The 72,089-nt window shown below is 42.8% G+C and overlaps 1 protein-coding gene across 1 annotated transcript; it reads left to right on the top strand.

The window, feature by feature from the left end:
• Positions 1 to 24,779: 24,779 nt before the first annotated feature.
• LOC126183267 (uncharacterized) lies at positions 24,780 to 67,014 on the top strand. The gene is made up of 2 exons (XM_049925090.1): positions 24,780 to 24,867; positions 64,719 to 67,014. The coding sequence occupies exon 2, from the start codon at positions 64,724 to 64,726 to the stop codon at positions 65,081 to 65,083; it is 360 nt and encodes a 119-aa protein (XP_049781047.1). The 5' UTR covers positions 24,780 to 24,867; positions 64,719 to 64,723; the 3' UTR covers positions 65,084 to 67,014.
• The last annotated feature ends 5,075 nt before the right edge of the window (positions 67,015 to 72,089 follow it).

Below are 72,089 nucleotides of genomic sequence, written 5' to 3'. Positions count from 1 at the left end.
CGGCAAGCCATCATAGATTTTGTGGCGGAGGATACACACTAAACGACAATAATTTTTACCTGTAGTTGTTAAATTTAGGTGGTGCAAAGACTGCCCCTAGCCCTCTGGGTACGTCCGGATTCCTCTAGTTTTACAATTGTGTTCATTACACTAGATGCATTCTGTATGCAGCACGTAATAAGTTTCTTGATTCGAATTGGAATATTGGTTCTCGGAACTTTGAGATTGTTTTCGTGATACAGAATGTCTTTTTGTAGCAGCAGTCATTCGAGTTTGTGGGGAATCTCTGTGAAGTTCTTGTGCTGAGTGAACAAATCCGTAAGGAATCGTGTAGCGTTCTTTGAATCATATGTACTCCTTCCGTAAAATGGTAAGGTTATAAGATCAACGATCAGTACTCCGTCTGTCTGGAAAGTTCTCTAAGTAGCCTCCTTCGTAGGTGAATTACATTTCCTTCAAATTCATTCAACAAATCAGAGCCTGGAATTTGCCTTCTCTGTTGCTATATTTACGTGGAGTTCCATCTAAAATCGCCCCGAACGGATTCTTCCAGCTACTTACATCTACAGCTGAATCTAGCGGGCGATCGCGTACTCTAACAATATTGTGTCCTTTCATATATTTATACGCAACCCTTTCCACTTGTTTATGTCATCTACTAGCTTTTCCAGTTGGCGCCCATTATATGTAAGTCACTCTGCATTTTGTGCTCAATTTTAAAATGTCATCACCTTCTGCGAACAGTGTCAGTGAGCAGCAGATGTTATCCGCGAAATAAATTATACTGACTGACAAAAATGTATAGAACGACCGCCAGAGTGTGTTAGTTCTGTTCTTGATTCGTGTGGTTATCTATCCAGGTAGGCTGTACACTGATGAGCCAAAGCATTACGTGCAACCGTTTAATAGCTTGTTGGTTCGTCTTTGGAATGAAGTAGATCACTGATTCTGAGTATCAGGGATCCAACAGTATGCTCGTAGGTTTGTGGAGGTATGTGGTATTAAATGTCTACTCATAGGTCCGTAATTCGCATAAATTACGTTTAAAGATTTATCTGCGCACTATATGCTTCTACGGTGTTCTTCCCAAATTTCCTCTATACATTTGGTGGCCCGTTTGCTCAACATGGGCTATACGAGCTGAGCCGAATGAACCCGAAGAGTTGAATACCAATCGCTGTTTGTTTATGTGGTTGATTGGGTATGCGAATGATCAGCATTGTTATAATTATTAGCGAAATCCATAGATTCAGAATATTAGAGTGGAAATAAACAACTAAGAGGCATGACATGTAAGAAACCACCACCACCACCACCAGAAACAAGACTCAGTCTGTATCCAGCTGCTGGAGAGGGAGGGGAACAATTTATTTAGGTGGTGGTGGTGGTGGTGGTTAGTGTTTAACGTCCCGTCGACAACGAGGTCATTAGAGACGGAGCGCAAGCTCGGGTTAGGGAAGGATTGGGAAGGAAATCGGCCGTGCCCTTTCAAAGGAACCATCCCGGCATTTGCCTGAAACGATTTAGGGAAATCACGGAAAACCTAAATCAGGATGGCCGGAGACGGGATTGAACCGTCGTCCTCCCGAATGCGAGTCCAGTGTGCTAACCACTGCGCCACCTCGCTCGGTCCTATTTATTTAGGAACGGATTTCACGTAGTTTATTTATTACACTGATAAAAGACACTCGCCCTGACATGCTCGGGGTCATGATAAATAGCCTACAGACCTGCAAACTGCTCATAAGTAACTGAAATAATGCAGTACATGGATGTTCAGACACGCAAACAACTCGTAAACTGTCAAAATAATGCATGTATAATTCTCTGCAAACACAGTCACTAATTATAAACAGACGAAATAATGAACTGCACAGCTTACAGATCTCTTCACAAAATAATGCAGTACACCGATGCACAGATATGTTTACTACTGATAAAATTATCAAAAAATAATGTATCTGTAACGCTATGCAAACATGCTCACAATGCTTAAATCAGAACAATTATGCAAACAGAATTCGAAGCACAGTCTTGCAGAAGAAAAAAATGGCTGGAATTTTCGGTGTCCTACAGCTGCTGGTCTGAAGATGTCCTAATGCCACAATGGCATCCTGCTGGAGATGGATGGTCTTCGATTTAGAGTTTGTGAAGAATTATTTGATTTTGCTCTTCTAAACGTTACATACTCTAAATGAATAGAGCATAGAAATTGAGTTTACTTTGGCTATAAGCAACGCCTTTTTTTTGCTAACTAGTGTTTAATTATTGAGTTAATGTTAAAGATTTATCTGCGCACTATATGCTTCTACGGTGTTCTTCCCAAATTTCCTCTATACATTTGGTGGCCCGTTTGCTCAACATGGGCTATACGAGCTGAGCCGAATGAACCCGAAGAGTTGAATACCAATCGCTGTTTGTTTATGTGGTTGATTGGGTATGCGAATGATCAGCATTGTTATAATTATTAGCGAAATCCATAGATTCAGAATATTAGAGTGGAAATAAACAACTAAGAGGCATGACATGTAAGAAAGACTACATATTAATCTTCTTGGTGTATCCAAGAAAATGAAATTTTGGTTCAAATGGCTCTGAGCACTATGGGACTTAACTGCTACGGTCATCAGTCCCCTAGAACTTAGAACTACTTAAACCTAACTAACCTAAGGACAGCACACAACACCCAGCCATCACGAGGCAGAGAAAATCCCTGACCCCGCCGGGAATCGAACCCGGGAACCCGGGCGTGGGAAGCGAGAACGCTACCGCACGACCACGAGATGCGGGCAAAAATGAAATTGTGACAAAAATTTTTGCGAGGTCGCTACACTACAAAGCGCCATTTGTGCAGTCCCCGGTTAGCAGCCGCTTAACTTTTGTTCTCGGAATAGCGTGGAAAACGCATTGAATGAACACGTAATAACGCCTACCAGGAGAATAAACGTGGGATAACTAAACAGGGCCGCGCGGGATAGCCGCGCGATCTGAGGCCCGCACCAATATCAAATGCCTATTAAGCCTACGACAAGCAAAAAGTTTTATGTGAGGAAACAGTTTCACATCTCATTCTTACTCTCCAGTTTCTCAAGCATGAGATCGAAAAGTAGTAATACGAAATTTTTATATAAATTTGGAATCGTCGTATTCTTTCTTATAATTTTTGTGATGTCCCCATTTCTTCTCCTTCCTCCTAACAATCAATCTCGTCATCACAAATTCTGTAACTATTCCTGCCATTGTCCAAACTTATTCTCTGGTTAAGTTCACTAACCCTGCCGGAATCACCAGTTTTGTTGTAAAAATTGTAAATTTGTGGTAAGATCTTATGGGACCAAACTGCTTAGGTGATCGGTCCCTAAGCTTACACACTACTTAATCTAACTTAAACTAACTTACGCTATGGACAACACACACACACAGACACACACACACACACACACACACACACACACACACACACACACACACACACACACGCACACCCATACCCGAGGGAGGACTCGAACCTCCGATGGGGGGAGCCGCGCGGGCCTCATTCTACTACTGAGTGTTTATCACCTCCATTGGTAAAAAATCTAATCATTTGCACTTAACACAAGAAGATCATGTCAGCTTTCCTAAAGTGTGAGTACGAAAGTAGAAATTTTTCATAGACAACACATGTTCAATTTCAGTCTGAAAGTGAAACACTGAAAGAGATGGAATGCTGCAAACCTGGACTACAGTTCCCATCCTTTGGATTTGCAGCTCTTGAATTTTTTCTGTGTTTTCAGTAAAACTTGCTGCATATAGGTTCCGCCTTCCACGCAAAATACTCTTTTCTCTTGGTATCCAAACATGTTTCGGCCCCTCTGTGCCATCATCAGTCGGTTTTGTTTATTGAAAATTTTTGTTCGATTTTGTTCTTACCTGGATTTTACATCACACGGTTTTGCAGGATCATCTGTATCGTGTTCTGCACTGATAGCTTGTCATCTGAAAACCAAACGACGTATATGTGAATTTTATCAGCGAGTTAACACACAAAAACGTGATTTTGGTGTGGCAAAATGTTTTGCGTATATATTTCTTATTACTCATGTTTTATTGTGATAGAGCTTTCTTCCACGATCTGAGAGCACTGCACACACATATTAAATGTACTTTGTATAATACTGGGCCGGCCGGAGTGGCCCAGCGGTTCTAGGCGCTACAGTCTGGAACCGCGCGACCGCTACGGTCGCAAGTTCGAATCCTGCCTCGGGCATGGATGTGTGTGATGTCCTTAGTTAGGTTTAAGTAGTTCTAAGTCTAGGAGACTGATGACCTCAGAAGTTAAATCTCACAGTGCTCAGAACCATTTCAACCATTATATAATTTTGGTTTAACAAACGTCTTTTCGCTTCACCAAACGCGCTGTAAACAATGTCGTTGTGTGTACTAACGCCGTTAGCGTTCATTTGTTTCCGAGTGAGTTTGGCACCAAATTTTAATTTTTTTCTCTCTCTCTCTCTCTCTCTCTCTCTCTCTCTCTCTCTCTCTGTGTGTGTGTGTGTGTGTGTGTGTGTGTTTGTGTGTGTGCCAACTTCTTTATCTGTTTGTGTTACCTTTTCTGTAAAGTTCCTTCATTGTGTAAAATAATGTGCGTTTGCAGAGACTAGTGTTTCTATTTAAAACTTGTCTACCTTCTGCTAATGCCTTCTGTATGTGGAAGTTTTCTTCTATCGCTAGTTTGTGGTATACGCCATGGTCGGATGTCAGTATTTTTAAATATCTTGCTAATGTACTTGGGTGGTGGATGTGGGATATTAAGGGGTCAGAAATTTTAAAACAAGATACCTAAAATCCTCATAGCCCTAATTCGACGCCAAACTCACTCGGGAACAAATGAAAGCCAACGGCGTGAGGGCACACAACATCGTTTACACAACATTTTGTGAATGGCTCTCAGCACTATGGGACTTAACACCTGAGGTCATCAGTCTCCTAGAACTTAGAACTACTTAAACCTAACTAACCTAAGGACAACAAATGAGTTATGCGGCGCAACATGACGTTACCATCAAGATTTCTTATTACCCCGCTTCGCGTATTAACGTCCTTGGAAGAGCTGCCTTCACGGAATCCATCATCGTCGCAGCAGAATGATATGGTCGTACAGACACAAAAGTCAGTACGTTGCACAGAAAAGGAAACATGTCACACACAAACACTACAAGAGATAGGATGACTATCCGTATCTCTTAACGCAAGTACGGAAAGCAGCAGTCAGTTGTGGTAGTCTGTGAAGTTTAAGGATCTTAAGAGTCAAAATTTATCTACCAGGAATCTACTTTGCTTAGTGCCAAGCCACCCTTGAGAGTTATTGGAAGATCGCAGTGCTTTTGCTTGTGCAAGCTGTTACAGTCAGTATTAGTAAGGGTTATAGGTTACGTGAAACACACCAAAATTCCCATTCTTTTTACTCTAAAAAAATAAGTGAAAGTTTGCTAACCTCACGATATTGTTGTCAATATGACCTATTGCTGCTAAATGTAGCTGAGCGTGTTTCAGTTTTTCTTCGCAATAGACGCATGTTTTCTTTCCAACAGTAGAAACGTGAAGTAACATAGGAAGCTGCAGCGCACACGGGGCGTACCTACTGTTTTCTCTAATATAAAATGTCTATAACAACGAGAGGAAAGAGTACTCAAGTCAGCATCTTCTAACCGGTTTTCACCAGCTATGAGACATTTTCTCTCGCTTCAAATTACCCTGATAACTCTGGTTAAGGAAAATGACGACATTACAGCAATCTGATTTGTAGATAACATCCAGATACGATTTTTTCGATACTACAAAGTTTTCTGTTAACGTCTCCATATTTCGCTTGCAACCTACGACCGCTTTTCAACAAGAAAATTTGGAAATTTGTGCTATGAGACCAAACTGCTGAGGTCATCTGTCCCTAGACTTGCACAATACTTAATCTAACTTACGCTAAGGACAACACACACACCCAGGCCCGAGAAAGGACTCGGACCTCCGATGGGGGAAGCCGCGCCAACCGTGGCAAGGCGCCCAAGACCGCACGGTTACCCCGCGCGGCTTTTCAACAAGATTTGACAAGAATAACGATATACTAATAATGGTGTAATGTTCGTTAGATGGCGACAAAAGAACCTACTGCCGCAAAGAATTTAAGGGACAGGTAACAACAAACTGCAGAGAGAACCGAAAACCTGTGCACGAAGTGATAGTCCAACATAAGATCTAAATAAAACAGACGAACCATATTTCAGATCACCTGATATTACCGCTTGTAGGGAGATGCCTGCTGCAACGATATCAGCGAGATAACACATTACGTTAAGAACGGCGCAATCGTCGTTGCATACACGCCCTGCTTTTAATGTTAAGGTACGATATGCCACGTGACCTTTGAGCTTCGTAGACACTATAAGTATTTGAACAGTTAGCGGCACTCTGGAGAGGCGATGCGACTAAAGACAGAACTATTCTTTAAAAAAATACCTGTTTTCGCTAGCAGGACAATGCACACGTCTCACGAGACGTCCAGTAATTCTTCAGTAATTTCTTCAACACTGTCACTAATTCGATAACGCATGTCTGGGGCGTTCGACCTGGATGTCGTGGCTTCAAATTTTAGTGTTGGAAAAAATTTTCATCGACAACATTTGCCCAGAAATAGATTGAGAGGTGAAGGCGAAAAATTTCTGACCATGAGGCTTGGCTGCCATAGTCCTGTATTACATCCAAAAATCACCGTGAAATCTCATGGAGAGGGACTGCTCTTCGGATGGGGATCTTAAGGTCGGCGTCCTCATTAACAGAACTGGAGACGTGTACTGCCTCCGACAGCCACCCTTTCTCTTCTCTATAATGATCATCAACAACACACACACGGCATTTTATTCGACACAGACTCACGACAGTCACTTACACTATACAGGCTAGGTGCCTCAGAAAGAGCTTTCTCCTGAAAGTGAGTGACATGGAAAGTAAAGAAGTACACTCCTGGAAATGGAAAAAAGAACACATTGACACCGGTGTGTCAGACCCACCATACTTGCTCCGGACATTGCGAGAGGGCTGTACAAGCAATGATCACACGCACGGCACAGCGGACACACCAGGAACCGCGGTGTTGGCCGTCGAATGGCGCTAGCTGCGCAGCATTTGTGCACCGCCGCCGTCAGTGTCAGCCAGTTTGCCGTGGCATACGGAGCTCCATCGCAGTCTTTAACACTGGTAGCATGCCGCGACAGCGTGGACGTGAACCGTATGTGCAGTTGACGGACTTTGAGCGAGGGCGTATAGTGGGCATGCGGGAGGCCGGGTGGACGTACCGCCGAATTGCTCAACACGTGGGGCGTGAGGTCTCCACAGTACATCGATGTTGTCGCCAGTGGTCGGCGGAAGGTGCACGTGCCCGTCGACCTGGGACCGGACCGCAGCGACGCACGGATGCACGCCAAGACCGTAGGATCCTACGCAGTGCCGTAGGGGACCGCACCGCCACTTCCCAGCAAATTAGGGACACTGTTGCTCCTGGGGTATCGGCGAGGACCATTCGCAACCGTCTCCATGAAGCTGGGCTACGGTCCCGCACACCGTTAGGCCGTCTTCCGCTCACGCCCCAACATCGTGCAGCCCGCCTCCAGTGGTGTCGCGACAGGCGTGAATGGAGGGACGAATGGAGACGTGTCGTCTTCAGCGATGAGAGTCGCTTCTGCCTTGGTGCCAATGATGGTCGTATGCGTGTTTGACGCCGTGCAGGTGAGCGCCACAATCAGGACTGCATACGACCGAGGCACACAGGGCCAACACCCGGCATCATGGTGTGGGGAGCGATCTCCTACGCTGGCCGTACACCACTGGTGATCGTCGAGGGGACACTGAATAGTGCACGGTACATCCAAACCGTCATCGAACCCATCGTTCTACCATTCCTAGACCGGCAAGGGAACTTGCTGTTCCAACAGGACAATGCACGTCCGCATGTATCCCGTGCCACCCAACGTGCTCTAGAAGGTGTAAGTCAACTACCCTGGCCAGCAAGATCTCCGGATCTGTCCCCCATTGAGCATGTTTGGGACTGGATGAAGCGTCGACTCACGCGGTCTGCACGTCCAGCACGAACGCTGGTCCAACTGAGGCGCCAGGTGGAAATGGCATGGCAAGCCATTCCACAGGACTACATCCAGCATCTCTACGATCGTCTCCATGGGAGAATAGCAGCCTGCATTGCTGCGAAAGGTGGATATACACTGTACTAGTGCCGACATTGTGCATGCTCTGTTGCCTGTGTCTATGTGCCTGTGGTTCTGTCAGTGTGATCATGTGATGTATCTGACCCCAGGAATGTGTCAATAAAGTTTCCCCTTCCTGGGACAATGAATTCACGGTGTTCTTATTTCAATTTCCAGGAGTGTATATACAAATACTTCCTTGCTCTGCATGTTAGGGGGATTTATCGCCAGAAGAATATTAATATCAACCAATAAAACCAGGAAAGACACAAAGACAAAATTCTACATAGTTATGGAAGCACCTATGCTCACTTTACGGAAGTGAAATCCGGAGAATAACAAAGGAAGTTCATTTTTATTTATCCTAGTCCAAAAAGATACTAAAACACAATACTGTCTAAAACAAAAGTCTAGTGTTAATGACAGAGCGGATTTCATACTTTATGAGTCCACTATTCAGCAGCTACAATGACACGGTCATCTGCTGGCAGCAATTCTTTCATGTCACAGGGGTCGCTCATATTACTGAAAACCAGCAAGTGTTCAGTGTCCTACCTTGCTCCACATGCACAAAATTCTTCCTCTTCAAATTGATCTTGTATTTTGTCACCCTGTTCTCAATATGTTGAGGATCTTCCAAGTCCGATATGGGAGATGACAGCCTTATGGTAGTTTTCTTTTACTGTCCATAATCCTTCAGGAAATTTTATTGTCAACAGTTCAGATCGGCGTGCATAAGTTGGAATTGGTGCTGCTGGAAGTAGGAAGCTTTTTTCCGGAGTTCAGTCATGATGGATAAGCGTGAGTTCCAAACAGTGGATAACTTGGATGTGTTTCTTGCTTTTGATTTTCATTCTCTGCTGCTACCTGTCTTCTTACATCTGGAGTTGCTACTCCCATGAGTGAAAAGATGTTATTGACGGGGGTTGGTCTTAGGCACGCTGTGACTATGCGGCGTGTCTCATTAAGAGCAACATTAACTCAGTTAGCAAATGCAGAGTTCCTTCAGACAGGGTCGGCGTACTCCAAAGCACAGAAACGCAGAGCAATACCGGAAGTGTGGAGGCCATAGAAGGATACAGATAGCTCAAATGAAACTTTTAAGGAAAGTAAAATGGTGTACTCTGAGAGATCAAATAAAGAATTCTGATATAAGGAAAGAATTAAATATATTTGTCATGAATGTAAGAATAGAATACGGGATACCAAAATGGAAGTAGGAAGCATATTGAAAAAACTAGAGGAGACAGAACAGTCAGACATGTAATCGACTATAGGCCTAAAGGAAGACCGCGGAAAAGGTGACTTTTTTGAAAACGGAACAGGCTATAAACCTGTTCCTCGAAGTGAAGAAGAAAAAGTTTTCCAGAGAATAACGCAGAAGTTGTTTTCACGGCTGAAATATAACTCCTCGCCTAATATTTTACATAGCACAGATATCCAGTGGAACGGCAGTTGTTACTATCGGACACTGTGGCAGCATAAAGGACTTAACGTTGCACCTCACAAATTTCTTTGAACGTAAATGCAAATAACTAACTACAACCAGTCACTTGTGAATACTTTTTTTCATTTCCATTAACTGGTTTTTTACACCTTTTAGGCCTTTATTCAGATGGGGGATGCAGAAATTACGTATTTCCGTTGTTAATATGATGCTGCGTACTGGTTTGGTGACAAGAAGACAGAAAACAGTTTAATGTATAGCCTTGAGTATTAGTTATATGGCAAGTTGTGTCCAAAAACGACTTTCTTTACATACTGCGGCAGTATGAGCGGTACTGGTGCTATAAGCACTTAGCTGCTTCCATTGTCATTGTCTGCGGGCCCTAGGATTAAGCAATACTCGTGTTCACTGAAGGTACTGTCACCAGAAATCCGCCAGTATCCAGCATGTGCTGTACAACTCATCTACACTGCAAATATCTTCGCTCAAAGATACAACACATTTCTCTTAGAAACAGTTCTTTCGTTTATGTGTACATTATACGAGAAAATATATTGAACTAGACTGGTATTGACATAAATATTAAAAATACAGCTACCACACATTCAGAAACATTGCAGCCGTTTTATACATACATTAAATTTACTGGCCAAAACTAACGTGAGATACTGCTCCGTCTCTAGTCTTATACTAACATAACCTTCAATTATTTCCTTATCGTGAACGTATATTCAGTTTATTGTTACAACAATTTTTGCATTAAGAGCATAGATACAGTATTTCTGTCATTGGTTGTTTTAAAACAGTTTAAATATGTGAATTTTAAGGTTATTTAACTAGCTATCACAAGAATTATTCTTTGACAGGTTACTGGCGCGTAATGTAGATATTAGTACAATTAAGAGGTAACGAGATGGAGAAAAGGTGAGGGGAACAGGCTGAGTGATTAGCTGTTCCGTGTTAGCAACATGAAATACCTGAAGGTTCTCCTTTATACTTGTTTTCAGAATTGTTGTGATGGACAAGTCGTGTAACGAAACAGGATTTAATCAGGTTCTTTAGACGGTGTGCATTACCGTGCTCTTTGAATCATGTTGTTAGGCTTCTACCATTTAATCCTAATAGAAGTTGGACTTGAGTTGTAAATGCGTTTGTGTGCCTCTGATTTCTGATAGTCCTGCCTAACAATTTGCGTACTGTGATAACTTAATTTTGTATTTTATTGTTGCCGAAGAAGCTTATTCTCATGTCATACGTCTGAAAGAGGCTGGAAATTTGGTAAGAGATCTTGCCTGGAAAACCACAAATGTGGTTTTCCTGTTTTCAGGTAGTTGCTCAGTAATTTTTTGGTTTAATTTTGTAGTACAGATTAGTTTATCTATTACAGCAGGATTGTACGAATTTTTGTTTCTTTATATATTTGAAACGTATTTTTTGGTCACTGAGATTCTAAACGGCGTAGTTACTCAAGGTCACGCGTCGCCGTATGGAAACAAAAGGAAAAAGGGGAGAGAGACTTCTGTCCCAGATTTTCCTGCCATATCTTAGGTCTGTGTTGCCTCCGTTGACAAAATTTGTAAAAATTCCAAACAAAAAATAGGTCCTCTTGATTTCGGTGGCTGAAAATCAGAACGCATATCTATGAGTCAGTTGTGTGGCGTAGCCATCGTGTATTTCCTTTTTTGACAATTCTACTGGTTCGGGAAGCCAGAGCGGCGGTATTAAGTTGTATTTGGGGCCTCCCTCCCCCTACCCCCACTCCATTCACCGACAACGTGATGGCAACTGAATCAGTATTGGGCCTTGACGGATGCAGGTCGGCCATTAGCGTCTCTCATACCTCGCAGCGTCCATATCACGTTTCTGTGTGAGTCAAGCCCGGTTCTAGGTTAGTATCCTTCGGAAAGAATTGGATTACAGGTGTGGTGACGCGGAGTAAGGTAACAACGATCTAGCAAATGCCCTTCTTTCGAGGAATTACATCATACGCTCCAGTTTCTTGTTACGTGCCCTTGATTGGTTACTCGTAACGCCACAGGTGCACGGCGGACAGTTGGCCCCACTAACGGTGTGGGAAAATGTCGGCTGCGACCCTGCACTGAAAATGCAGCTCAGGCAGCCGTTTAACCTTCGGAGAACTGTATCAATCAGAGTATCAGACGAGACAAAAAAGAAGAAAGGCCCCTAGAGAGGTAGCACAGCCCCAGATTGCACACAGGTCCTTTTGAAGAGAATTATTCTGACACTTGCGTTAATTGATTTAGGAAAACCAAGGAAAATCTATATCTGGCTGTCTGATTAAAGGTTTGAATCCCGCTGACAGCTTATCTCATTAAGAGAAGATAGAAACGGATGTGATTTACTTCACTACTGGCATTACGAACAATACATTACATTAATACTTGTTCCATTGATCATGAATATGACATTTCGCAATGATGTGGGCGTAACGTTTTTTTAGATGATGTAATTTTTTTTTTTTTTTTTTTTTTTTTTTTTTTTTTTTTTTTTTTACAATTACCACTTCATGTCTAGAACTTCATGTATTGAGTTGAAGGAGTTATCATTCGGAAATTCTTTTAATTTGTTTTTAGGTGCTGGTTGGCTACCTGTCAGACTTTTAATGTTATTTGGTAAATGACCATTGTGGCAGCATAATTCACCCCTTTCTCTGCCAAAATCAGATTTAACCCAGAATAGTGAAGATGATCCTTTCTTCTAGTGTTGTAGCTATGCACTTTGGTATTGTTTTTGAATTGGGATGGTTTATTAATAACAAATTACGTAAGTGAATATATGTATTGTGAAGGTACTGTGAATATCCTTAGTTCCCTAAATAAATGCCTAAGAGGTGATCTTGGGTAGGCTCCAGCTTTTATTCTCATTACGCGCTTTTGTGCAACGAATACTTTTTCTCTTAATGATGAATTACCCTAGAATATGATTCTGTACGAAAGCAGTGAATGAAAACAGGCATAGTAGGCTAATTTATTGATATGTTTATCACCAAAAGTAGCAATAACCCTCATAGTATAATTAGCGGAACTCAAATGTTTCAGCAGATCATCAACGTGTTTCTTCCAATTCAATTTCTCATTAATGGACACACCCAGAAGTTTTGAATATTCTGCCTTAGAAACAGACTTCTGCCTTAGCAACAGACTTCTGCTCAAAGTCTCTATTTAACAATAGTGTTATGCCATTTACATTACAGCCCTGTATATACTGTGTTTTCTCAAAATTTAGTGAGTGTCCATTTGCAGAGAACCACTTAACAGTTTTGTGAAAGACATTATTTACATTTTCCTCTACTAATTCTTGTTTGTTAGCTGTAATTACTATACTTGTGTCATCATCAAGAGAAATTGGCTCTGCATCTTCATTAATGTAGAGTGGCAAGTCACAGATATATGTTAAGAACAATAAGGGATCCATGACAGAATCCTGTGGGACACTGGTCTTGATAACTTCCCAGTTAGAGGCCTCTGCTGCTTTTTGCAGACTATCTACACTTTTAATTTCAACCTATATTCTTCCAGTTAAACATGAATTAAACAATTTGTGCACTGTCCCACTCATACCACAATACTTAAACTTATCTAGAAGAATTTCATGATCCACACAGTCAAAAGTCTTTGAGAGATCACAAGAAATCCCAGTGGGTGATGTTTGGTTATTCAGTGCATTTAATATTTGATCTGTGAAATCATATATAGCATTTTCTGTTGAAAAGCCTTTCTGAAAACCAAATTGACGTTTTGTTAGTACTTCATTTTTACAAGTATATGAAGCAACTCTTGAATACATAACATTTCAGAAATTTTGGATAAAGCTTTCAGAAGTGGGACTGGGTGGCAGTTGTTAGCATAAGACCTATCCCCCTTTTTATGCAATGATTTAACAATAGCATATTTCAATCTTTCTGGAGAAATGCTCTCTTCAGTGAACTATTACATACTTTGTATGTGGCTGCGAATCTTACTTATTTGTTGGGAACAAGCTTTTAGTACTCTGTTGGAAATGCCATCAATTCCATGCGAGCTTTTACTTTTGACTGAATTTATTATTTTCCTAATTTTAGTAGGAGAGGTGGGTTGAATTTCATTTTTATCAAATTGCATAGGTATTGCCTCTTCCATGTACAGCCTTGTATTTTCTAATATACAACTGGATCCTGTTTTATCTACAATACTTAAATTTAAAAAACTTTTTATTGAGTTTGACAGAAATACAGTCTTACTGCGCTCTCGGTTGCCCTGTTTCCCTTTTAACAATATTCCAAATTGTTTTAATTTTACTATCGTAGGTGCTAATCTCAGACATAATGAACATACTTCTAGACATTTTAATAGCTTTTCAAATCGGGACTATGTGATGTTCAGACAGGCATAGTACATCTATTCCACTCTCAGTTTCTAAATCTTCTAAACAAACAAGAAGCTCAGCTACTTTAATTATTAATCCCCTGATATTCTGATGCAATATGCTAATATTATTTCTCACTGTACTTTTATGAGAATCTTGTGATATTTTAACATCTCTAGTACCTGGCTGTCTGAGCTTCTCATTAAACTTATATTCAAAGTTGAATCATTGGGCACTGATCCTAGCCTAAAAAAGACGTACTCCCACGAGTTTCAGTGCGACCCTTCCCCCCCCCCCCCCCTCCCACACACACACACACGCTTAAAGATTTTGCTATTATCCCAGCCAATTTACACTTCACTTTCCTACTGAGATGCAGGACATGCCTTGTCAAGTCCCACCCCAGTAGCATCAACAGGAACCAAACCAATACCTGACAAAAGTAGCCGCCCGAAGCAGCTAATCAAACTCCATATTGACCTTCCTGACAGAGCTGTTCAATTGGCGCCGAATATACTGCATGAAAGCACCATCCAAGCCAACATTTGTATGGTTCATTGTAGATGCTGTTATTGCTAGGTGACACTCAGTATTGTAGCCCTGATCCGTATCAGTACAGTTTTCTGCTCCACCCACTATCACACCATGATCTTACTTTGAAAAACCCTTGCACAATGATCCTACATCCTCTATCACTTGGCTACGATATGCACTGGGCTTGAAAAAACTTGTGACCTGGTACCTGTCGCCTAATTTTTCCTGCAAGATCTGGCCCACACTTTTTCCATGGTTACTATCTAACAACAATATACTATTAATATGAAGAGTGTCTATCTACCCGCATTTATCTTCATTAATAATAGAACCAGCAACCGAATAATTATTTTGAATTTTTCAGTCATTTCTATTATAGAAAAGAAACTGAATATTACTGCGTCACGTCAGTCCACCTTGTACTAAATGTGTCTGCAATAAGCTGAAACGATTTAGAAAAATCAACAGAAAAGAATGATTTGAAAAAGATTTGAACTCCGCTCCTTCCGGATGCGAGTCGGGTGTCTTAACGCATGCGTCACCACACGTAGTGCTTCTATTAAAACATCCAGAGTAATTCCCTAGGCGTAATTCTAGGAATACATTACTCCACCTGCATTCATCACAATGACTGAGTGACTGATATTCTACGATCCCTGCACCAGTCTGTAATCTTGTCATAGAGAAGATACTCATACACAGCTGTCGTGATTCTATTTTGATCATAATATGCAGTATCATAATTGGCGAGACATTAAGGTGATCTAGTCCATATTAAATCTCCGTGTGCTCGGGTAACAACCTTTGATCTTATCAAAGGCCTGAGAGTCTAGTGCCTAGACGGTTTTCCACTCTTGTCTAGGCAATCGCCGATCTGATCTCACATCTTGGTCGCTGAAACACGCACACACACACACATACACACACACACACACACACACACACACTCATGCATACACACACAACAGTTAAACGAAGAATAGACACTGTAAAAAGTTCACACGATTCACAGATCGATGGCACATGATTCCTTCCTTCCTTAGCGTAACTGCCGATTGCGGAGATAGGAGAGGCATCCAGCAGCAGAAATACAGTAATTACAGCGTAGGTGGGTGATTAAATTATCCATTACTGACGTTGGAAAATGCAGATGATTCGCGTGATGCTATTTTCTCCACATGCATGTAAGCAAACAACAATTTAAGACTGCAGCTTCGTTACTAGAGTATTGTTGTATAGTATGGAAAATAGGGTCCGTTCGCAACTTCACAAGTTAATAATACATAACAGAAAGGAATTTCACACGGAACTTACAACAGATAAGCTACGACGCTAAGAACTAAGAACTTGTGCACACTGAAGTCTCAGATACGGTGTATGAGTCTACTTTTTGATCCTGAGCCCTATTTTAAACTGTATTACAAAGACTCTTTAAAGAAAATAACTTGCCTAGGTATTCGTAACCCCTATCCTGTATTACTTAGTTCACGACACGGGCTGCAGTGATGCCACCGTTGCGGAGAATAAATAGTGCACTAAATTTATTGTTGTTTGGAGGGAACAAAGAGGAAACAAAGCAGGAGTGTTACTGAGCCATCATACTTCATCAGTTACTTAAAATATACCCTGTTTTTCTTGTTGCTTCCAAGGGACTATCATAATCTTATACTTGGCTAATTTCTGCTTTTCAGTTATCTATCTTATTTCCTTTTTTCTTTTGCGGCCACACACCCTATAACTCATAATCTGAGTTTCTCAACAGTAAGTTACAATGGTGAATGAGAATAATTTATACGGTCTGCATGTGTATCGCGTAATCATTTTGCCTCTGCAATTCTTCTTTAAAGTTGTAATGTTTGTGTAGCGAGGATCTTCGACAATTATGGAAACAGTCCATCATTAGTTTAAGAGTAACAGAAACCTGCCTAACAATCTCCGAAACTGAGTGGCGTCTTAGGCATCGGTAGTGAGACTTTATTCAATAACAGATTATTCTTAGCATAGCACGACTTTGTTCTAGAGATTATCGTAGTATGTTTCTTATGTCCTTTATACCGCGCGAGATTGACCTAGTTTACTAACCAGCTTCCAGAGGTTAAAACTCTCCTGCATCTCAATGCCTATCATTAAAAAAGTAGCTAATATTACTGCTCTAAATCCTAAAATAAACTTAAACTGATTTATTGAGTGAGTCATAAATGAGGATAAATATTCCTAGGACCATACGCTGATTGGTACAAATTGTCAAGAACCGTCATTTTTCACCTAAATTTAACGTTCAGAGATTAAAGAAAAAAGTTAACCATTTAACGAGACCATGATGACCTTCAAGATCTGGATATGTTATCCCCCCACAGATACATCACTCGACACAACGAAGTCCCGATCTGCTTCAGCCAACGCTAAGAAGTTTCGGGAGAAAGAATTCATCTCACTGTAGAGTACGAGCAGTCGTTTAATAATTAGTGAAGCACACCTTGCCGACAGTGGCAGAGTGTACAGTTCTGTTTCCTAAGGCTGCTGTTTGTGACGCACGCGCTGTCTAGTCTACTCAAACCACAGACATTCTCAGGACTTTCGAGGCTAATGTCCGTAATGACCCTTTTCTGCGGAAGAAGAAGCGGAACCAGGTGAACAAGACTGATTGCGAGTCTTTCTGGGTATATGTCACAAAGCGTGTACTCAAAGGCCAAAAGTAGTACCCAACAGTTATTCCAACGATTTCCACTGCCGTATCGATCACCTTCCTAATTAGAATTTCAAATAGGGAATACATAATAGTGACGTAAGGCTACCACTGAACTTACCTGCCTTTCCACATCAGTATACAAAACAAGAACCAAACGCAACTTGTGCATACGACATCTAAAAGGTCCCTGTAGTTAGGTCTGTTTCATGCTGTTTCGTAGGCCAACTAGTTGACCCGTGGTCAGTCACCGGAATCGGTTAACTATACGTAGGCGGAAATGACTGAAGGAAACTGCAGCAGCATCATTTACTCGCTTTCATATGCATTGCCTGCAGAACTGTGTTCACCGTCACAACGCTAAGTGAAATACAACGTGATCACACTCCGATTTTATATTGCGCAAATTTTGTTGCTGTTGAAGATGAACTCTCGTACCGGGTCGAATTCGCTATTGGCCGTTGGTACGGTAAGCCCGTGAATGTGTAACTTACCTCGCTGCAATTAGCTACACAGGCAGCCAGGACATAAGGCCATCCATGTGGGCAACTTAGTGAAAAGTATCCTGTGTTGAACATAGCATGTAAATTCTAGTATTCTTTGCCATTTTCGAAATTCTTAGTCTTCATATTACTTTATTCGACGACCAGTTAGCTGAGGGATTTTGCAGTTTATAGATGTGAGGGCGTGTTACTATTATAATTCTTAATTCAGTTACATGACACATTTACTTCTCAAATTTTCAGACCATTGTTTTAAAATACTGTATTTCTATGGACTGCAATTTCTTGGAAGTTATGCAAAAGACGTGTTCTACGCACTATGAACAAATTATTGTTATTATTATTATTATATTAAAATATTTCATATATTTGAATGCTGTTATTATAACGTAGTAGGGGAAAGAAACGGAAAGATGCCTAAAAAACGCAACTCCATGGAGTCGCCAAGCCGCGCGGGATTAGCCGAGCGGTCTATGGCGCTGCAGTCATGGACTGTGCGGCTGGTCCCGGCGGAGGTTCGAGTCCTCCCTCGGGCATGGGTGTGTGTGTTAGTCCTTAGGATAATTTAGGTTAAGTAGTGTGTAAGCTTAGGGACTGATGACCTTAGCAGTTAAGCCCCATAAGATTTCACACACATTTGAACATTTGGAGTCGCCAATCAATGAAGCCTAAAAAATAAGTCCGGATAACAGAGCAACAAACATGGGACCCTATTGCGATGCAAAAGGCAACTGAAGCTGTGAAGAATGGTAACATGCCTATTTCAGCAGCAGCAAAACAATTAAATATTCAACGTAATACGCTAAAACGAAGAGTCCTAGGGAAAAACAGAGATGCAGTTGGCAGTAAAAAGATTATGGGCACCTAAGGTCAGTGCTCAGTGAAGAACACGAGCAAGAAAGCCTCAATTACATTTTTGAAATGGAAAAGCGATTTTATGGAATTACAGTGAATGACCTGCGACCAGTTGCCAGAATGTAACAAAATACCACATCGTTTCAACAAAAAGTCTGAAATGGAAGGAAAAGACTTGGTGGCGTTTTCAGACAACGGCATACTATTAGTCTTAGGAAGTCAGAATCCGCCTCTATGGCTAGAGCACAAGCGTTTAACTAGGTGAACGTAGACGAGTTTTTTGATATCCTTAAAACATTGTAAGATAAATGATCCTGCTTGCCGTACTTAGAATGTAGATGAAACAGGTCTTCTGACAGTTCAATCCAAGAACAGCAAAATCCCCAGTTAATCGTTGGTTTCCGTATTTACATCATTAGGAATAATTAATGCTTCTCATTTGTTGACCTTCTTGTGCCATCAACGTATTGCAACACGTTTCTTTCTCATTTGTATTATTTTTCTCCTAATTATAATCAATGGTGAAATAAAAAATATAAGCTTACAAATTTTTGAACTAAGTAGTCTGTTTGGGAGTGGTGGCAAAGGACTGGCCACTTTACCCCACTAGGTGGGGAAAATGGCTACTATGTACACTGAAAGACCTGAGTCGAAACAAGGCCCCGGGAGTAGACAACATTCCATTTGAACTACTGATGGCCTCGGGAGAGCCAGTCATGACAAAACTCTACCATCTGGTGAGCACGATGTATGAGACAGGCGAAATACCTTCAGACTTCAAGAAGAATATAATAATTCCAATCCCAAAGAAAGCAGGTGTTGACAGTAGTGAAAATTACCGAACTATCAGTTTAATAAGTCACAGCTGCAAAATACTAACGCGAATTCTTTACAGACGAATGGAAAAACTGGTAGAAGCCGACCTCGGGGAAGATCAGTTTGGATTCCGTAGAAATGTTGGAACACGTGAGGCAATACTGACCTTACGGCTTATCTTAGAAGAAAGATTAAGAAAAGGCAAACCTACGTTTCTAGCATTTGTAGACTTAGAGAAAGCTTTTGACAATGTTAACTGGAATACTCTCTTTCAAATTCTAAAGGTGGCAGGGGTAAAATACAGGGAGCGAAAGGCTATTTACAGTTTGTACAGAAACCAGATGGCAGTTATAAGAGTCGAGGGGCATGAAAGGGAAGCAGTGGTTGGGAAAGGAGTAAGACAGGGTTGTAGCCTCTCCCCGATGTTATTCAATCTGTATATTGAGCAAGCAGTAAAGGAAACAAAAGAAAAATTCGGAGTAGGTATTAAAATTCATGGAGAAGAAGTAAAAACTTTGAGGTTCGCCGATGACATTGTAATTCTCTCAGAGACAGCAAAGGACTTGGAAGAGCAGTTGAACGGAATGGACAGTGTCTTGAAAGGAGGATATAAGATGAACATCAACAAAAGCAAAACGAGGATAATGGAATGTAGTCTAATTAAGTCGGGTGATGCTGAGGGAATTAGATTAGGAAATGAGACACTTAAAGTAGTAAAGGAGTTTTGCTATTTAGGGAGTAAAATAACCGATGATGGTCGAAGTAGAGAGGATATAAAATGTAGACTGGCAATGGCAAGGAAAGCGTTTCTCAAGAAGAGGAATTTGTTAACATCGAGTATAGATTTAAGTGTCAGGAAGTCGTTTCTGAAAGTATTTGTATGGAGTGTAGCCATGTATGGAAGTGAAACATGGACGATAACTAGTTTGGACAAGAAGAGAATAGAAGCTTTTGAAATGTGGTGCTACAGAAGAATGCTGAAGATAAGGTGGGTAGATCACGTAACTAATGAGGAGGTATTGAATAGGATTGGGGAGAAGAGAAGTTTGTGGCACAACTTGACTAGAAGAAGGGATCGGTTGGTAGGACATGTTTTGAGGCATCAAGGGATCACAAATTTAGCATTGGAGGGCAGTGTGGAGGGTAAAAATCGTAGAGGGAGACCAAGAGATGAATACACTAAGCAGATTCAGAAGGATGTAGGTTGCAGTAGATACTGGGAGATGAAGAAGCTTGCACAGGATAGAGTAGCATGGAGAGCTGCATCAAACCAGTCTCCGGACTGAAGACCACAACAACATGTACGCATTTAGAAAAACGTTTATGTATCCTGTAAAATATAGTTACACGTTAGTTATCAATATTTGGTGTGATACCTCATAGTAAGGAGATTCGAGATGTATATGCCACAAGCTTTTGTTAACGGACATCATAACATGAAAATTCATTTTCACTTAGAGTAGCCACTTTACCCCAACTTCTCCTATTATCTGTCCGAGAAGATGAGACGAACACAAAAATTTTGACGACATGAAGGCAACAAATATTAGACTGAGACTTATTGGAAGAGTAGAAGAAACTATAATTCACCCACGAAAGAGATCGCTTAGTCATTCGACTACGAGGGTGTGATGAAAAGTAAGGCCTCCAATTTCTTTATGTGAGAAGTCTAACAGCTTTTTAAATATAACAAACGTTATTAACACTCTACATTTTCATTCTTCATGTTTACATATTTGTTTCCCAGTATATTCATTCTGGCGACGAACACATTTCTCATAACTGGACACCAATTTGTTGATACCATCACTGTAGAACATTTGACATTGTTGACAAGGCCATAACCTCACATGAGCTTGAATCGCTGTATCACTATCGAAGTGAAGGTCTCGGAGGTGTTCTTTAAGTTTTGGAAACAGTTGAAAATCGGATGGGGCCAAGTCGGGACCTTATGGAGGATGGTCGATGGCAGTGAACTCAAGGCGTCCGATTGGTGCACATGTCGTAGCGATCATGTGTGGTCTGGCACTGTGATGCTGAAGGAGAAGGTGCTTCATGTGTGGATGAACTCTTCGAATTCGAAACTCGATTACAATGCACTGTTGCTCACGCACCGACATACACAGAAGGGCCAAAGAAACTGGTGCATCTGCCTAATATCGTGTAGGGCCCCCGCGGGAGGGTGGAGATCCCTTCTGAACAGCACGTTGCAAGGTGTCCCAGATATGCTCAATAATGTTCACGCCTGGGGTGTTTGGTGGCCAGCGGAAGTGTTTAAACTCAGAAGAGTGCTTCTGGAGCCATTCTGTAGCAATTATGGACGTTTGGGTTGTCGTATTGTCCTCCTAGAACTGCCCAAGTTCGTCGGAATGCGCAATGGACATGAACGGATGCAGGTGATCAGACAGGATGCTTACGTTCGTGTCACCTGTCAGAGTCATATCTAGACGTATCAGGGGTCCCATATCACTCCAACTGCACACGCCCACACCATTACAGAGCCTCCACCAGCTTGAACAGTCCACTGCTGACATGCAGGATCCATGGATTCATAAGATTGTCTCCATATCCGCACACGTTCATCCGCTCGATACAATTTGAAACGAGACTCGTCCGACCAGGCAACATGTTTCCAGTCATCAACAGTCCAATGTCGGTGTTGATGGACCCAGACGACGCGTAAAGCTTTATGTCGTGCAGTCTTCAAAGGTAGACGAGTGGGCCTTCATCTCCAAAAGCCATATTAATGATGTTTCGTTGAGTGGTTCGCACGCTGATACTTGTTGATGGCCCAGGATTGAAATCTGCAGCAATTTGTGGAAGGGTCACGTTGAACGATTCTCTTTAGTCGTCGTTGGTCCCGTTCTTGCAGGATTTTCTTCCGGCCTCAGCGACGGCCGAGATTTGATGTTTTACCAGATTCCTGATTTTCACGGTACACTCGTAAAATGGTCGTACGAGAAAACCCCACTTCATCGCTACCTCAGATATGCTGTGTCCCATCGCTCTTTCGCCGACTATAATACAACGTTCAAACTCGCTTAAATCTTAGTAACATGCCATTGTAGCAGCAGTAACCGATCTAACAATTGCGCCAGACGCTTATTGTCTTATATAGGCGTTGCCGACTGCAGCGCCGTATTCTCACTGTTTGCATATCTCTGTATTTAAATACGTAGGCCTGTACCAATTTCTTTGGCACTTTAGTGTATGTTTTATTATACCCCAAAGATGATCTGATTTTGACCGAAATGGATAATCACAATCAAAATAAAGAGAACAGCTGTGTATTATATAATACTGTTCCCGAAATTCATGAAAGCTATCCAACACTACTCACGTGATTTTCCTAAATCGCTCCAGGCAAATGCCAGGATGGTTCCTTTCAAAGGGCACGGCCGACTTCCTTCCCCGTCCTTCCTTAATCCGATGAGACCGATGACGTCGCTGTCTGGTCTCCTTCCCCGAACCAAACAACCAACCAACACTACTCACATAAAATGTTTCATACACTGCTGGCCATTAAAATTGCTACACCACGAAGATGACGTGCAACAGATGCGAAATTTAACCGACAGGAAGAAGATGCTGTGATATGCAAATGATTAGCTTTTCAGAGCATTCACACAAGGTTGGCGCCAGTGGCGACACCTACAACGTGCTAACATGAGGAAAGTTTCCAACCGATTTCTCATACACAAGCAGCAGTTGACCGGCGTTGCCTGGTGAAACGTTGTTGTGATGCCTCGTGTAAGGAGGAGAAATGCGTACCATCACGTTTACAACTTTGATAAACGTCGGATTGTAGCCTATCGCGATTGCGGTTTATCGTATCGCGACATCGCTGCTCGCGTCGGTCGAGATCCAATGACTGTTAGCAGAATATGGAATCGGTGGGTTCAGGAGGGTAATACGGAACGCCATGCTGGATCCCAACGGCCTCATATCACTAGCAGTCGAGATGACAGACATGGCTATAACGGATCGTGCAGCCACGTCTCGATCCCTGACTCAACAGATGGGAACGTTTGCAAGACAACAAGCATCTGCACGAACAGTTCGACGACGTTTGCAGCAGCATGGACTATAAGCTCGGAGACCATGGCTGCGGTTACTCTTGACGCTGCATCACAGACAGGAGCGCCTGCGATGGTGTATTCAACGACGAACCTGGGTGCACAAATGACAAAACGTCGTTTTTTTGGATGAATCCAGGTTCTGTTTACAGCATCATGATGGTCGCATCCGTGTTTGGCGACATCGCGGTGAACGCACATTGGAAGCTTGTATTCGCCAATCACCATACTGGCGTATCATCTGGCGTGATGGTATGGGGTGCCATTGGTTACACGTCTCGGTCACCTCTTGTTCGGATTGACGGCACTTTGAACAGTGGACGTTACATTTCAGATGTGTTACGACCCGTGGCTCTACCCTTCATTCGATCCCTGCGAAACCCTACATTTCAGCAGGATAATGCACGACCGCATGTTGCAAGTCCTGTACGGGCCTTTCTGGATACAGAAAATGTTCGACTGCTGCCCTGGAAAGCACATTCTCCAGATCCCTCACCAATTGAAAACGTCTGGTCAATGGTGGCCGAGTAACTGGCTCGTCACAATACACCAGTCACTACTCTTGATGAACTGTGGTATCGTGTTGAAGCTGCATGGGCAGCTGTACCTGTACACGCCATCCAAGATCTGTTTGACTCAATGCCCAGGCGTATCAAAGCCGTTATTACGGCCAGAGGTTGTTGTTCTGGGTACTGATTTCTCAGGATCTATGCAACCAAATTGCGTGAAAATATAATCACATGTCAGTTCCAGTACAATATATTTGTTCAATGAATACCCGTTTATCATCTGCATTTCTTCCTGGCGTAGCAATTTTAATGGCCAGTAGTGTAAAAATATTACTTCCTTCAACATGATCAAGCCGATACCGTTCAGTAAACTAGGGCTTATACAGAAGAATGCCGACAGTTTTTCTTCCCATATATCAAGAGGAGAACCACAGACACAGTCAGACAGCTGACTAAATCTCTGTTTATCATATAAGTAACACCGTTGTGTTGACGCGGCGTTTCGGGGCGTTTCCCGCGCGTCGTCTTCTGGTAATCGAAACGTTTCATCAAATTTAGTGAGAGTCTGCTAAGCGATTTACGACTGACGATGGTAGTTCCCTGGGACGCGGCTGGTATGGTCCCGCGAGAAGAGGAGCGCTGGCCATCCGGTGTGCGGACACGCCGGTAGGTGGTAGACTCCTGAGGCCGCAGCAAGGCGCCAGCCTTGACTCTGTTTCGCGCAAGGTGACGAGAGTAAGATGGCGTCCCGCTATATAACGCAGTGGAGGACGTCGCCGGCGCAGTCTTGTGGTCGCAGTGATCCCGCGTCTTGCAGCGCGCCCCCTTCAGCCTTCAATACGGTGAGTCCTCCTCTGGCGCTCATTCACTTCCCTCCTGTCGATTCGTCACTGGCGTGAGTACCCTTCTCGGCTCATTGTTGACTGATTGTTGCGCTCTCATTATACAACGAGAAGTAACGCCAAGTGTATAACGCTAAGGACATAAGCGTTTGCTGCAAGTGGCAAACTTAAGCTTGTATCTTATTAGGTAGAATTTCACCTCTTCAGGAGAAACTAGTTGCAGTTATCAGTCAACTTATGAGGCTTATAAAATAAAGTTTCGAGTGTAGCAGTGTCTTTCATTAGGGCGCTGCGAACATTATATACAGTGTGATAATATTATACAGATTCGTGCCTTATTTTTACGGAAAATTGATGGTTTTTGTGAAGTTAATTACCACAATTGAAGGGCTATTTATAATTCTGGAGTTAGAGTATTTTTCATATTTTGTTTGTTTCCTAATTGTAGTATTAGTTTACTTATTGTACTATTAGATAACTCAGTAGTGAAGTAACGTCATCCTGACGTGCTCTTTTCGTCAATCGTATTACATTTTGTTGCAATGAATAGACATCCGTTAAACAGAGCTGCAAAGACCATAACCATACATTGCGAAAAAAAATATTTGTTATCCAATCTAATTGTTATATTTCATAAGCAGTTCAAGATACCTCATTGAAGTTATCGGCAAATTAAAGAGGCAAATATTTTTTTGTATGGCTAATACTCGTAATTTTTTTTATCGAGCTGTAGGGGTAAATATGACTTTTTTTTTTCAAGTGAAACAAGGTTCTTCTCTTTGAACGACACTGAGTATGGCGTGAAAAGAATACTACAGTGATATAACTCCCATCAGTCTTCCCAATGAAACACTTCGCAAACAGGCCGGCCGTGGTGACCGAACGGTTCTAGGCGCTTCAGTCGGGAACCGCGCGACTGCTACGGTCGCAGCTTCGAATCCTGCCTCGGACATGGATGTGTGTGATGTCCTTAGGTTAGTTAGGTTTAAGTAGCTCTAAGTTCTAGTGGACTGATGACCTCAGATATTAAGTCCCATAGTGCTCAGAGCCATTTGAACCATTTTTTCGCAAAACAGCCGGAAAGAGTGTAATTTTAAGGCTTAAGTCTACCAGTATAGCGCTATATAAACATAATGTAACAGGGCTGCACCGGCATACTTCAGCCTCGTTAGCAGCACATTTTCCATGATTTTTTTTACGATAATTTTCAGTACGAATGTTGACGTGAGCTTCAATCATTGTGCTCGTATTTTCACGCGCTATGGAAAGTCGTTAAAAATACCTCGTCCCTTTAAACCACAAAGCTGCTTCTGCACTGGATGGGTAGAAGAAACTTTTTCACTATTAGGCTTACAGAAAAATTCTTACCTCTTACGGTATATTGCGAATTAGAAGTATACGGAGTGTTAAAAAGTGGCTCACGGTATCGTATGGGGATAGCTTCTTCTCAGCTGTCTCCAGAGCTCTTCATTGCAATAAAGCAAGAAACTTTGCTGCAAAACCTTCGACCTACGGGTGAAGTTTCACTTTTCTCGAAATAACATCAACTGCAAGACATTATGAAAAAATGGTTCAAATGGCTCTGAGCACTATGGGACTTAACTTCCGAGGTCATCAGTCCCCTAGAACTTAGAACTACTTAAACCTAACTAACCTAAGGACATTACACACATCCATGCCCGAGGCAGGATTCGAACCTGCGACCATAGCGGTCACGCGGTTCCAGACTGTAGACATTATGAAGGTCGGTCTCCTGGTATTCAGTATCGGCCTGGGCTTCAAGTTGCAATGAATTTGAAGAACTGACGTTGTCTCACATAATACTCAATATCTATGTTACAGCAATGCACTGTTGAGGCTTAGTGGTAACTGCTGAGAAATCTATGCTATACGGAATTAGATAATTACATTTGTTTACAACGAAGTGTCAGAAATAGTTTCGCTTAGGAGTTGCTCCTTCACGGTCTGACAGCCCAAGAGCTGAAGCTGTGACAACAGTGAACTCCTGTTTTTAATTTTCCGCCTCTTGCTGGAGGGGAAAATTACTCCATCGGCTGTGGTTGGCAAGCGATGTAGTTACCGAGTGAAAGCTCACTGTCTCTCAAGCGTAATTAATAGCTTCATCAACAATCATTTTCGAAATTGCTAAGCCACTCAAAGAGGGTGCGCATGATTTCCGGTTCCCGGGAGACTAAGAGAAGCAATAGGTTTAAAATACTGAAACGCTGTAGCGGGTGCACAGCGGGACCAATGCTTGGTAGCTCGTGGCGCGGGCAGCGTACACTTTGCGCAAGGCCCACTCTTGGTCAACTCGTAGGCAATGGAGCGTAACTTCTACCTCCGAGACGAAACTTTCAACCAATTTATGGAGCAGCGTGTTGCAAAATGAGGGCACCGTAACAGAATCACGACTGTCTCATATTCTCTGCTCCACAACATATAATTGTGGCACGGAATGCCTACAGCAATCGACAGTGACAGTATTATGGGACAGTTTACGAGCACAAGATGAAAGGTTCTCGGCCTGGTATAGAAAGACTTCATTTTTAACCAAAATTACATTACTTTTACGCCAATGTACCTAGACTAAAGTGTTTCCAGTAAGTATGTTCTATCCCTAAAGTACGATCCCGAAAAGTTTGCAAATCATCTGTTTCCGATGCTATAACATCTTCACCCAATTGGGCCAGAACCCTTGCGTAGTATCAGTCATTTATTGCTTTACCCTTTGCAAGTAATTCTACAAAAAGAATTCCTTTCGCATCCAAAGACATTCTGATCATTTCGGCAGATTAAACCATTTTACCTTCGTTGTCGAAAAATTAGTTTTCACATTTGCTTTTATGTAGCATACGACGCAAAGTCATGTCATAGTTCGTTCTTCGTGCTTTTTTTCTGATATGGCAATGAGCTTATTTATTTCGTACACCTTTAGTAGCTGATTGTCTAACACTAGATTGTACAGATTTTCAGAGATGTCATATGTCGTTACACGTGGATCCCCACCCACAGAAACACAGCTACGTATGCTTTCACCTACGCATTTCTTAGTTGCTGAAAACGAAGTAACAGACTCATATTGGAATAATTTCCGTTGGAGATAAAGCGACCAAAAGAAATAATTTTCCGACAGCGTAGTATTCCAGCCATTCGTTTGAGCGAAAGACACTCATTACGATGTCTATAAAAACAGTATGAACAAAGTACTTTCACACATCAGTATGAAACATGACTTTTATTACTGAGCTGTATGCACCACCATAATATGGTATTATATGTATTATCAACGCCACTTCTGTAGTGGCTAAAAGCATTTCACTTTGTCCTCATGTTCCACTTGTTTTCGAAGTGAAGGATCTTCGGCATTGTAAGGAGTCCCGTGCAACTGGTTTTCTGATATGGTGAAACTATCTGTCAAACAAAACCCTACGATTTATAACCAAGTGAGGTGACTGAATGCCTAAAACACTCGGCTTATACTGGGTATAAAACTCCGTCCACTTATCCTGATTTAGGATTTCCATGTTTTCTCTAGGTCACTTGAAGCGAATGGTGAGATGGGTCCTTCAATAAGGCCAATGTGTGAGTTCATCTGGAATTCTCTCGCCGTTGACAGAACGTCAAACTCTGACGCAACTTCCTTGCTATAAATTATGAAGAATACATTTTGTTATCTCTCTGTCGCTAACGTTACTGAATTGTGCCAGTAATAGAAGTTCCGTCTGAGGCAACTTACCAAATTATCGGTTGGTCCTTGTGGAAATTGCCGAACGGTGGTGAGACAGTAAATACAATTACGTTTCGCCCTTTACCATACAGTTGAATTCAGTAATAAAATCTGTGACCCCGCAAGAAACACGAGTTATATGATAATGTAATGTTAAAGATTAGAATGTCTCTAAAGTAAAGTTACTAAACACGGTTTCCGAAATTCCTTCCCAAAAGAAGACGAAGTAGATATTCCAAAATTCAAATCAAGAACAACAGCCAACATGAGATTACTAGAAGGCTTTTGACACCGTTCCACACAAGTGACTTCTAATCAAATTACGACTGGATTCGTGATTTCCTGTCAGACAGGTTACAGTTCGTAGTAATTCGCGGGAAGTCATCTAGTGAATCAGAGGCAACGTAAGGCGTTCCCAAAGGAAGTGTTATAGGCTCTCTGATGTTCCTGCTCTACATAAACGATTAGGAGAAAATCTGAGCAGCCCTCTTAGATTTTTTGCAGATGATGCTGTCATTTATCGTCTTGTAAAGTCATCAGATTATCAAAACCAAATGCAAAACGATTTAAGCTAGGTATCTGTATGATGCGAAAGGTGGCAGTTAACTTTAAAAAATTAAGTGTTGAATCATTCGCATAAGTACTAAAAGAAATCCGCTAAATTTCGGTTAGGCGATAACTCACAAAAATCTAAAGGCTGTGAATGCAACTAAATACTTAGGGATTACAATTACAAATAACTAAAAAAAATGGTTCAAATGGCTCTGAGCACTATGGGACTTAGATGTGGTCATCAGTCCCCTAGAACTTAGAACTACTCAAACCTAACTAACCTAAGGACATCACACACATCCATGCCCGAGGCACGATTCGAACCTGTGACCGTAGCGGTCTCGCGGCTCCAAACTGACGCGCCTAGAACCGCTTGGCCACACCGGCCGGCTACAAATAACTAAACTGGAACGATTATATAAATAATGTTATGGGGAAAGCGGACTAAAGACTACGATTTATTGGCAGAACACTTAGAAGACGCAACAGATCTACTAAAGAATCTGCCTACACTACGCTTGTCCGTCCTCTTCTGGAGTATTACAGCGTGGTGTGCGATCCGTATCAGATAGGATAGACAGAGTCCACCGAAAAATTTCAAAGAAGGGCACCTCGTTTTGTATTGTCGCAAAATAGGGGAGAGAGTGCCGCGGATATGATACCGAATTGGGATGCCTGTTTCGTGGCAGCAGTATCATCTCGTGAAATTTCAATCACCAACTTTCTCCTCCGAATGCGAAAATATTTCGCTGGCCCTCGTCTTCCTAGATTAGCCATTGTAATATGATAAGACAAATCAGAGCTTTCACGGAAAGATTTAAGTTTTCGTTTTCCTCAAGCCCTTTTCGAGAGTGGAACGGTAGAGAAATAGCTTGAAGATGGTTCGGTGAATCCTCTGCCAGACACTTAACTGCGAATTGCAGAGTAGTCATATAGATGCAGATAACACAATATAATTTTCCTCTTAATAGGCGATGACACAAAATTTTCCTCTGTAGCACCTCTTCTTGACAACTAATTTGTTCAGGAAGAACCAAATGTTTTAAAACGCGAATGTAGCTGTAAATCAAAGACTGCTTTTATGTATGAGCGATCTCTCTCTCTCTCTCTCTCTCTCTCTCTCTCTCTCTCTCTCTCTCCTCTCTCTCTTGCTTTTGTGTTAAAATGATTAGTTAGGAAGTGGAGACTCGTAAACTGGTCTACCTTAGGGAGAGGATATTGATTGATACCAGTACACTCATTACAATTAGAGCAGCCGCGCGGGGTAGCCGCGCAGTCAAAGTCGCCTTGCCACGGTTCGCGCGGCTCCCCTCGTCGTAGGTTCGAGTCCTCCCTCGCGTATGGGTGTCTGTGTGTGTTGTCCTTAACGTAAGTTAGTTTAAGTTACAGTAAGTTGTGTGTAAGCCTAGGGAACGATGACCTCAGCAGTTTGGTCCCATAGGAAAAAATGGTTCAAATGGCTCTGAGCACTATGGGACTCAACTTCTGAGGTCATCAGTCCCCTTGAACTTAGAACTACTTAAACCTAACTAACCTAAGGACATCACACACATCCATGCCCGAGGCAGGATTCGAACCTGCGACCGTAGCGGTCTCGCGGTTCCAGACTGTAGCGCCTAGAACCGCACGGCCACTCCAGCCGGCGGTCCCATAGGAACTTACCACAAATTTCCAATTGCAAGTAGAGCGATTATTTAACAGACGTTATCCTCGGCGCTATGGCAGTTACAGTGCCTTTCAGAACTATCACAGGAACATTGATAACTCCAACAGTGGAAGAAGTCCATTTGTTCTAGTGTCTTGGTAGAAAGATTTATCTATGACGAAACGGGTATTAAGCCTATCCTTGAACATTTTCACTAGTTTTCCGTTGTGTAGGTTTCGATGGTCGCATTTACAGGCTAATCCCATCTTCCAGACAACAGTCACACTGGCAAATTTTAGTTTACGTAACCGCGCGGGAAATCCGTTCACTTACCGTTACCACTGCTCTGCAGGGCCGGTCTACAAGCTGGTCGGCATTGAGCGGAATGTTCTTGTTTTTTTTGTGCTGCTACTACTGGTTTCGTTGTCCGTCTTACTGAACGGCGAATACCAGCCGTGCTTTTTACTTTACGTTTCGTCCGGAATCTAGGAGACTGAGACCATGATCCGAATGTAAACAACAGCAAGACATGTTCAGCATAAGAGTCAACCTTAACATTATTTGAGTTTAGTTTTTTCGCGCATTGCGACACCTTATTACATTTTAAACGCTGTTTCTAGAGCACGAGCTAATAATTATCTAATTATTAGCGATATTAAGAAGAACAGATATTTCATTGTGGAACAGTGTTGTCTCTTTCCAGAATCTTATCTTGCTCGGAAGAGTCGACAAACGTACTTATTGTATATTGCATGCCATCTTTTCTCCAAAACAGGTGGTGGCGGAGAACAGTCTGTTTTCGGTACTAGTAAAGACTATTTTCTGCTCTGGTTTCAACAAATCTGGAAATGGATCACCCATGACATCTACCGAAGAATCGCAGAACCGGAAAACTGCTGGAAGTGTAGATCAGTGTTGATAGATGCGAAATCCTCTTGAAAACTTCTCAAAATAAACCGAGATTGAAACCTCAGAGTTACAGAAAATTTACCTCTCTCCACTTACCATTTCTCTCGTTGCTCTCCCTCTAACTCTGTTCCGTTTGGTTGTGTGTCTAGTAACGCTCAACAGCACTCGGGACCTCATAAGTGTGCATATCTCTGGTGAAATATTTTTGTGAAATAGATGCTTTAGAATGGTACCTAAACCCACGACACATTGGAGGTATATCTCCATGCTGATTTTTACGTGTATACACTAATACTGATGGCGTATAATGTGGCTGATTTATTGACCTTTTGAATGATTCCGACTACCTTGAGCTACTGATTTATCCACACACTATATACCCAGACAAATTTCTTTACTGTTGACTGTAGACCGTAAAATAACACAGAAATAAGGATTTTTTCGGAACAAAGAAGCAATCTCATATTGTTGGATATCAAAATTCCTGAGCTATCCATCTGTTAAAATTACAAGATTGTTTTTGGGTTTACATGACATAAATCTAACGATACAAATGATGGGGAAGTACTTCCACTAATAATAAAATAACTGTTTTATGATGTGGTCGCGAAAGTTAAACTCGATATGAATGTAGGATTGCTGTAGTTTCGTCCACCTGCCGGTGGCACTAGACACAACTTAATTTTTCTCTTCACAATATTCCAACTGTGCAAGACACATAACGTTTTGGATACGCTATAAATCAAACTTCAATTTAACTGGATATAATATTTTTTATTCCTTTCAGCATCCTTGCGTAAGAATAGCTAAGTGGACGTTTAGGTCCTGATAATGTAAATGTATAATAGTGAGGGAGTCTTATGGGCCTGGAAAACATACTCTGGACCAGTGCTCTTGGGTCCCTAGCTAACAATAACAGGAATAAAAATTACAAATGCATAGTCGCGTTAATTAATTATTTTAAACAAGAGACAGTGTGATATGGCATTCCACACAGTAGGACTCACCTCTTTACAAGAATTTGCTTGAAACACTCTTCCGAGGACAATGCAGTTACTCACCAAAATTTTATGCAACTACAACATAATTGCCAACGTCTGGATTTGTATTATACCGTCAGTTCCGGCAGAATATCGGGCAGTGCTTTTACAGTACTAATAGTATACGTACATAAGTAGCAATCAAAATGAGTACTACTTCTTTGATCCTTTTCATTTGTTACACAGTATTCATGCAACCAAAATATTTGTTGAAACTCGGTTATGAATCTGAAGTTGAACATTTTAGGATATATAGGATATATGTAAACACGAAATTTGTAGTAAATTTTTGTCTACTGTTCCCCACTTTCACATCCAGTAAAGTCTTTGTTTCGCAGCCCTCCTCTCATATGTTCCAGAAGAGAGAAACTGTATCCCGAAATGGAGCCGCCGCTAGCTTGTTTCTGTCCTGCAGTTCAGGTGTCAACGATCTGTTCCTCTAGAAGACGACGGATTCGCGCCCTGCCATCGGCATGTGAAGCATTCGCACATGCATGGGTCGTCGGCTGCGGAGGCCCATCGTCGGTAGTGTTCGGTGCACTGCGTGTTCAGACTTGCATGTACGCTGCCCAGCATTAAAGTCTTATGTTAGTTCCGCCTGTCCTGTTTTAGCAGTCCGCCCAGCCTACGACGTCCCACATCTGCAACGAGGGGTGGCCGTCCAACCCCACGACGTCTGGACGTGGTATCACCTTGGTTAGGTCACGTATTGAAGACACTCACCCAGCACTCCTCGAACACGTGACAAGTCGTGCAGTTTCCAAAATGCTCGTGCCAAGACGCCAGGCCATTACAATCTGCCCTCGATCAAACTCAGATCGATCGCACGCCTTCCCCATTCTACACACGGACAGCACACTCACTGATACTGCATGCACCGTGCAAATGTATGAGTAGCAGTCATTCTTCGCCAGGTGACGCTGCTACCGCCTGGACATGTTTATATCGATAGCAAGTTGCTGGTAATAATGTTCTGGCTGATCAGTATACATACTACTTCACTTTCATGACTTCCGCGAGTCTCATGATCGCCTGGTACTGTCTGAGTGTTCTTTTAAGGAGGTTGATAATACTTTATCCGGTGAGCTCACGTTGGAGGAATTAATTTGTCTCTTGACTCCTTTTGCAACGTGGGCTCTGACAACTGTGAAGTATGTTAGCGAAGTTCAACACCTTTCTTGAAGCGTCCGCCGCAAGAGAGTATTGGGTATTTTTGGTGACATTCTCGCCCTGACTAAACGCCAGAGGAGGAAAGACGGGAAAAGAAGATTTACTTTATGGAACAACAAGTAGAGTCGTATTGGTAAAACTCTGAAATCTTAAGTTAGAGAAGGCAGATTTAGATCCGCTTGGCTTGGTTATTCCTCGGGTTTCCTGCATTTTTCCAAGAACGATTGCATCGACGGGTCCAGTGGGGCTCGTGCAAGGCACCATGACTGCCAAGGATTATCGCACACTGGCTGCACACCACATATAGCCTTTCATGACGATCATGTTTCCTGACAGCAGTGGCATTTTTCAACAAGATAATGCGCCATGTTATAAGTCTAGGAGTATGATGTAATGTTCCGAGAAACACAGTGGCGAGTTCCAATGGATGTGCTGCCCTTCCCCCCCCCCCCCCCCCCAAATACCCGGATCTTAACCCGATTGAGCACATATGAGATGTGATTGAACGCGGCGTCAGACATCATCGTCCCCCTCCCCGGAATTCACTGGAATTAGGTGATTTGTGTGTGATCATGTGGTGTCAACTCTCTCCAACGACCTACCAAGGCCTCGTTGATTCCATTCCACGACACGTCACCGCTGTTATCCGTGCCAGAGGTGCACATACCGGCTATTGGGTAGCTGGTCGTAATGTTCCGGCTCATTAGTGTATATGCCAGTCGGCTTTATGGAATCAGCAAAGTAAGATGCGTCGACATAGAAACCTGACGGAGTGGCAGAAAGGAGCTGTCGTACTTGGACGTAACCATAACCACTCTGTGAATGACGTTACCCGTTTTGTTGGTTGCATTTTTCAACTTGTCTCTAACGGGGGAAGCATCACTTGCACCCATGTAACGTGGGGTGACAACAGTTGTCGTGGAAAGAGCCTAACCGTCAGTGACCCGAATGGTTCAAATGGCTCTGAGCACTATGAGAGTTAACATCTATGGTCATCAGTCCCCTAGAACTTAGAACTACTTAAACCTAACTAACCTAAGGACAGCACACAACACCCAGTCATCACGAGGCAGAGAAAATCCCTGACCCCGCCGGGAATCGAACCCGGGAACCCGAGCGTGGGAAGCGAGAACGCTACCGCACGACCACGAGTTGCGGACGTCAGTGACCCGAGTCGAGTATCATGCTATGTCAGTGACAATCGGTTTCAAACCCATCAGCATTTGCTGCTGTCAATGAATGTAGGTCCATCTCAACCAGTTTTCAAGCGAACATACACGAAGGGAACTGCATACAGTGGACATTTGCAGTTGGATACCTCGCAAAAGGCCATTTCTCACAGCATCACACCAAGCTTCACGTCTTCACTGGGCCAGGCAATATAGAAACTGGACAGTAGATAATTAGAAACGTCCAATATTGTCCGATGAGTCGCGGGTTTGCCCCTCTTCAAATAATGCAAGACGATGAGTACACCGCAGTTCTATGAGGCTCTTAACCCGCAGATGTAGTTTTGTGGGAGTTTTTCGTACCATGACTTGGGCCCACTCATTCGGGTTGCCGTGAACATTAACAAGGATGTGTATTTCAACGTTCTCGCTGATCAGCTGTTGCTCTCACTTCTACATCTACGTCTGCATAATTACTCTTCAATTCACAATTAAGTGCCTGGCAGAAGGTTCGTCGAACCATCTTCAAGCTATTTCAATACCCTTTCATTCTCGAACAGCGCGCGGGAAATACGAACACTTAAATTTTTCCGTGCTAGCTCTGATTTCTCTTATTTTATTGCCATGATCACTTCTCCCTATGTAGCTGGGCGCCAACAAAATATTTTCGCATACGGCGGTGAATCTTAGTGACTGAAATTACCTGTGATGACCCTGCGGCAACGAAAACGCCTATGTTTTAATTATTGCCATCCCAATTCGCGTATCATATCCGTCGTACTCTCTTCTCTACCTCGCGATAATACAGAATGAGCTGCCCTTCTCTGAACTTTTTCGATGGCCTCTGTCAGTCCTATCTGATGCAGCTCCCACACCGCGCAGCAATATTCCAGAAGACGACGGACTAGCGTAGTGTAGGCAGCCACTTTAGTAGACCTGTTGCATTTACTAACTGTTCTGCCAATAAATCACAGTCTTGGGCTCGCTTTCCTCACAACATTAGCTATGTGATAGTTCCAATATATTTATTGTAACTGTAATCCCTAAGTATTTAGTTGAATTCACAGCCGTCAGATTTGTGTCAGTTATTGTGTAACCGAACTTTAGCGGATTCCTTTTAGTACTCACGGGGATGGTGATTTCACGCTTTTCATTATTTACAGTTAATTGCCACTTTTCACACCATACAGGCATCTTGTCTGAATCGTTCTGCAGTTGGTTTTGATATTCTGACGACTTTACAAGACGGTAAAGGACAACATCATCTGCAAACAATCTAAGAGAGCTGCTCAGACAGTCTCCTAACTCGTTTATGTAGATTAGGAGCAGTAGAGGTCTTATAACACTCCATGGGGAACGTCAAACATTACTCTGTTTTACTCGATAACTATCCGTCGATTACTACGAACTGTGACCTTTCTAGCAGGAAATCACGAATTAAATCGCACAGCTGAGACAATACTCCTCAGACACGAAATCCGCTTAAAAATCGCTTGTGAGGAACGGTGTCAAAATCCTTCTGAAAATCTAAAAATATAGCATCAATTTGACATCGTCGGTAGATAAATTTAATCACTTCGTGAAAATAAAGAGCTGGTTATGTTTCACAATAACGATATTTTTCTGAATCTGTTGGTTATTGGTCAATAAATCGCTTTCTTCGAAGTAATTCATAATGTTCAATCACAATATACGTTCCAAGATCCTACTGCAAATCGACATAAGTGATATGGATCTGGAATTCAGCGGGTTAGTCCTATTTTCTTTCTTGAATACTGGTGTGATCTGTGCAACTTTCCAGTCTTTAGACAGGAATCTTTCGACGAGCGAACGGTTGTAAATGATTGCTAACAAGGGAACCTCCCCATCGCACCCCCCTCAGATTTAGTTATAAGTTGGCACAGTGGATAGGCCTTGAAAAACTGAACACAGATCATTCGAGAAAACAGGAAGAAGTTGTGTGGAACTATGAAAAAAATAAGCAAAATATATAAACTGAGTATTTCATGTGCAAGATAGCTAATATCAAGTAGACCGTGAGGGTAGGAGCGTAGTGGTCCCGTGGTTAGCGTGGGCAGCTGCGGAACGAGAGATCCTTGGTTCAAGTCTTCCCTCGTGTGAAAATTTTTTTTCCTTTATTTTCGCAAAGTTATGATCTGTCCGTTCGTTCATTGACGTCTCTGTTCACTGTAATAAGTTTAGTGTCTATGTTTTGCGACCGCACCGCAAACTTACAGTTCGGAAAATATTCATTGACCTTGTTATTGAAGTCGCGAGCTATATTTGCTGGATTCATATTGCCCACGGAATACATCTCACGTATTTAATGCACTCCCGTCCAAAGTAGCGAATAGTCAACTGCCAGCCAGGGACCCTCGTTAGCAGGAATACTGTCTCTTCCGTGCGCTGTTGTCGACTGACGTCGTGTGTTTCGATGTTTGTTTAGGTGTAGCATCCTCATGCTACGTCGCAGTTACCTCGCATCGGACGGACCGACGGACAGATAATAATAGTCTGAAAATAAAAAAAAAATAAACTCTTCACTCGAGGGAATACTTGAACCCATGAACTATTGTTTCGCAGCTGCTCACGCTAACCACGGGACCACGACGCCCCTGAACTCCCGTTCCCCTTGATGTTGCCTATCTTGCACATGGACTGTTCAGTGTATATTTTGCTATTTTTTTCATAGTTCCACACAACTTCTTCCTGTTTTCTTGAATGATCTGTGTTCAGTTTTTCAAGGCCTATCCACTGTGCTAACTTATAACTAGATCTGAGGGGGGTGCGATGGGGAGGTTCCCTTGTTAGTATGGATCTATCGTATTAGCGTACTTTGGGTGGAACCTCAGTGGAATACAGTCTTGACTGGAGGCGTTGCCTTTATTAAACAATTTAAGCTCCTTCGTTACACTGAGGTTATCTACGTCTAAGTTACTCATTTTTTGTGGTGAGTATACAGTGGACATTCCCGTCTCCCAGAATAATGGCAAGCATACGGTCCTAAGCCTATCGACGCACTAGCATCCGATCGCTCGCTGATTGGTGCTTTAAATCACCTGATCTTAAGCCGACTGAAAATACTAAAGGTTTCTTGAAATTACTGCAACCAGTCACCTTTGGTTTTGTTCTTCGATTTTTATTATCCCATTAACGGTTTCGAACAACCTAGCGATTCATCATCAGATTGGACATATTTATTGATTTACTGCAGCAGTGCGGGAGTCATGTAGCTGTGGCGGAATGTATAGACGTAACTTGTTAGCACTGAGTGGGGGAGAATTATTCACATTATGAGATCGATTTTGTTGGCTTTTGGTCAATAAATCGTTTTCTTCGAGGTAATTCACAATGTTCAATCACAGTATACGTTCCAAGATCTTACTACAAATCGACATTAGTGATATGGATCTGGAATTCAGCGGGTTAGTCCTATTTTCTTTCAAAATGGTTCAAATGGCTCTGAGCACTATGGGACTCAACTGCTGTGGTCATAAGTCCCCTAGAACTTAGAACTACTTAAACCTAACTAACCTAAGGACATCACACACATCCATGCCCGAGGCAGGATTAGAACCTGCGACCGTAGCGGTCGGGCGGTTCCAGACTGTAGCGCCTTTAACCACTCGGCCACTCCAGCCGGCCCTATTTTCTTTCTTGAGTACTGATGTAATCTGTGCAACTTTCCAGTCTTTGTGCAGGGATCTTTCGACGAGCGAACGGTTGTAAATGTAAAGTCATTACCGTCATTGAAAATCAGTCACTGTTTCCCAGAATACTGTGTGCACCAACAACCAACCAATGGATAAATGGCTCTGAGCACTATGGGACTTAACAGCTGCGGTCATCAGTCCCCTAGAACTTAGAACTACTTAAACCTAACTAACCTAAGGACATCACAGACATCCATGCCCGCGGCAGGATTCGAACCTGCGACCGTAGCAGTCGCGCGGTTCCGGACTGAGCGCCTAGAACCGCGAGACCACCGCGGCCGGCCCAACCAATGGATATTAACAACTGTAAGTAACACAACAAAATCGATCTCATCACGTGAATAATTCTCGCCACATTCACTGCTTACATGTTCCGTTTATACATCAGGACACAGCTACATGACTCCCACACAGCTGCAGACAATCAGTAAATTTGTACCATCTGATGATGAATCGTAGGCGTTCGAAAGCGATAGCGGGATAGTAAAAATTGAAGAACAAAACAAAAGGCGACTGGTTGCAGTAATTTCAAGAAACCTTTATTTATCAAAGTCGCAGTGATCCTCATCCACAATGGATAAAAGTTTTATGCATGGGACTGTTTGAAACAGCGCCGGGCGGAGTGGCCGAGCGGTTCTAGGCGCTACAGTCTGGAACCGCGCGACCGCTGCGGTCGCAGGTTCGAATCCTGCCTCGGGCATGGATGTGTGTGATGTCCTTAGGTTAGTTAGGTTTAAGTAGTTCTAAGTTCTAGGGGACTGATGACCTCAGCAGTTAAGTCCCATAGTGCTCAGAGCCATTTTGTTTGAAACAGCGGGTTAAAGGGAGCAATCAACATCCCCATAATTCGGTAGCTCATTATGATCTAATCATCAATGCGTGTCTTTAGCTGCATATGACATGCATGGAGAAACTTGTGGACACTCTGCCTAGCCGAACTGAGGTCATTGTAAGAGCTAGAGGCGGTGTTACACGGTGTTAGCGTTATGGCTCCTGGGGATAACTAATTTTTCTACTACGTGATTTTATCTCCGGTGTGATTATATAATGTATATTATGGTGTGTGTGTGTGTGTGTGTGTGTGTGTGTGTGTGTGTGTGTGTGTATGTGTGTGTGTGTGTGTGTGTGTGACAGAAGTAACTGAAGCGAAACACTTGTGTCTCTCTTTCATTAGCAAAAACGGACGTCACAAGGGAAATTTGCAACTGACAAGTAGTGAGTTTTCTTGCTTCCTTCTCGTTTCTATCGCATCGCTTCTCTAGTTCTTTGTATACCACGAGCACTCTTCTCCTGTGAAGATCTCATTAAATGTATGAAACGCGTCGCTCTCCTTGTCTGTTTCCTTTTTAGGCAAGAGTGAGCGAGGCCAGATAGCGGTTAACTCGAGGACACATTCTCAAGAGACCATTCTGCCTTAGATTTCTCCCGAGTCCTCTAAATTACAGGAATGTCCCTACGAAAGGCGACTGTCAGTTCTTCTCAGAACTCGAAATTTTCAGTTTCTTGCGGGCACATACTGTCGGAAAGATAAATCTTAACAAAGAGAGGACGCTGGTAGCCACTTGCTGCAATGTTGAGCTTCTATCCAAACACTGACATTCCGTCTTCTATGTGCTGCTCAGCCAATGCCACTAACGCATAATTAGGGCAGTGTCACTAGCAAGTTTTAATCCTCCAGACAGCGTTTTCATAACCTGTATTCGGCCCTCATAGGGCGAGGAGACGGCGGGATTAAGTTTTCCATAACCAGACAGTGCACCAACACGAGGTTCCGGGTTCGATTGCCGACCGAGACGAGGATTTTCTTCGCTCGAGAGGGGTGTGTTTGTGTTGTCCTCATCATCACTGCATCATCATAGACGCTTAAGTCACCGAAGTGGCACCAAACAAAAAGACGGGCGAACATCCCAGACAGGACTGGTTCAAATGGCTCTGAGCACTATGGGACTTAACATCTGTGGTCATCAGCCCCCTAGAAGTTAGAACTACTTAAACCTAACTAACCTAAGGACATCACACACATCCATGCCCGAGGGAGGATTCGAACCTGCGACCGTAGCAGTCGCGCGGTTCCGGACTGAGCGCCTAGAACCGCTACACCACCGCTGCCGGCCAGACAGGACTCCTCACCAATAAAGCCATACGCACATATCAGTGTACAAGCGCGCTGGACTAAATTTCAGACGTCCCCGCATTGTCTCATGGAGTGGTGCCATGTGACTCAGTCGATGGTGATCCATCAGCGGGATCCGTTAGTCTCGCTGACCCTCTTGACACGATTCGAGAAGAATGGATTATTGGTCACACGAGCTTTCAGCATTTCCGTTCCTTTCATGTCATATGCTTCAGTTACAACACTAAAACAGCATTGCACCACATTATCACCCATTACAGCCATTCACATAGCAGAGATATACGCCAGACATGATAACATGTTGGGCCGAGGCATCGGGAAACCGCCTCCAATAGATAGATCCCTGCTCAGGACAGCAATGCGGGATTCCTGCATCATTCCTGACGCTTGTTGCCAGAGTATAAAACACATTTTCACCGGAACACTATTAGCACATTGCCCGCAAGCCAGCTTAGAAACACATTCACGCCTGGCATCATAAATAAAGCTTCTTAGTAGCGTTGGCCCGGGATGCAAACTCCATTTGGCCTCTCCTGTCTTTCCGTGGTTTCGTGCCGCCAAATTTCACATGATTCCGCGGCTGCTTCCCTCTCAGTCCTTTCTCAACTGGTCTGTTACTACTTCTCCAATGAATTCAACGTCATCGAGATGTTAAATTACAATATTTATTCCATTCTTGATAATTCTTTCCAATGTCTGGCGATGTTTCTCTGTCACGACAAACATTCCAACAGTGTTACACAAGCAAGTTGCTTTCTTGCCTCGGTTTCTACAAACCACACTCTTAGAGACGGAGTTCCGTGATACACCGAGTAAAAATAAAGTTATTTGTGACAGATGCACCAGCCAACTATAGGCCGTTCTTGAACTATATGTTCTCCATTTTGCACGTCCTACCTAGCAATAGTGGTCACGATGGTTTCGAAATGTGTGATATACAATACTAGTGGGGATAAACGTTGTCACAAAGACTGATAGTTCAACAAACAACTACGCTAACAAAAGATCTCTTTTTGAATATTGTGGTTTTCACAACTCTCACTTAATTTCTCTTACGATTTTATTTCCATAGCCGATAATATGTGGCTATGGTTTGCTTATGACAGTAGTTAAATCCCAGGCCATTTCTTATACGTCCCGGCAAGCCATATTATTCACTGGCACACTGGCATATATTAACTTTATTATCTGCCTTGGTAATATTCTGGAATTTTACAATGGCTCGGTTACATTCGATAGGAAACCCGAGATATATCTGAATTAGCGACAATAGCTTGAAAAGAATGGAGACGGAAGCAGACCGATTTGTGGCCACAGACAGGCTGCTGCGGCCTTCACAGCAGACCAGTGTCCTTGGCCACACCCACGGTTCGTGACATTCTCCGTAGCCACTGGTCGTGCTTTCTAAAATTCTGCTCCGCCAGAAATCTGTCTGTCCATCAGCATGTCGGGAGGGTGTCCGGATCTGGGTATGACAGGAACCGTTACTAGCTTAGTAGCAGACTGGTTTCAGTATTATACGAACTACTACCATTTTCCATAAAAAAAGACACGTGAGTTCACCTTAAAAAGCTTGTCCTGACGATGTGGACAACGAGGTTATACAGTGACAAGTCCCATTCGCTCCTGTAAGCACGTGTGGCGGTGATTTATTTAGTCGTTTAGGTGGGCGTGTATGGTGATTTGTGCATCACCTGTGCATCTGCACAGACGAGGGAGCGTTATAGGCATCCTGCGTGCGACGTTAGATGAACAGTGCTCTCCGACATTCTTTTTAAAACATCCCGTCGACAGAGGAGTTATTATGGAGGTGGCGCTAGATCAGCTAGACAGATATCAAGGATAGAATTGGCAGGAGAACTCCCGACAGCACCACACTGCATTCGTCTGAAGAAATTTAGTAAACCCGAGGAAAACTTAAATCGGAATCCTAATTCAACAACCCTGGCTCCTCCAGAGCGCAGCGCTGATGACACAATAGTAAATATCCCGAATACACGTTCAACAACTTAGCAACTGCCTATTATTGTTCTCAGAATCTCATAAACTAATTCACGTTTCAGACTGAATTCTGTGCTACAGAACGAGAATCATTCTAAAACCTGATCCTAAAAATTCACTGGGGCTGGAAAAAGTTCCTGCAAGAACGGGACCAACGACGAGTGAAGAGAATCGTTCAATGTGACAGAAGTGCAACGCTTCCGCAAATTGCTGGAGATTTCAGTGCTGGGCCATCAACAAGTGTCAGCGTGCGAAGAATTCAACGAAACATCTTCGATATGGGCTTTCGGAGTCGAAGGCCCACTCGCCTGCCCTTGACGACTGCACGGCACAGAACTTTACGCGTCGCCTGAGCCCGTCAACACCGACACTGGACAGTTGATGACTAGAAACATTTTGACTCGTCGGACGAGTCTCGTTTCACACTGTATCGAGCGGATGGAAGTGTACGGGCATGGAGACAACCTCATGAATCCATGGACCTTGCATGTCAGCAAGGGACTGTTCAAGCTGGTGGAGGCTCTCTAATGGTGTGGGGCGTGTGCAGTTGGAGTGATATGGGACCCGTGATGCCTCTAGATACGACTCTGACAGGTGACACATACGTAAGCATCCTGTCTGATCACCTGTGTCCATTCATGTCTATTGTGCATCCCGGCGGACTTGTGCAATTCCAGCAGTACAATGCTACAATTGCTACAGAGTGGCTCAAGGAGCATTCTTCTGAGTTTAAACACTTCCGCTGGCCACCAAACTCCCCAGACATGAACATTATTGAGCGTATCTGGGATGCCTTGCAACGTGCTGTTCATAAGAGATCTCCACCCCCTCGCACACTTACTGATTTATGGACAGCCCTGCAGGATTCATGGTGTCAGTTCCCTCCCGCACTACTTCAGACATTAGTCGAGTCCATGCCACGTCGTGTTGTGGCACTTCTGCGTGCTCGCGGGGGCCTACACGTTATTAGGCAGGTGTACCAGTTTCTTTGGCCCATGAGTGTAAATCGTACACCATATTGAAACTTCCTGGCAGATTAAAACTGTGTGCCGGACCGAGACTCGAACTCGGGACCTTTGCCTCTTGCGGGCAAGTGCTCTACCAACTGAGCTACCCAAGCACGACTCACGCCCCGACCTCACAGCTTTAATTCCGCCAATACCTCGTCTCCTACCTCCTAGTTGCTCGAAAGGCAAAGGCCCCGAGTTCGAGTCTCGGTCCAGCACACAGTTTTAATCTGCCAGGAAGTTTCATATTAGCGCACAATCCGCTGTAGAATGAAAATTTCATTCTTGTACACCATATTAATCAGCAAATTCCAAACAATATTTCTGCATAAAGAAAACAAAAATTAAAATTTTTGGACAAAATAGCCCTTAAGACGAATGAACATGCATCGACGCACTTCTTAGCAAGTTTTGACTTAAGACTGACACCATAGCCGAAATGGCGATCGTAAACAAATAAATCCAGTTAAAAATGGTTCAAATGGCTCTGAGCACTATGGGACTTAACATCTATGGTCATCAGTCCCCTAGAACTTAGAACTACTTAAACCTAACTAACCTAAGGACATCACACAACACCCAGTCATCACGAGGCAGAGAAAAAATCCAGTTAACAAAAGTCGTTTCTAAAATATTGAAGGGCTGTGAATGCAAATAAATAAAATATAATCGAAAAAAGCAGATTCTCAGTTTGTTGTCGATTTTTAAAAAAGTGTTTTCACAAGATGCATCGCTCCGCTCTACCGCAGTCAATTAAGACGGCGCGTGAAGTCGGCGCCGCGTGTGATTATCAGAGAAGGTAAACACGGGAATGGCGGGCTTTATTATAAAGCGGCAGACGCGGATACACTGTTACGTCAGGACGGCCGCTGCGCGCCAAGGTCACGCACGGACTCCGACCTGCCGGCTGCAGCTTTCCTTTCGCGTCGGCCGCTCCCTTTTTTATTCCCCCTCCCTTTGCCTTGCCGCAGTTCCTCCACGTAAATGCCAGATCAAGGTCTCCGGAGGCGGAGGCGAGATTTTTGTGTTGCGAAATGGAGAGCACTGCAATGACAAGACAAAATTCGTGTAACAATCACGGCCAACTGTCTCCAAAAAATATACATAACGCTCAACGGCCTATGACTGCGCAGATGTTATTCAGTTGTTTGCATCAAATCGAGACAGGTCAGTGCGTTACCTACACGCAGGCCCAATAGAGAGTGTATAGCGGGGGACACATCCTCTGATTGAAGCTCCGGGTTCTGAACTGCAGCAAAGGACCAGGACATGACGCAAGGACACATTTAAATTCTTTTAAAGTATGAATGTAAAAGATACCAATTTAAATTACATAAGTTTCAATTTATGGCGAGAAGAATAGCATCTTCTATGTTACAAAGAAGAAAGGATACATAACAACTGGTATTCAGTTACGAAATGCGGATTTCCTTCATTTTTTAAATCATTCTACCTTTCATATATCGGATGCCGTGTGTCGGAACAAAGGAAGGAGGGAAAACCGCTCTTTTGTGCCGTGCCGAGTTTCCTTATTGCATTACCTGCTGTATTCGACATTATGTTACCATGTCTGAGACGTATTGTATTTCCATTGTTGGTGTAGTCAGAATTTGATTTACCAACAAAAAGGCAAGGTACGTTGCGCCGCGAGCTTGATGAACTACAATGTATATAGGACGGTTACGTTCACTTAATGCGTTGTGCAGTAAGTATATTATGTGTTGCAGTACATAAGAATTTTTACATCGCTAAGTCATAAATCATAAATGCTTTACTAATGTGTGAGTTGTTTGCTGTGTCGTACTCATGTGACGCGTTCAGTAACAAAACAGAGCTTTTATCGAAATGATGGTTTCATAGTCCACTTATAGACCCTCAAAAAACTGACGAATATATGGAGTACTTTTCGTAGTCAAGTCAGAGGGCTTGAGGAGAACCATCTCAGGACCCAACATGGCCATTCATACGCCAGTCTACATGCCATTTTTGACAGCGGCTGGTCGCACTTCCCATCTCAGAAGTTGTGAAGACTTTCAGCCTTTTAAGATACACTGCTTCACGTGCGTGCTGAGAGTATTGTACTGACCAACCATCCATACTGTGGAATTCAAATGATGATCTCTGTTGCTTCACGGTTGTAATCAACGACAACAAGAAAAAAATTGCCCCGAGTGATAGCCACATAACATACAAACGTTTTGCCGCGCTACAATGATGGACTGTGCAGCTGGTCCCGGAGGAGGTTCGAGTCCTCCCTCAGGCATGGGTGTGTGTGTTTGTCCTTAGGATAATTTAGGTTAAGTAGTGTGTAAGCTTAAGGACTGATGACCTTATCAGTTAAGTCCCATAAGATTTCACACACGTTTGAACATTTGAACACAAAGGTTTTATTTATTTATGTATTATTTTCAGTCCCATGGGTCCATTGTAAGAATGATGCGTGATCACGGAACTACGTCTACATCTATACTCTGCAAGTTACCTTATGGTGTGTGGTTCAAATGGCTCTGAGCACTATGGGACTTAACATCTGTGGTCATCAGTCCCCTAGAACTTAGAACTACTTAAACCTAACTAACCTAAGGACATCACACACATCCATACCCGAGGCAGGATTCGAACCTGCGACCGTAGCAGTCGCGCGGTTCCGGACTGCGCGCCTAGAACCGCTAGACCACCGCGGCCGGCTATGGTGTGTGACTGAGGGTACTTTGTACACCACTGTCACTCCTCCTCTTTCCTGTTTTAGTCGCGAATGGTTCGCTGGAAGAGTATATCTCTACAATAAGCGGTTAATCATGAACCATGGACCTTGCCGTGGCGGGGTGACTTGCTTGTCTCAGCGATACGGATAGTCGTACCGTAGGTGCAACCGCGATGGGCGGGTGTCTCTCGAGAGGCCAGACTAACGTGTGGTTCCTGAAGAGAACCAGCAGCCTTTTCCGTAGTTGCCGAGGCAACAGTCTGGATGACTGATCTGGCCTTGTAACATCAGCCAACATCACCTTGCTGTGGGTGGAACTGCGATCAGCTGAAAGCAATGGGAAACAGCAGCCGCAATTTCTTCCTAGAGCATGCAGTTCTACTGTATGGTTAAATGACCATGGCATCCTCCCGGTTTAATATTCCTGAGGTAAAATAGTGCTCCATTCGTATCTGCAGGCGGGGACTACTCGGGAAGATGTTCAAAATGGCTCTGAGCGCTATGGGACTTAACATCTGTGGTCATCAGTCCCCTAGAACTTAGAACTACTTAAACCTAACTAACCTAAGGACATCACACACATCCATGCCCGAGGCAGGATTCGAACCTGCGACCGTAGCAGTCGCGCGGTTCCGGACTGAGCGCCTAGAACCGCTAGACCACCGCGGCCGGCCGGGAAGACGTCATCAGGCGAAATGATACTGGCATTCTGCGGGTCTGAGCGTGGAATGTTAGATCCCTTAATCGAGCAGGCAGGTAGAAAATTTAAAAAAGAAAACGGGGAGGTTGAATTTAGATATAGTGGCAATTAGCGAAGTTCATTGGCAGCAGGACCAGGACTTCTGGTCTTGTGAGTAAAGCGTTACGAATACAAAACCATGTAAGGATAATGCAGGAGTAGGTCTAATAATGAATAAGAAAATAGAAATGCAGGTAAGACACTATGAACAGCATAGTGAAAGCATGATCGTAGCCAAAATAGACACAAAGCCAACACCAGCCACAGTAACACAAGTTTATATGGCAATGAGCCCTGCAGATGATATAGAGATTGAAGAAATGTATGATGAGATAAAGGAAAGTATTCAGATAGTTAAGGGAAGCAAAATTTTAATTGCGATATGGGGCTGAAATTCCATAGTAGGAAAAGGAAAAAAAGGAATAATAGCAGGTGAATATGGTCTGGAGGAAAGGATGGAAAGAAGAAGCCACCTGGTAGAATTTTGCGCAGAACATAATTTAGTTATAGCTGACATCTGGTTTATGAATCATGAAAGAAGGTTGTGTACGGGGAAGAGGGCTGGAGACACCGGAAGGTTTCAGTTTGATTATATGACCGTAAGACGGAGATTTCGGAGCCATATTTTTAACTGCAAGATAATTCCAGCGGCGGATGTTGACTCTGACCACAATTTATTGTTATAAAGTGTAGATTAAAACTGAAGAAATCGTAACAAAGTAAAAAATTAAGGAGATGGGACCTCGATAAATTGAAAGAACCAGAGGTTTAACTGACGAAAGGAGAAAATATAGTAATGCAGCAATTGAAGCAGACTAAAGGGAATACAAACGTCTAAAAAATGAGGGTGACAGGAAGTGCAAAATGGCTAAGCAGGAATAGCTAGAGGACAAATGAAAGGAGATGGAAGCATGTGTCTCCTGGAGAAAGATCAATACCGCCTCTAGGAAAATTAAAGAGAAGCTGCTATACGAATATCAAGAGCTCAGATGGAAAACTAGAACTAAGCAAAGAATGGAAAGTTGAAAGTTGGAAGGAGAATACGGAGGGGCTGTACAACAGGAATAGACTTGAAGGCAATATTACAGAAGGAGAAGAGGACGTAGACGAAGATGAGATAAGAAATATGATACTGTAAGAAGCTTTTGACAGAGCACTGAAAGTTATAGGTCTAAACTAGGCCTCTTGAGTAGATGACATTCTATCAGAAATACTGATAACCTTGGGAGCGCCGGCCATAACAAAAGTATTCCATCAGGTGTGCAACATGATGAGACAGACGAAATACCCTGAGACTTCAAGATGAGTGTAACAATTCTAATTCCAAAGAAAGCAGGTGCTGACAGATGTGAACGTTATTGAACTATTACTTTATAAGTCATTGTTACAAGAAACTAACATGAATTCTTTAAAGGAAAACGAAAAACAAACTGGTACGAGCCGAGCTCAGGCAAGAACGCTTTGGATTCCGGAGAAATATAGGAACGGGCGAGTCAGTACTGACCCTACGATTTCTCTTCGAAGATAGGTTAGGGAAAGGCAAACCTATGTTGACATCATCTATGTTAACATCATTTGTAGACTTAGAGAAAGCTTTTGACAATGTTAACTGGAACACTCTCTTTGAAATTCTAAAGGTAGTAAAGATAAAATACACGGATCAAAACGTTATTTACAACTTGAACAGATATCAGACGGCAGTTGTGAGTATCGAGAGGCATGAAAGGGAAGCAGCGATTGAGAACAGAGTGAGGCAGGGTTTTAGCCTATTGCCGATTTTATTCAATCTGAACATAGAACAAGCAGTACAGGAAACCAAAGAAAATCTTGGAATAAGAATTTAAAGTTCAGGAAGAAGAAATAAAAAGTTTGAGGTTTGCCGACGACATTGTACGAGTAATTCTGTCAAAGACAGCAGAGAACTTGCAAGAGCAGTTGAACAGAATGGACTGCGTCTTGAAAGGAGGATATAAGATGAACATCAGCAAAAGCAAACACATGGTACTGGAATGTAGTCGAATTAAATCAAGCGATGCCGAGGGAATTAAATTAGGAAACGAGACACTAAAAGTAGCAGATGAGTTTTGCTATTTGGGCAGTAAAATAACTGATGACGGCCGAAGTAGAGACGTAGACTGGCAATGCCAAGAAAATAGTTTCTGAAGAAGAGAAATTTGTTAACATTGAATAAAGATTTAACTGTTGGGTGGTATTTTCTGAATGTATTCGTATGACGTGTAGCCTTGTATTTTCCTGAAACGATTTGTTCAAATGGTTCAAAAGGCTCTGAGCACTATGGGACTCAACTGCTGAGGTCATTAGTCCCCTAGAACTTAGAACTACTTAAACCTAACTAACCTAAGGACATCACAAACAACCATGCCCGAGGCAGGATTCGAACCTGCGACCGTAGCGGTCTTGCGGTTCCAGACTGCAGCGCCTTTAACTGCAAGGCCACTTCGGGCGGCAAAACGATTTGTGAGAACCACAGAAAACGCAAATCTAAATGACAGAACCACGCAGTAGGTATCCTGAATTCTACGCGATTTAGTAAGTTACAACTGCAAAAATCACAGTAAAACGTGTCTCTTGAAGTGAACAGAAAAAAATTTAACGTGAAAAAAGCCTTCAACGTGTGCTTGAAAGTATGTAGTCAGTTTTTGATCGTATTCAATTTTTATAGTAGCAGAAGCCTGTTGAACATTTATTTTCCAGAATAATGCACAGTTTTCTGAATAATGGAGGAATATGTGCTCTCAGCGTGCGGATCATTTCACTGAAGGCATGCAGCCGTGTCAATTAAATAAGCACATATTGGTAACACAAAAATACCATGACAAGGCAAATGTACTGGGATGTTAGTGTAAATATCATAAGCTCGCTTTAAAGAATGCTCTACTGAAATTGTGAAGTAACATCGTATAAGAGCCACCGGGCACGCCGGGCGTCTTGTCACGGTCCGCGCGGCTCCAGCCCGTCGAAGGTTCGAGTCCTCCCTCGGGCACGGGTTTGTGTGTGGTCCTTAACTTAAGTTAGTTTAAGTTAGATTAAGTAGTGTGTAAGCTTAAAGACCGATGACCTTAACAGTTTGTTCTCATAAGATCTTACCACAAATTTCCAAATTTTGGACTAAAGTCCGCAGCCCGTGGTCGTGCGGTAGCGTTCTCGCTTCCCGCGCCCGGGTTCCCGGGTTCGATTCCCGGCGGGGTCAGGGATTTTCTCTGCCTCGTGATGACTGGGTGTCGTGTGATGTCCTTAGGTTAGTTGGGTTTAAGTAGTTCCAAGTTCTAGGGGACTGATGACCAAAGATGTTAAGTCCCATAGTGCTCAGAGCCATTTGGACTAAAAGTATCGCCTGTTCCCCGATCCCAGTTGCCTCAGATAATTACCACATGTGACAACACGTAGTCTTTTTTATTATTATTCATCTTCATGGATGGAACCATCCGGGTGCTCCGCTGTCTTTCATTAAGATGCTGTTACTGGATAATCCACTCAGCCTTTTACTGGCGGTATTCAATACTGATTGATTTATAAGTTATACAATTTCATCTTCAGATGTACTTGTGGCAGTCCTTATTTTAGATGTGGTTACGTTTTAGATCATTTTATGTGCTTCAGTGTTTCGGTTGAGTAGGACTTGCCACAAGCACGTCTGAAGATGGAATTGCATAATTACGAAACCGATCATGTGACTTAAATGTCATAAATAGAACAGTTGAATGGATTATCTAGTAACTAAAACATCAGCCAATTAACTTATGCAAGGCAAACCAGAGTAACAGTATCATAGATGTCGGCGGTGGGCAATAGTGAAGGAAGCTGCGTTCAGATTCTGCAGAAGATCATAAAATATACCCTTCACAGAAGTTTCAGAAATATGATGTCCTTCACATCACTGTTCAGGCCAACATTGTAAGGGAGTGGTTTTCCATCCCTAATGTAGTTAATGAACCACACATGTATCCATCAGGAGAGCACAGAAGTGACAATCTTCAGTGAGATACAGAACCAGATGATCCACGGGAGTTCCTGTAGTAAGATCGCTGTACGCAGATTTGCACCTGATATGCATTCGTGAAGTAGCTCATTAGAACCTAAACAACTGGAAATTTTTAGTTTCATTGGATGGGTCACGACACAGTTAGTTTTGAACAGAAAGTTGGATTTAAGGTATGATGACCTTAGGGCCTGAATAGATGCTGTCATGGGTGATTTATTCAAGCTTGCGATGACTCTGTACACTTGTGAGATGTCTTCTCGTGGCTTTTAGTAGTGTGGTAGTGGCTATTAAATGACAGTTGGAGATCATTCACGTCCACCCTCAAAACCATTTGATTCTTGACCAAATTACTGTGCCACTTACAGGACAAGGAACGTCCATGCCTGGTTTGTTGAAAATTTTGGAGAATTTCCAACAGTGGCCGATATGACCCACTCAAGTAAATATGGAGCCATGTTTGTGTACAAGATCTTAGAACAGAAAATTCAAGAGTACTGTGGTAAAATATGACTCAGATATTCCACACAGCTATTCGAGCGAGTGCCTCTATTGCACGCCAAGTTGAAAAGCTTCGTTGAGCTGGAAGAAATAGAAGCGATATTTACAGTTCCTTCCATGCCCAACGTACTCAGTGATCTAGGTCTTCACTTACTTTTTGCTTGTGTCATCCTTTTCTTTATTGGGATGAGTATCTTGACCTTCAGCTCACGTGTGAGAAAGGTTAAGGAAACACGCCTCCATCGCCGAGGTGGGCGGTTGTATTCAACATGGGGGTAAGCCGGTTCGAAACCTGGTGATAGATGAAATTTTCACTGCCAGTATTTGGCAAGTAGGAGAAGGAGAGGTGGTGGCGTAAGTTCCTGACCCTGTCCGCCAGCCTTTCCGCCAATGTCCTGGATTAAATTTCAGGCCTCTCCGCCGTCTCTCATGAAGTATGGGCATGTGAACTTGTTCATGGTCATCTGTCAGTTGGTTGGGGATGTTAAGTTCGGTGACCTCCTTCGTGCTATTCGAGGGGAGCAACTTATGTGCTGACATTTGGTTTTAGCCTCTTCCTCCCCTTCATCCATAACAACACAAATCCAACACCACACTGTACAAGCACCCATTATACTTACCTAAACTCTGTAGATACACATAAAACTCTCATATATCCACCAATGTGCGTGGAGTAAGAACACACTTTCGGACAGGTGGCCAAACTCACCTCGCGGGATATCCCAGGCATCTATGCCATACATTTACATTTACATGTCAGCTCAAGAAATAATTTAGGCAGTCGCGTGGCACCATTTGTGAGATTATGAAAAATTTTACTCTCGGAAGTATCTAACAGCGTGGTTTTCAGATTTAGAACCAACAGTTTAAACACAGCTACATATTTTAGAACTTAAACACGAAAATAAGTTTTTTCACTATAGTGGCGGTCTGCAGTGATACCACAGTGTTTAAACATATCTCCACCTTTGTTGCTGTTTTGGGATTAGGGCGCAAGATAGAACGGATAGGGTACCAGTTCACTGATGATTATTGGCTCACAGCACGTACATCATATAAACAAATAACACTAATCAAAAATACAATAATAACAACAAAAGCGATAGAAAACTGTAAGTAAGAAATACGGGTGAATCAGAGTAGGAAAATGTATGAAGAGATCCAAAGTTTAATAATTTTATGGTTGGCTATTAGAAGCAGCTTGAAGAACTTACTGACTCCTCTTTCGTATAAGTCGGGTAGTTCGAAGAAAAAGGCGCTTGATAGTTTCTGTGTGCAGCCAAGTGGACTGTTCTCTAACATGGAAAGAGGCTACACACTTCCAACTTTATGAGTGAGCGAGATGGCGGAGTGTCTGGCACAATGGACTTGCATTCAGGGGACGTATGGTTCAGATCCCCGTCGGGTGGTGGGCATTTAGGTTTCCTAAAGCAGAGTGAAGCTGGGGTAGTTCCTTTGAAAATGTATGGTCGATTTACACCACCGCCTACGTCCAATCTGATCTTGTGCTGAGCCTAATCTTCTCTTCGTTCTTCCAGTATGTGGCATATTTTCAACTACTTTATGACTTATTTGATTTCAAATTTAACTCCTGCTAAGATAAATACATTTCGAAAGTCACTTGCCTAACTGTTTTTAACTTATTAAGCACATACCCTTTTATTTCTAATTGTAAGTAGTCCCAAGCCACAAGTAAAGCGAATACATTTAGAAACTTCATTTTTTCCCTTATTTATGAACTCAGCTGTACAGTTAGCTATAAAATATAGAAATTCTAATACACCATTTTTATCGCATAATTCTAGGCTGATTGTGAAGAAATCAAACGAACTGCAATCATTCTGTAACGAGCCATCGGAGATCACGAGTCTCTTGCTCCAAAATACTCAAATATCCCTGAACAACCTCTGAAATGTTGTCAATGGATTTCATGTTCACTCTGTATGAAATCGAAACTATCCTGATGTAAATGTATTTATTTATTTATTTATTTTTGTTACATAAATTCTTCTCTTAACAAGATTTGAAGGAGGCGACGTGCACTATCGTTGTCATCGGATACCCTTATTCCCTCCGTAATCAGACGACCCTGACGAGCGAGAATATCTCGTCTCACAGCCACACTACGCATCCACTTTCTAGAAGGAAAGCTGTCCTAGACGTGTCTGCAGGTTGTGCATTTAATCCAGAGATTTCTAACCGGGTCCAAGACACGGTGGCCTGGGAAAGTCCATCTGCCGACCACTTTGCGGACTGCAGCCTGCTGGGCTTCTTTATGAGCCAACTTTCCACGTAAGATAACCGCTTTCTTTCCACGCGATTTTTGCTTCGCATCGACGGAAGTAGGTGGAAAAATACGTAACATGAATATGGCTTACGGCAGTCGACTTATTTGGTGGGTAAACACATATTTACTGGAATGTATTTTTACCTCTTTTGGGAGGTATTGTCAAATAAATTTGTAAAGCAATTATTTATTTGCAGCAGTCACTTCGGAATGTTTTATACTGTTACACATTACCGAAAACACACTGACAGAAACGGTAAGTGTTACAGTACAAAGCACAAGTCCGATATTAATCAAATATTTTGGAGTATTCAGTGATTAAACTTTCATTGCATTCTAAACTGGACTGGCATTCGGGAGGACTATGGTTCAGATCCCCGTCGGGTCACAGGCATTTAGATTTCCTAGACTTTTGAAATGGATTTCATTATTATATATTTTTACGTTATTAAATGGGTTTCGTTATTATAAATTTTTAATTACGTCTGATGGTACGACGTATGTAAAATGTATAGTAATGAAATCCATTTAATAATTGTCCATAAAATTAGAAATATTGTACCAAAATTATGTACCATTTACTTAGAGATAACCTCATAATGGCAGTTCAGGTGAAATAGATCTATTGTAAAATAAAAGCAATCGAACTTAGCAGTGTTCTTGGAATTATAATTATACAATGTCCTTAAAAGACACGTAATACATAGCGGGTGCAGAAGAATATAAAATATCTTGAAACTGTTGTAGCCTGGAGACAAACAGCTTCTAAATGTCATCTTCAGGAATTTCTTGCCATACTTGACAACTGTCAGCTCATGACGATTGCTGCCTGGTACGAAAGTAACCGCCTTCTCATCGCAACCCAGATATGCTCTATGGGTGACAACTCAGAGGACTCAGTTGTCAGACAAAAATCCGTACATTTGTCAAGGTGTTTGTGCTGTGAACTGCGGTGTGAAGTCTTGCATTATCCTGCTGAAATACGCCACTTGATACCCTGTCCATGAAGGATACTACAGCAGGGTTTATCGTTTTTGCCACATACCGGCAAGCATTGAGCCTCCCTTCAACAAACACCAAATCAGGTCTGTTGTCACAGCCAACAGCTCCCAGCTTCATGATACCAGATGTTGGAGGGGTATCAGTCTCGAGAGTCGCTGCTTCCTGTGACCTTTCACCAGATCGTCTACGGAAACGTTCGCGTCTACCTGACCGCCACCAGCAAAAGTATCACTGAGAACCACAAAATGCCACTCGGCGTCCCGGCTGACTCTGGCTCTACATCATGCAAGTCTCTGTTGACTGTGCTATAGTGTCAGTGGTAAATGATGAATGGCAATTCGAGATCTCATCCTGGTTTCTAGTAATCTGTTCCCGACGGTTTGCGGTAGCACTCGGCCTGTAATCCCTGCCCATATTTCAGCTGTTGTCAACCGACTACACGTCAGATCGAGTTGAGCGATCATGCGATCTCTCGTGACGTAGTCCTTGTGGATGTATCTGTGCCCACTCTTGTCGTCATGCTGTTGTCCCGGATCCATCTCATCACCACTCGTTCTGCAGTCATTGCACTATTGCAAACAGTCTGTGTGATCTTTCGGTATGATGGTCCCATGTCACTCATGCCAGCCATTCAACTCTTCTCAGGCAGGAAGTACTGGAGTACGACAGCGCGCCGCGGTTTCCCAATGCGTAACACTTTCCATTTCCTTCACGATTTTTACAGTGAAGTAGTAGTTGTTGCTGTAACTCAAACACTAGCGATACAAGTATCAATACAATAATAGGAGAAACACGTAAACAAATAATATTCTTTACATTGAGGTGGCTACAAGTGATTTATTTTACTTTTTCAAAAGAATTTTCGTGATACACGATGTTTTCCCCATCCGCCAAAAGACTCTTTAAGTAATTTTATCCAAGATCAGGAGCTTTCAGTCTGTGTTTCACGATGTTTTCATTAATTTCTTTGCCTGTACGAAGCAGGCTGTTAATATCGGGGCACGTTCAGGAAAACAGAAAAGGTGCTCAAAAACACTGATGCTGGATACAACTAAACAGAGGGCACAAATATTTGACCAATGTGCTACAGTTTGTCCAGATAAAGAACAATTGAGTTAGTAATGCCGTGGTTAAGGCGCTAGACTTGCAGTCGAAAATAATAGGGTTCGTATCCCCGTTCGACAGTCGATTACTTCAGTCGAATGTCGGACAGATTTTCGCCCATATCCTGGGATAACTGACGATTAGCTGATGTTCCGTCACCAATGACATTCCCAATGACGTGTCTCTTATCGAAAAATTTACCGACAATCTCCCTGTAGTGGAAGAAACAGACAAAGCTCTCTTGTTCACAGAACGTAGTTTTCGGAATGCAGCTACTGCATATTTAGCTCCAAACAATCGAACATCGCAGTTACAGATCCAGAATTCTTCGCCTGTGACAGTGATATTCAAACACTTAGAATGCTATCTACCAAATATGTATTTTACATTCACCAGGAGGTAATGTTGATACCTACAACAAAAGATTCCTCCCTTTAATAAAATGTTGAGAGAGCGTGGACTTCAGTTGCAGATGGGTCCAAAAATTCCTGTATTCTCTGATATGACAACCCGGTTTTCATTGCTTTCTGTATGGCAAACACATTCTCTTCAGGTTGGTTGGTTGGTTGGTTTGGGGAAGGAGACCAGACAGCGTGGTCATCGGTCTCATAGGATTAGGGAAGGATTGGGAAGGAAGTCGGCCGTGCCCTTTCAGAGGAACCATCCCGCCATTTGCCTGGAGTAGTTTAGGGAAATCACGGAAAACCTAAATCAGGATGGCATTCTCTTCAGGGACCAACTAAAGCTGAGAGTATTCTAGAGCCCCTTTGAACTTTGCACAGTATGGATGGGGCCTCTTTTTTGCAAACCACCTATAGAATCATTTCTATGTTTATTAACATTTGAAATATACCGAGCGAGGTGGCGCAGTGGTTAGCACACTGGACTCGCATTCGGGAGGACGACGGTTCAATCCCGCGTCTGGCCTTCCTGATTTAGGTTTTCCGTGATTTCCCTAAATCGCTTCAGGCAAATGCCAGGATGGTTCCTTTGAAAGGGCACGGCCGACTTCCTTCCCTAATCCGATGAGACCGATGACCTCGCAGTTTGGTCTCTTCCCCCAAATCAAACCAACACAACATTTGAAATAAACTGCTTATTGTAACTTTTACAACCATCTGAGTAGATGGAAAAACTATAGCCTCGGGGTTTTCAATCTGGTTTTTGTAGTGATACCATAAACATATTTCGGGAAAACCTTTTGCATATGAAACAAAAAGAAAACTGCTTAAAGGCCAAGAAAGCTATAAATATTGTACTTGCCGGTGCCAGAGATGAATATAATACCAGACTTTTGTTCATGGGTAGCCTGCTACACTGATGTTTAAGAATTTATTATTTTTATGGGTATTATTGTTATTATTGTTATTATTATTATTATTATTATTAAGTGCTGCTGATTTCACACTGCTTTGCCAAGTACTACAGCTTTGGCATTTAAGTTCTCACTCCCTCGCGCTAACATTCATGGAAACCAACTTCATTTCGCATTTTATTCACACTTCAGAGCTTACTCGTTTTACTGCCAGCGTTACAAGATAATTTTGTGGTACAAAATCAGCGGTTGGAGATGCACCTATATGCAACAAAAGTTTCTGCAGTGTGAGACAGATCGGGAGATATTCTACCTTAGCTGCTGTTGTAAGGCTTCATGAGTAGAAGCCCATATTTCACTGGTGGTGACTGGCGAAGGCATGAGTAGTCCCGTACACCTTCGTTGGCGACGTACGTGTGAACGTAGAGGACAAGAAAGCTATTTCCATTGCTAACAGAGAATAAGACAAACTGGTGATTGGGTCGGCATTCATTACTACTACTATTACTTTCTACAGCGTGTTGAGGGTGTCAGGCCAAACAGATATTGCTTATCATGCATCTCCTGTGGCGCACAGTATCAACAAAAAACGTCACTATGTTTGTCGTTAGATTTTTTAAAAAGTGGAATTCTAGGCTCTCATTCGATAGAGCGATCCAGAATTGTTTAGTGCGATATTGGTTTAATGATGTAAATTAACAGGGACAACATAACTTGAAAAACAGTCAGTGCTCTAGCAGCGAGTGAGAGTGCTACCGCATACTTGTAGTAAACATCTCGACGCGGACCGACACACGAGACGTAAAAAGATGTGGCGCACAAATGTTTAGCAATCTTTGTTGACTACAGGGTGGTTATAATTAAACTTTTCATAACTGAGCCGTGTAGACGGAAATCTATTTACTGTATGGGTATCCACCTTTATGGGAATGATACACAAACTGTGCACTGCAGGATTGTTAGTAGTGTGTCATGACTTGCCATTAGGCACTGCTATTGGTACGGAGACGTAGAGTGAGTGCCACCGTGGTTAAAGTATACCATGCATGGCAAAATGGCGCTATCCAAAATGGGCACCATGACAACTGTGGTGCACCACGGGCCATAGATAACAGGGGTGAACGACGGCTGCGGAGAAGAGTACAGGCGAATAGAAGTGCAACTTTAAAAGCGAACATTTTTAGGTTAAGCTTTACCGTGACTGCCTTTAGGCAGCTAATATATGTAACATGCAATCTTAAGACTCCTTGCCGTATAGATGTTCAAATGGTTCAAATGGCTCTGAGCACTATGGGACTTAACTGCTGTGGTCATCAGTCCCTTAGACCTTAGAACTACTTAAACCTAACTAACCTAAGGACTTCACACACACTCATGCCCGAGGCACGATTCGAACCTGCGACCGTAGCGGTCACGCGGGTCCAGACTGTAGCGCCTAGAACCGCACGGCCACTCCGGCCGGCGTATAGATGTTTGCTCTCATATAATCACTCTTTCCTCTCTCTCTCTCTCTCTCTCTCTCTCTCTCTCTCTCTCTCTCTCTCTCACACACACACACACACACACACTTTCTCTCTCTCTTCCTCTCCTTCTGCCTCCAGCCCCTCACATCTGTTTATTAATCCCAATCAAAGAGTGTCATCTATGTATGATTTTACTGCTGTAGCCAATATGATCATTGTAATTCAAGTCTGTAACATTTCACCTAATTTTTATTAACAAGTATGAAGTTTAAGCCATTTTAACATTTCACCTGATTGTATAAACGAGTACGAATGTTTAGCTTTTTTAACTTGTCAAAATTGTATTTATATAACACCTGAAGTACACTCACATATATTCGATACCTCAAAACAAACACCTCCAAATGCTTTAAACAATTATTCTGTAATAATGTTGTTACGATGTATATTCTTTGCACTTTGCGATTATGTCTTCTCTTCTGCTATACGAACCTTGCACCCAGCTGATTCCAGACGCCATATTTGTTTACAAATGTGGCAGTATACATGTGATGTGTTACGACAGCAAAAGGAACCTGTGACCACTGGAGGTACTCTAGTTTACTTATTTAATGTTTACCATTAGACATCAGTTTAATTTTTTGTCAAAAGTAATCCTAAGCCATATTCTGAAATAGTGTCTTGTTTCTCCATTAGGCAGTGCCACAAGTTCCTCCAAAAATCGTAACACAACACACACGCAAATGTCATACTAACTATGTAAATCCACCCGATGATGGAGGTTTAAACCTTCGAAACGCGTCGTGGAAATAAATAAAACGGTGACTGGTAACAGTAAACTTGTTGTTTCATTTAAAGACGTGCAACTGTTGAACAAGTGACCGCCCAGATGAACCAAGGGGTTACCAGCAGTCAGTGACGGTTCAGCGAACATTGCTACGTATGGGCCTCCGCGACAGGCGATTGGTTCATGCACCCATACTGACTGCCATTCATCAGCGACGAAGGCTGGAATTTGCACGCCACTGCCGCAACTGGACGTGCACTGAGTGGCGGCAGCTGGCCTCTTCTGATGAATCACGTTCTGTGCTCCATCGGACAGATGGCCGTTGGTGTGGCGGTGTGAAACGTCTGGAAGCAAACACCCTGCAACAACCAAGGGATCCTTTTGTTCCTGGGAATATTTTCGTGGCATTATCTGGGTGATCTCGTCATTATGGAAGACAAAGTGGATCAACAGAAGTATGCGGCTATCTTTGGAGACCATGTCCACTATTACATGCAGTTGGTTTTCCGTCGGCGCGATGGCGTCTACCATCACACGTCAGACAGTTCACAGTGGACGTGCGTGATTCAAAGAGCACCGCGATAAGTTTAGTGTACTCCCGTGGCCACCAAGGTCTCCGGATTTAAACCCATTCGAGAATCAGTGGGACCATTTCGATCAGGCTGTTCATGCCATGGATCCTCAACCGAGAGACCCAGTGCAGCTGGCAATTGCACTGGAATCGGCATGGCTCAACATTCATGTCAGTACCTTGCAGAACCTCACTGACCCTCTTCCTGCATGTCGAGCAGTGTTCCATGCTGCAAAGGGTGATTATTCAGACTTTTGACAGGTGGTCACATTAATTGGGCAGGAAAGCATATATCGCCAGGTGCAAAAGAACTGTTTCTACTTCTATCAATTCCGGGCATTATGCAGATACTTTTTTTACATTCTATGTAGTCCCAAATTCACATACAACTAATTCTCACATATCACGGGTTTCGTAGGCGACGGCCGTGCCGCAGTGGACACACCGGTTCCCGTGAGATCACCGAAGTTAAGCGCTGTTAGGCGTGGCCGGCACTTGGATGGGTGACCATCCAGCCGCCATGCGCTGTTGCCATTTTTTGGGGTGCACTCAGCCTCGTGATGCCAATTGAGGAGCTACTCGACTTCGGTCAAGAATACCATCACAACGACCGGGAGAGCGGTGTGCTGACCCCACGCCCCTCCTATCCGCATCCTCCTCTGAGGATGACACGGCGGTCGGATGGTCCCGGTAGGCCACTCGTGGCCCGAAGACAGAGCACACTTGTGCGGGTTTCGTAGTGCCTGCGACAGATGAAGCAAGTGGTCATAATAATGCGACCAGGTGCAGGTCCAGGATTTGGTTCTAGGATGTCACCATTTGTTACTCTCTGCTACTGCTACACCCCATCCAAATATAACTTGCCGTCATCCCCAATTTAACATGATATGTACGCATAGAGGTTTAATAATAATAATAATAATAATAATAATAATAAAATATAAAAACATTTTTAATATAACAATAACAATTTTATATCTGTGCTTAGCACACCATACTCGTATAACTTGGAAGACATTGAGTTGAGAGAAATACATTGTACGAAAAGCATTTGTGCGAAAATTCGAGTATTACGTATGCCATGCAATGGATTTAAGATCTACTGGGTGTTCAAAAAGTCACTATAAATTTGAAAACTTAATAAACCACGGACTAATGTAGATAGAGAGGTAAAAATTGACACACATGCTTGGAATGACATGGGGTTTTATAAGAACCAAAAAAAAAAAAAAGTATTGCTAGACGCGTGAAAGATCTCTTGCGCGCGTCGTTTGGTGATGATCGTGTGCTCAGCCGCCACTTTCGTCATGCTTGGCCTACCAGGTCCCCAAACCACAGTCCGTGCGATTATTGGCTTTGGGGTTACCTGAAGTCGCAAGTGTATCGTGATCGACCGACATCTCTAGGGATGCTGAAAGACAACATCTGACGCCAATGCCTCACCATAACTCCGGACATGCTTTACAGTGCTGTTCACAACATTATTCCTCGACTACAGCTATTGTTGAGGAATGATGGTGGACATATTGAGCATTTCCTGTAAAGAACATCATCTTTGCTTTGTCTTACTTTGTTATTCTCAATATTGCTATTCTGATCAGATGAAGCGCCATCTGTCGTACATTTTTTGAACGTTTGTTTTTTTTTTTGGTTATAATAAAACCCCATGTCATTCCAAGCATGTGTGTCAATTTGTACCTCCCTATCTACATTATCCCGTGATTTATTCAGTTTTCAAATTTATACTGACTTTTTGATCACCCGGTATAATAGCAGCGTACCCGAAAAACTTTGACAGCATAATCATTTATTATATATTCGAAGTGTGCACGGCCGGCCGAAGTGGCCGTGCGGTTAAAGGCGCTGCAGTCTGGAACCGCAAGACCGCTACGGTCGCAGGTTCGAATCCTGCCTCGGGCATGGATGTTTGTGATGTCCTTAGGTTAGTTAGGTTTAACTAGTTCTAAGTTCTAGGGGACTAATGACCTCAGCAGTTGAGTCCCATAGTGCTCAGAGCCATTTGAACCATTTTTTTGAAGTGTGCACTCGTAGTTGTCTGTTTTTCGTGTAGAACTACGGTTGTGAAGACAGGTCTGCAGACTACAGATATGAAAGTACGTAAATAGAGGGAATTATGTTTGTTTCAGTCGCTTCCGTCTACACTTGGGAAAGTCAATCTGTGTCTTATGCTTTCTTACTTTCCCTTTCTGACTCTTCTTTCTCAATTTCCCCTGGTTTGGGCATTCTACCTATGAACTTCCGAGCCTTGCCAGATTTGTTGTTGAGAGCCTTTGAATGTGCACCTTTACTGTCCAGAATGTTTCCCTCAGCTGCAGAGGTCACAAGGAAAACCATTTGGCCAATACTCAATCACAATCTTAAGGGGTTCTGAGTATTGGCATGTTCCTAGCACCATTGCTTTCTACACCCTGTCTTGTTCCGGGGCAACTGCTTTGTGATCTGGTATCTTCCTCTTTTCTCTTCATCCAGCGTTTTTATTCTTCTACCAACTATTTTCTTCTTACCTTCCATCGTACCTTCGATAGCTGTTGCGTAAATTTCTGTTTTGGAAATATCATCTGTCTAGACCACAACGTAGACACTATTCCCGGATGTTGAAATTCTCTCGATACAGCCCACACTACGTACCACTAAGAAGATGATGTGCACTACAGAACTGCTACAGATACTACACTGGTGTCCAAAATTAAAGCAACAAACGGAAATTTTGCAAGTTTGCTTTTATTCAGCCACAGAACAGTATAAACAGGTCATAGCAAAGTAGAAACAATGTAAAGAACATAGAACGTAAACAACTGCAACATGCATAACAGCAGACGAAGATGTTCTTCATTTTTCCCAACTTAACAAATTCGCACACACATTCTGGCAACTGGTTAATGTGCCCACTATAGGGTGTGAGCACCTCTGGCAGCAATACAGACCTGACAGCGACAGAGCGTGCTGTGAATAACGTCATCAGTGTCATGTCGAGGCAATAACGCCCATTGTTCCTGCGGATCTGCTCGCAAATCTTGGAGAGTGATTGGTGGATGCTGACGTGATGCAACCCATCTCCCTAGTGCATCCCAGACATGCTCTATGCCGACGGGGGAGGTGGGGGGGGGGGGGCGAGCGGTTCTGGGCGCTACAGTCTGGAACCGCGCGACCGCTACGGTCGCAGGTTCGAATCCTGCCCCGGGCATGGATGTGTGTGATGTCCTTAGGTTAGTTAGGTTTAAGTAGTTCTAAGTTCTAGGGGACTGATGACCTCAGAAGTTAAGTCCCATAGTGCTCAGAGCCATTTGAACATGCTCTATGGTATTCAAATCGGGAGAGCGAGCATGCCACGCCATGCGTGCCGTATCCTCCGTTTCCAAGAAAACATCAACCACTCCTGCTCCATGAGGTCGAGCATTATCGTCCATCAGTACGAAGTCTGGACGCACAGTACTTCGCAACAACCGTGCGTTAACTGCCAAGACCTCGTCACGATACGACATCAGTAAAATCTTTCCGATTCACCCATACAGTTTCATGAAGAGATGTTCGAGTGATCAACATAATCCCTGCCCACACCATCAGTGATCCTCCTCGATATCGGTATCTTGCTTTAATTTTAGACACCAGTGTATTTGTGATTTGACGGGTTAGTGGTAGCTACAGAAATATTATAATAATTATAAATAAAACTTCCCGGTAGATTAAAAGTGTGTGCGGGACCGAGACTCGAACTCAGGACCTTTGCCTATCGCGGGCAAGTGCCCTACCATTATATAGAGTTTTTTACCATTTGCAAGACTCTTTGTTCTCATGCTACTTTAGTCTCCAAAAGATAACTGAGAAATTTGGAAATTGACGTATATTCAGAGGGAACGCTTTGGGTAAAATATACGATTGGGGAGGGCGGGGGAGTTGTTATGTCCCTCATTACACCCCCCCCCCTCCCGTATCCCCGTATCCGTGTCATAATGTGACCCATCCAGCGAGGTGGCCGACTTATTAGCACAGCACACTGGACTCGCATTCAGGAGGGCTACGGCTCAAAGCTGCGTCCAGCCATCCAGATTTAGGTTTCCTATGACTTCCCTAAATCGATCCAGGCAAATTGTTGTATGGTTCTTTTCAAAAGGTCACGGCCGATTTCCTTCCCTACCCTTTCACAAATTGAAACTGTGCTCCGTCTCTAATGACCTCGCTGTCGACGGAATTTTAAGCTCCACTCTTACTTCCATTTCATTTCATAATGTGACCCGGCAGTACATGACGCTCCAGTTGCCATGTTTACAGCGTGCCTCTTTGTGTGTGCAGTGAAGATGCGTCAGCTGGTGTGTGCGATGTGCGTGGTGGCGTGCGCGGCGGCGGTGGCCCGCGCGCAGTTCTTCGTGCCGGCGCCCGCCTTCGGGGTGCCTCTGCCGCTGGCGGCGGCGCCGGTCGCGGACTCGCGCAGGGCTCTGCAGCACCGCGCCGTCGTGCTCAACGCAGAGGCCGAGGCGCGGCTGCCGCCCGCCTTGCAGAACCCCTTCTACAAGAACCCCCGCATCGAGGCGGCGCTCGCCAAAGAGAGCTGGTTCACGCCCGAGGAGATGCAAGTGCGCGAGCGCGAGGCGGAGAAGATTCCGCGCGCCAAGATCTTCTCCATCCTGAAGAACGCTGGGCTCGCCCGCCGCCGGTGAGGGCAGCAACGGGGTCCCCGCCTCCTTCCTGCCGGGTTCTGTGTGTCTCTCCCTCACACCCGTCATCGACGTCATCACGGACACACACGTTACCATTTCTTCCTAAGCATACGAAGAAACCGATAAACGTTTCTTTCTCGGTGCACACTTTCACGTACTCGACCGACTGCTGTTGTAGAGAGGGTCATCGAATTCGGGTGGAACAATATACACTGCACGGTATACGTCTAAAACATAAATCGCGAATGATTCTTTCTCCACCAACTTTATTACGAAATGAAATCAGGAACTCTCAAAGTCCTTACTAAGCAAAAGTTTCCTCCGAAGCAGCTCATTTCGTGTGGACTTACTTGATACTATCACTGACAACATATACCGGGATGATCAAAAAGTCAGTATAAATTTGAAAACTGAATAAATCACGGAATAATGTAGATAGAGAGGTACAAATTGACACACATGCTCGGAATGACATGGGGTTTCATTAGAACCAAAAAAATATAAAAGTTCAAAAAATGTCTATGGTGCTTCATCTGATCAGAATAGCAATAATCAGCATAAAAAAGTAAGACAAAGCAAAGATGATGTTCTTTACAGGAAATGCTCAATATGTCCACCATCATTCCTCAACAATAGCTGTAGTCGAGGAATAATGTTGTGAACAGCACTGTAAAGCATGTCCGGAGTTATGGTGAGGCATTGGCGTCGGATGTTGTCTTTCAGCATCCCTAGAGATGTCGGTCGATCACGATACACTTGCGACTTCTGGTAATCCCAAAGCCAATAATCGCACGGACTGAGGTCTGGGGACCTGGGAGGCCAAGCATGACGAAAGTGGCGGCTGAGCACACGATCGTCACCAAACGATGCGCGCAAGAGATCTTTCACGCGTCTAGCAATACTTTTTTTTTGTTCTAATAAAACCCCATGTCATTCCAAGCATGTGTGTCAATTTTTACCTCTCTATCTACATTATTCCGCGGTTTATTAAGTTTTCAAATGTATACTGACTTTTTGATCACCCGGTACTTTAGTGTAACACTGTGGACATCCTACTATGGAGAACTACTCAGCACACGTAAAACTAAGAGTCAGTCTTAAATTGTTCTTCCCACAAGCAACTTTTATGCAAATGACTACCTACTATACGAATTTTTAAATGAGAAGCGTTGTTAACTGAACCACTAGTTAACATTGCATGTCCACTTTTCCTCGTTTTACTTCCACGTTACAGGTCCGCCCAGACTTGATGCTAGTACAACGAGGTAACTCTTACTCAGGAATTGTGTCCCTCTCTACATTTCAGTAACTAGCGCGACATACAAGCAGTTATTACTCACGAACGAAATGAAATGCGAAGTATATGAATGAATGGACAAAATGTTTGTGTCTGCTTCATGTGATTTCTGAAGAAAGTTGTTAATTGGTGGCCTTCTGTGTTAAGCTGCCATTGTTATTGTTTGTTACATTTATGTATTATTATCCTTTATTGAAACGTAATTTATGCTTCACCGCAGCTGACAGCAGTGTGTCTAAAATGTCGATGGGCTTCATTGCAAATACGCTACTGAATACATAAATGTATTGAAACTCAAAGCCCAAAAGTCATAGTCATCACATTTCATGTAGCAAAACGGTCCTGTGCTCAATGTTTCTATAAAAATGCTATGTTATGATAAAAGTACAACGAAAACCTTCCTCCTTCACAAAAACTAATTCCGTTTAAATGCAAACTCACTTCATAAGTCACATACTGCCGAGACATTTCTTAATCATTCCTGTTATATAGTACTAAAGTAACACTCATCTTTGTAAGATTTATTCCTTCCTGAGTTTAGTTATAGGCCTAGTTAAATAAAGTACAGGAGTCTGATACTCGAGTGAATATCATGTACATAAACAAAGTTTTATAATAAACAAATATACCAATACTGCTGTGTTGTTCATTCGCCCATTAACATGCTCCAGACCCAATTCGTTACCACGCTAGTTTCGTAAAAGTGAGCGAAAACCAGAAATGAAAGCATACTACCTGAACAGGATACTGAAATGTGTAGCTGAATTACATAAAGCTAACAATCGTAAGATACTTGGTCATACAGCAACGTAGAACAAACACATTATAAATTCAGCAACTGAAGAGTGAAGACACGCAATTAAAAATCAACGGAAGACCTCTTCCACGAGAAAGCCATTGACACTGGAGATGACACACGAGATTGACAGTGGTTAACGCAGCGGGTATCTCTGTCACCGAGAAAACCTGTCCACAGGAGTGGACATTCAGCATCATCCATGGTCGGACTTAAACAATGGAAAGTTGCACATGCGAGTGCAGTACTCTGTTGCTCTGGGGTTAACAATTCTCTTCTAATCAATAACAAAGTGTGAGGCTCGTATGCTCATCACGTCTCCACGCACTAATAGCTCATCATGATTCATGATTTCTGCGATTTTACTGGTGATACGTGCTACCACTTTCCTTCCAGGCTAATGTGTAATGAAAATAATTCTGAAAACGGAAGCGATGTTAAGGTGTGAGGACCACATTCATGGCCCTATATCAGTGTCGCTGACTCCACAAGAAATAGACCCATCCTTGCCCTGTCACAAACAGGGTACTCATAGTCAGACACACAAATCAAATGCGCTGAGCTTCCATCCCATACACAGTTTGTCGGAAACCTGCAACACCCGCGGCAGCCATAAGCTCTACAGACAACGGATTTTGTTGTGTAGTAACTGTAAGCTCTAGAGACGATGACGGACTTTGTTGTGTAGTAAAGTCCAGATATTAGTCGTATCATTGGGTGGTTATTAATGGATGACCTCGTAATGGCATGTGAAGAGCCTTTCCTGTGCCTCAGAAGAGTCGAGTACTCCAGAAATGATACTTCGCAGCACATTAAAAATGTTAAGATGGTATTCAGTGCCTCAATTCCTCAGTTCCTCCAAATGGTCTGAGGATTCCAGTTTGTATAAAAAGGTCCAAATGACGTCTTTTTTTTATTAGGATACAAATTGTTGAGTCTATGATATTAATAGATGTATTCTTCTCTTCACTGTATATTTACGAGTAACAGTTCTCATTCTGGGATTATGATAATCGAGCAGCAACGACTGATAGCCAGTGTTGACATTCTCTGTACACATTATGACGAGAAGTGTACAAACTGAAGAAAATACACACTTTTACATATATTCTACAAAATAAGAGATGTTAGGGAAAACTGGTTTTAATCTTTATCTGAAACAACTACATACATTTTATGTCTGTGGATAAATCATCGAACAAATTCATAATAGAGTATTTCACTTCTGTCGGTGGCATTACTAAAGAAATTCCAATGAAAGTTGACAAATTTCATCGGTGAGTCTCTATTAGTGTTCCCAATGCTTAAGCAATTGTCTGCAGGGTGTACCTGTATGAACCCCTCACACAGTTCTAATTATATTCTATTTTTATTCAAAAAATTATTCCACACACATTGATAGAAACAGTACACTATGAAACACCAGTCCTATATTTATCAAACCTTGTGGAGATGTTCATCACGTAAGCAGTATTAAACGATTAAACTTTCATTCCAGTCAAAGCTCATGTCCATCATTAACGTCAGTATGAATGGTGACTCTCACAAGCATGAAAACACACTTTTATTCATTGTGGCATTGGTACAAACGGCCTCCCAATGTCGTGTTGAGGAATTTCTTGGCTTGCCTGAAACACATGCTATGTCAGTTCGTGAAGACTGCTGGCTGGAGGTTAGTATGAAGATATGTGTCTTCCCAACTAAGACAAGCTCTATGTGTGACAAATCAGGGGACCTGTTATGCCAGTAAAAGACGTATTTTTTTCAAAGCGTCTGTGGTGTGAATTGCAGTGTGGGGTCTTGCATTACTCTGCTGAAGTATGCCATTTAGTACCCTCGTCATGAAGGACACCATGACTCCAGAAGTTGGAGGTACGAGTCTAGAGAATCACTGCTTCCTGTGAGATCCAACTACTTTGTCTATGGACATACTGACATCAATATTACTGCCACAAACAGAAATCAACACCACAATTGAACACAAAAGAATTTTGCTCAGTGTCCCATTGATGCTTTCTTTTTGTCATGCAAGTCCCTGTGTCATATCAGTGGTAAACAATTCTCAGAAACTAGAGATCTGAAACCAGCATCCAGTAATCCGTTCCCAACAGTTCACAGCCACACTCTGCCTGGAGTTCAACTGTTGTCATCTATTTGTCACAGCAGAGAAACATTCCTATGAGCTTCTCCTGGCATCGTCCTTCTGGAAGGCTCTTAGCTACTCTTCTTGCCTCACTATTGTTCTGAGTCCATCTAATCATCATTCCTTTTCCAGTCAGCAATCACTGTACTACAGCCAACTGTCTATACAATAATTCGAACTGTTTCAAAGTCTTAAAGATGGCGATACATTGCACGCACATACAGCCTCTAGGAATAAAGTGTTGCAACTGCAACCTGAAAAGTTCCAGTACTCACAACATTCTCCATCTGTAGCAATGACTTTTTACTGCACTGAAAATAAGTTAAGAGAAGGATGGCATTTTAAATAACTCAATGCACAGACACGAAAATTGTGTTTGGTTGAGGTGTAACACTTTCTGTTTCCCAGTGTAATAATGATGACTGAGAATACATAAAATTTGTTAACTTACTGATTTCTATGTTCCAATGGCAAAAATAGCTTAAGCTAAATGTTTTGAAATATCTACTATATTTTTCGCTTATACAAAATGAGTGAGAGGCTGCATATTTTTGACAGTAGAAAATGGACTGCATTTTTTGGTTTATAAATTATCCAGTTTGTGCAAAATCAGTTAAAACCTTTCCCAGAGCCATTATTTATTATTTTTTTCATTGATACTTCTTTCTAGGGCTTGATAATATTTGCACCTGCAAAAAGCTCTGACTGACTTAATTCAAGTTAAATGGTGTATCCTCAACACAGAGTAAGAACAGAAATGACTCTAATCTGCCAAAAGTTCATTTTAATTCGTCCCCACAGAGATGCAGTGGTGTCACTCTGTGAATTAGATTAACAGCTTCCATCCAGTTCCCATTCTACAATATTACTACAGTATAGCAGCAGCAGCACTCATCAGGAACACACAGGATTGAAACAGAGTTCCTCAAAACCATATACATCACAATATCGTCGGAATCAACTGACTGCAAGTTCGTTTATGGATTACCTGCAGTGTCATCAGCAACCCTCAAAATATTATTTACTCTTTGAACTTTAATTCTCTTCCCAAATTTGTCTTGGGTCTCCTGTACTCTTTACTCAGTGTACAGCTTGTATAACATAAGAGATACGCTAAAGCGATTTCTAAATCGTTTCGCAACTGCTCTTTCCCTTTTATGTCTTTTGATTTGACCTGCATTCTGGTCTCTGTAGATGATGTTAATCTTTCAATATCTCTATTTTAGACCTGCTCTTTCAGAACTTCAATGTCTGTATTCCAGTGAAATTTTTCAATGGCTTTCTCTAATTCTACAAATGCTATAAATATAGCTTTGCTTCTCTGCAGTCTATCTTTGAAGATAATTAATAGGGCCAGCATTGCCACTTGTGTTCCCACATTTCTCTGGAATTCAGACTGATATTCTCTGAAGTCAACTTCTGCCAGCTATTCTACTGTTCTGTACGTAATTTGTGACTTGTTATAATCACAGTTTGATAATATTCACACCACTCAGCTTCCGCCTTCTGTAACATAGCCACTATATTTTGTGAACTACTTTGAAAATAGCAGCTCTGCAACAGCAATTGTGAAAAGCCTCATAAGGTAGGAGGAGTCAAAACACCATCATGGTAGTTGCAGCTATTGGGCCATACATGCACTGCAAGCCTAGCTGAGTATCACAATACCAAGGACACAGAAAATGGACAGGGCTACTGTGCGACCAGGTGCCCAGTTTTCATACCAAGTGACACACATGCTATACCATACACACTTAGAGGCAGTACATTGGTACAACAAATGAGTTCCTAACCACTATAAATACCAATCATTTCTAGCCACAGGTGTTCCAGCCTAACAGCACCAACTACGATGAAAGGCATATGCCAGGCAACGAGGCGATACGGTTCTGCAAGCAGCCACGTTGAGTTTGGGTCTTCACTGTCACAGGTCTGACTGCCCTTCTGCCCTGGAAGGCAACTGTTTTAGGGTGGTGCAGCTGCTTGCCTTTCTATGCTAGTTCAGGCATGCTGGTGCCACATGCCTTTGGCTGCAAGAGAGAGTTCCATTTCTGAGGGCTGACATAACCTGCAAGAACTACAGTAGACCTTTACACCACTGGCATGTAATGCCACAAGCAACTGCACGGTGCATAGCCTGTGCAAATGCCACTGCATGGACTTCAAGTGCCAGCATTCCTCTGGTCATTCACAAGTGGCTCTGGCCACCTCCTGGCCTCGGGGATCCTCCATATGCTGTGCTCATCAAGCACCAAAGAGAGATGTGTTCACTGCAAAGCAGCACAACAAAAGCTATAGCTTGAGTCTAAATAAAATGTTTGACTGCTGTTGCTGTTTTTGTGTGCTACCAATGTCCAATCTCCTGATAGTGACCCAACACTGCTACTCCAACCGTGCACCTGTACAGCCATACATCACGGGCCGCAAAATTTCTCTGAAATTAGAATTATTCCATTCCTGAAAGTGGAGGGTATTTCCCATTTCTCAAATTGTCTTTCATACCAGATGGAATAGGTTTAGCATGGTACACTCTTCCAACAATCTCAGTAGTTCTGAGGGTCTTGATTTGACTTAGGTCCTTCAGTGATTTGCAAAGTCTCTTCTCAGCATCATATCCCCCATCTCTCTCCGTCTAGTTCCTCTTCTCTTTCTATAATATAATTTTAAAGTTCGTTCCTCTTAGATAGTCGCTCAATATATTCTGCCCACCCTTCAGCTTTCCCTTTTTATTAATACTTGCTTTCCAAGAGATCTCTATTCTTGCTTTTTT

The sequence above is a fragment of the Schistocerca cancellata genome, chromosome 4 (assembly GCF_023864275.1).
Source record: "Schistocerca cancellata isolate TAMUIC-IGC-003103 chromosome 4, iqSchCanc2.1, whole genome shotgun sequence".
In the NCBI taxonomy this organism is placed as follows: Eukaryota; Metazoa; Arthropoda; class Insecta; order Orthoptera; family Acrididae; genus Schistocerca; species Schistocerca cancellata.
Note: the sequence above shows the minus strand (reverse complement) of the source record. Positions and strands in the feature narration are given on the sequence as shown.

Bases quoted from the DNA above. Each gene is read 5' to 3' on its own strand.
- LOC126183267 (XM_049925090.1), top strand. From the start codon at position 64,724: ATGCGTCAGCTGGTGTGTGCGATGTGCGTGGTGGCGTGCGCGGCGGCG.